At 48.3% G+C, this 72,089-nt stretch overlaps 1 pseudogene; it reads left to right on the top strand.

Moving 5' to 3' along the window:
• The first annotated feature begins 16,276 nt into the window (after positions 1 to 16,276).
• Positions 16,277 to 60,017, top strand: LOC147970746 (uncharacterized; annotated as a pseudogene).
• Positions 60,018 to 72,089: the final 12,072 nt, after the last annotated feature.

Raw genomic sequence — 72,089 nt, 5'->3', positions numbered from 1 at the left:
CTGAGTCCGCGAAGTGGCTTCGCGCGTGTGGGGGACGGAAGCCATCCCGCGGGGGGGCTAGGTCTGATAGGACGACCTTGTCCTCAGTGTGTGACCTCTGTGGCAACCGTCCGCTCCCCACTAGCTTCTTCATTGACATGTGGTCCCGTTTAAACATGTTAGTGAGATGACAGCGAGTCCTTTTGTACAATTTCCGAACGGATGTCTATGTAGGCCGGGGCGCCTCTTTGTGTACTGTGGCAACCATCCACCGCCTCTTCGCCTTTCCCTCTCGATTTGGAACTACTATCACATTCTCTTCCTCCCTCCATTTGCCTTCACCCTTCCTTCTGCCACTGTTCGATTGTCTTCTCCATGGAAGAGAACTATGAAGATGTTGCTACCTTCGACAAGCTTGTTGCCATCCTTACTTCCACGCCTCAATGTATATTGCTCAAAAATCAATTTCTGTACACGGATGAGTACTGTGATGCAATTCAATACGAGGGTCTTCTGTTTGCTGCCACCACTCGTGGCATTGTTTTCACATGGAATCCTGATGCTTTTGGTATGTTTGTCTTCCACCGTAAATATAATTGTTTCATCGACATGCATGTGGGTTAGCTAGTTCCCCTTTACTAATTAACCTTCTTGTGTTTCCAAGGTCCTGTGAACAATCCACCACCTATACTTGAAAAAATTTATAACCAAGGGGGAGATGACGACGACGATGATCACGAGCATGAGGACCCATATACTCAGTGGCGCCTAGCAACTTATTCCGATGGATCATCTCTTCTTGTTTGTATACAGGGCACGACTGATGTTACTAAGGAAGCAGGTGTTATCTCCCATGGTCGCACTCTCCGGACCTATTCCAACATCTGTTGAAAGGTATTCGGGAAGTATACTACTGTGCTAGCGCCAACACATTCTCCCTGGTTTAGTATTGATAATCTTGGAGGAAACTCGCTCTTCCTTGGACAAAACTATCCAATGATGGTGAAAGGCGATCGAGCTGTTGTTGACACAACATTACTACCATTTATGGTTCCCTATCGTGTCTATCACAATATGCGTCCTGTTATAGGCCAGTTCAGCATGGATGATCAGTCATGCGTTGGTCTCGAGGTTGACAATAGCTATCCCTTCCCAGAGGCTTACCTATGGTTCAAAGAAAGCATTTCCAACACGCAGGATTGGTTGAGCTGAAGTTCATTTCATTGCTTGTTATTTGTTGTGTGATGAAAACTTTAGTATTTACTAGAATGTTTTGTTGGAATTGATCTATAATCCAACATGTATCCTCGTTGTCTTTGTGATTTGATGACTTGTTGTATGTAATGAATGGTACATTTGCATATGCATGTCATAAACTCAATTTATGAATGGTTTTTAACTCACTTCTTGGAGTGTTAGTGCCGTAGTAGTATAGCCAGCATCTGGTTATATGAAGTTGCCACATCACATAGAGCCAACCAATATTGGAGTATGCTAGCACAATAGTTAGTTCTAGTTAGATCAAGTAGAGCTAGGTGTCGCACGGAGGCCGAGAAATATGGTGATAGCATGACTGCATGAGGTGGGCTTGTATGTAGTATGATGTAGGCACATGGCTTTCTGTGTTTCCTACTCCTCCGGTCTAAATGTGGAGAAGATTTGGTCGAGTTCTTCCTCCTTTTGCTGACACATGGGACATCCAGCATCCAAGTCGTGTCATGCAATAAAAATGGAGTGCTAGTTGAAGCGACGTGATGTGCATCTTGGGTTAAACTATACTCTTGAGTTACTCCAAAAGCGGCCACCGAATATCTTTATTGGATTTGTTTTTTATCACCAGCGCGTCGAGGTGAAAGATGTGCAGGTTCAGTGGGTCCTCTTGCATTTTCACTGACATGTGGGACCGCATGTGAGCAAACAGACGATGGGCTCCGCACGTTTGCTGGCTGGCTGAGAAGAGAGATAGAGGAGGGCTGAGCACGGATTCCAGGAAATTTGTTCTACGTAACCAGCACCTCAATATAGTGGGGTGGCATGGGCCATAACTAGCATTCACGTCTAGCAGTACGGCACATGCCACCCACACGAGTCCCATCTGACACCAATTTTCTTGGAGTCCATGCTACAGCCATCTCTTCTCCCTCCAGTTTTCTCAGCCATCGCACGGTGGGTGGGGTGGGGGTTTGCCGATAGTCGGTTTGCTCAACTGCGGTCCCACTTGTAAGTGAAAAAGCAACACAGCACACATTCCCCCTTGAGCGGCGTGCCGGACCAACCATGTGGGGGTGCGACGCGAACACAGCAGGATTTTCATTTTGAACTTGTAACTTGTAAAATTTGGTTCTGCTCTATGGCACGACTGATAGATAGAAATAACAATTTTCCCTAGAGTAATGGGAAGTTTGGTTCTGGCGCGGTTCATGCATGGAGTACGTACGAAAATTATGAAGTTGATGCGAAAGGTAAGATAATTACTAGTAGTACCATATACAACTACATGGATTTGACGGAAAGATAAAGATACATACGGATCCATCAACAACATCCTCACGCCCTAGTGCGCCGGGTCACCAACCGACGTGTGAGGAGCAGTGGCGTTGGAGGCGAGCTCAATGTGCTTCTGAACAATGCCGTCCAAGGTTGCCATGCGGTCCAAGAAGGCAAGCAGCCTATCATCCTCCTCTTGCATGTATTAGTCTTTGTGGACGATTTGTGCGTAGACATGGGTGATTATGTCGATGGTGTCTTGTTGCGCCAGGCGCTGCGCGACGAGCGCAACCTTGAGGTGGACATTCTCCAGCACGACGGTGGGCAGTCGCAGGGCCACCAGTGCAACAAAGAGGTTGTCACAATAGAGGCCGTTGAGGGTGGCGGGGATCACAGAGCCTGGGCGTGTGGGCTGGACGCGTACGCCAAGGTCGTCCGCGAGCTTCTTGACGATGGTGAACTTGTCGAGGAAGCCGACGAGGACCTCGTCGAACAAGGAGACGAAGCTGTCGTCCAAGCGGCCTCTCGCCCTGGCGACCACAAGCATGACCTAGAGGCGTTCCTCGGTGTCGAGCTGCAGGCCGGCATCGTGGACCATCTAGCACGGCTGGTTAATGCTCGCGCTCATCGCCTCCATGGGTCTAGCTTCTAGTCAATTGATCTTGTGATTGGAGTGATCACTCTTGCCCTTGGTTAGGATGCATAGGTGCGTAGGATTTCATAGATTGGACTTGCGGGGAGCCTTTATATGAAAAGTGCAGACCGCGTTGCATTCACATGTGTGTTGGCCATCTACACTACAAAAAAAGACAAATCCGTGACACTTTGGGCCGAACGATTTTTTTTCGGTCATGCTTATGACACTTCTATGACGATAATTGTGACAAAACCTGGTATCATCATAGATGTGGGAGGGTCCTACTTCTATGACAAAAAATCATGACAGAAAATGGGCTTTTCATCCTGGGCGGGCCGGAGACGCGGCTGCATGACATTCTATGGGCCGTCCATGACGGAAAAAACCGTGGTAGAAGTGAGGGCGAGGAAAATATCGGGGGACTTCCCGGTTATGGTGGGTGGTCGGGGGCCGAGCGATGTGCGTTTCTCTTGTATGTACGCGCGTGTGTGCGAGGCGTTGGGCTCTAACTGAACCCGAGCGATTGCGCTGCAGGCTACGCGTTACTGAACCTAAGCGATCGATCGATCCCTTTCTGTTAACTAAACCCGAGTGATTCCTTCACTACTGCTGCTAACTGAAGCCGATCGATGCTACCTCTGGATGAACAATGAGAGTTGTTGGGTGGGTTTGGATGAATAGTTCCTAGTGGCGGTTGGATGAACAAGGCCCCGTGGTAGTAGAGGCCGTTGCCGCTGGCTGAACAGGACCCCGATCGATCGAGTCGGTGGATGAACAGGACCCCATGGAGGGGTGGATGAACAAGACCCTATGGAGGGCTGGATGAACAGGACGACCCCATGGAGGGCTGGTTGAATAGTAGCCGGTGGATGGGTGGTTGAACAGGTCCCCGTGGAGAGGGCTGGTTGAACAGTAGCGGGTGGAGGAGCGCGCGGTGGAGGCTGGATGAACAGGAGCCCGTGGAAGAACAGTGATAGGTGGAGGCTGGAGGAGGTCGACGGTGGATGAACAGTAGCCCATGGAGGCAGTCGATGGTGGAGATGAACAGTATCCCGTGGAGTCCCGTTTTGCGGTATGCCACACACCTCCCAATGAACAGAACCCCTGTTTCGACCGTAGCGCTCCAACACAAGTCTGTTTCCTCCGTTTTGCGGTACACCACACCCCTCCCAATCAACAGGACCCTGTTTCCACCATAGGAGGTCCAAGAGAAGTCTGTTTCCTCCGTTTTGCGGTACGCCAGACCCCTCTTGATGAACATGATCCCGTTTTGACCGTGGTCGGTCTAACACAAGGCCGTTTCCTCCATTCTGTGGTACGGTAGGCCTCGTTTCCATCGTCTGTTCCATCCAAGCCGGTTTGCTCCCGATGAACACGATGACGCATTCTGTTCCAACCCATCCGGTTGTACGTACATGGTCGTATTTACTTCCTTGCACCCTGGCCGTTGTACGTACGTGTACATGCTACGTGCGCGCCTCTACTTCGACACATGCCCTTCCTTACTCGACCACGGTTCATTGCTGCAACCTGCAGACAGATCGATCGTATGTATGCACACGTTCGTGACCAGAATGACAATGCTACGTACGCTTCGACCAGGTGGGTCGCGACTGTCAGGCACATCCTTGCGTGCGAAGATGTAGCTGGTGGGTCCTAGCAGTCAGAGGGCGAATCATTTTTTTGCCCGTAATATGGACACACTTCCTTGTGTGCGAAGATATAGCTAGTGGGTCCCAACAGTTAGGGGAAATGTTTTTTTCGTGAAATACGGTGGCCCGCCTGGTGGGTCCCTGGTGTCAAGTGGAGGAATCATTATTTTCTGCCTAATAAGGAGGCACTTCCTTGCTACGGCCGTGGACCAAGCTATCAGCCTTTCCATGTACTGTACTCTTCCGATGGAAGTCGTTCCTTGACCACGTTGACCACGCCGTGCCAAGAGCACCAGCGCGGTGGACGACGGCGAGACCTAGGAAGGGGACAATGTGGAGCCGGGGAAGACGCGGCAGTGGTAGCCCATGCGGACATGAGTATGAGGGTTCACTAGTTCGACTGCGATGTGGCCCACTGTCGCCGCAGAATAATAGGGGTTGTGGGTGAGTAGAGGGATGGCCTAGCCAGCGGCAGGAGTAGTAGGGGCGGTGAGGCCTCTGCGGCAGCACAGCCGGCCATGTGAGGCAGGAGCAGGCGGCACGACCGGCGCTAGTTTGGGCGACTGGAGCAAGAGGACCAGAGGTTGAAGAAGCACTACGTCCATTGGATGGACATCGTACGGTCACTAGAGCTAGAATCGTTCATATTAACTAAGTTGCGAAAGCTCTCCGTCCGCATCAACTTAGTAGGCCCACAAGTCAGCCTCGCATATGGTGGGTCCCAGCTAGCAGGGGGAGTATTCATTTTTTTGTGCGCAATAAGGAAGCACTTTCTTGCGTGCGAAGATATAGCTGGTGGGTCCGAGCTGTCAGTGGCGGGAATATTTTTTCGCGATATATGGTGGCCCATCCGGTGGGTCCTAGATGTTAGGTGGAGGAATCATTATTTTCCGCGTAATAAGGAGGCACTTCCTTGTTACGGCCGTGGACCAAGCTGTCAGCCTTTCCATGTACAGTACTCTTCCAATGGAAGTCGTTCCTTGACCACGTTGACCACGCGCGCGCCGACAGCACCAGGGCGGTGGACGACGGCGAGGCCTAGGAAGGGTACGACGTGGAGCCAGGGAAGACGCGACAGTGGTAGCCCATGCGGACATGAGTACGAGGGTTCACTGGTTCGACTGCGGTGTGAGCCTGCTGTCGCCGCAGAATAACAGGGGGTGTGAGTGAGTAGAGGGATGGCCTAGCCAGCGGTGGGAGTAGTAGGGGGTGGTGAGGCCACCACGGCAGCACAACCACCCATGTGAGGAATGAGCAGGCGGCATGACCGGCACTGGTTTGGGCGACTGGAGCAAGATGACCAGAGGTTGAAGAAGCACTACGGCCGTTGGATGGACATCGTACGGTCACTAGAGCTAGAATCATTCATATTGACTAAGTTGAGAAAGCCCTCTGTCTACATCCACTTAGTAGGCCCACAAGTCAGCCTCGCATATGGTGGGTCCCAGCTAGTAGGGGGAGTATTCATTTTTTTGTGCGTAATAAGGAAGCACTTCCTTGCATGCGAAGATATAGCTGGTGGGTCCGAGCTGTCAGCGGCGGGAACATTTTTTCACGAAATACGGTGGGCCGTCCGGTGGGTCCTAGATGTTAGGTGGAGGAATCATTATTTTGCGTGTAATGAGGCATTTCCTTGTGTGCGGCAATGGACCCAGCTGTTAGCCTCTCCACGTACAGTCCACTTCTGATGGATGTTGTTCGTTGAACATGTTGACCACGCCGCGCCGAGAGCACCAGGGTGGTGGACGACGGCGAGGCCTACAAAGGGAAAGACATGGAGCCGGGTAAGACACGACAGTGGCTGCCCACGCGGTGGGGATTACGAGGGTTGACTGGTTCGGCTGCCATCACTAGAAAATAACAGGAGGTGTGGATGAGTAGTGGGATAGACAGGCCAGGGATGCGAGTATGGTGGGGCCGTGAGGCCTGCCCGGCAACACAGCTGGCCACGGGAGGCGGGAGCAGGCGGTTCCGCCGGTGCTGGTTTCGGTGGCTGGAGCAGGAAGATCAGAGATTGAAGAAGCACGATTTCCGTTAGATTGACATTTAACGGTCTGACGCTGGTAGAGTCGATTGTTGACTAAGTTTCTTTTTTGGAGAAACCTTGTGTACGCATGAACTTAGTAGGCCCACAAGTCAGCCTCCAAATATGTGGCACACAACATAGAGCTCGTTTGCTATTTTTTTTAATAATTTTCAGCCCATTTGCTAATTCTTAAGTAATTTATTACAACCCATTTTCTGCCCAGGACCATCGCCAAAAAGTTCAACGTTATTTTGCATGTTTCGGTGGATTCCGAACTGCTGTAATCCCAAAATGATAAACATTTTTTAAGAACTTATTGATTTGCCAAAAAAAACTTGTTTTGTTTTTGTAAGCAAATAAGATGTGGGACAATTGAGTTGGTTTAAGGGAAAACCAGTGGTAAAAAAATCAGCGCTGGAAGGGAAAACAACAACAAAAATAAGGATGTAAATATGAAAAGGGAACTTTATGTATTTTCAATATAATGATACGTCTATATGAACTAGTAAAACTATAGGTAGAGATTAGAAAAAGGAAGTAGGACATGGTGTTTCAAGAGGAAAATAGAACTGGCTGTGTGTTTGATTCAGTAAAAAAACTACCTGCAGATGTTGTAAGACAAAATATAACTAACGCAGGCAGGCCTAAGGCCAGTTGATACCTGCTGGATCTTTGTGCCCCGTTGTCATCATGGGTTGGGCCTATTAAAAACAAAACCAAGCCTCGGCAGTCTATAGCCCAGTTGAAAGTTGCTTGACCTGAAAAAACAATATACCTACTCAATAAACGAGACAATTCTGCAAGTACAAACTGATAACTGCGATGCAGCAGGTACATTGTTTTTTAATCGTGATAATAAGTTCATGCACGTGTTTCAAAAAATTTGGAGAACTGGGAATTCGAATGGTAGGTGCTTATGCTACCCATCAAATAAAAATCAGGTGCCTAAAAATTCCTTTCGAAACAAATGATTTAGCTTTATATCCATGTCGACCCTCGGCATGATGGTTGGAAGCAAATGCCAAGTTCATACTGAAAGATCGTTAACAATAATACCAACTTGCGGATGACAAGGTAGTACAAGTACTAATACCAAACTAACTTATAATCTTTTTACTCCTAGCCCTAGTGTTCGTCAGGTAGAAAATCTTGCAGAGGACCAGCTCCCGCTCCTTCTCTTGCTCCAGGTCCCCGAGGTGGTACTCCGACTGTATCTTGTGACACGTCCACGTGCCCCTTTTGAACACCCTGGAATTGTGCTAGAAGAAATGCTTGCTTAGGCCACTCAGTGTGATACCCGCAGTATTGTCGAATACAGGTGTTAGTGTATGAGTTGGCATTTTCATAACATCTTTGGCATGTTGCAATCACTTGTTTCACTTTTTATTAACTATGAAATTATAATTGCATCCCTAGGTCTGCGTCTAAAAAGAAAAATAAAGCTATAAACAAAGGAATATGTTTGTGCATGTAGATGGCCGATCGGTGTCTTACCTGGAAGTTTCTCAGGATGGGTGTAGCATATGCCGTGCTCACTGTCGATGGTTCATATGAACAAATCAATGTGAGGGTGAGATCTCACGCTGTCAGCACTCACTTTGGCCTCAAGGTGCTCGATCAGCTCCTGATCCATGGGATCGAACTTGACGCTAGCCGGTAGCACTGGCCAATCCTTCTTGGACTTGCATTGGTTAATTCCAGTTATATGGTACTCAATGTATGATCAATCGACTGTTTTAAGTTAATGTTGAAAGATTTCAGCAGATAAGTGGTACTCCAAATCTGAAGTCCACAATACCTGAACACGCCGCCGGGATTCTTGTGTCACCTCACGCGCAGCGTGTTGTCACGTCAATTCAATGTGTGTATGATGAATAATTTGACTGACATATACTAGTACTGCTATTGTACTACATACTAGTCATATTTAGTGTCACATTTTAACCTAGGTTTAACCTAACAAGTACACACTTGAAGCCTAATAGATATATATATATATATATGTGTGTGTGTGGCTTCTGGACAGCATCTCCACCATCATTATCAGTACATCCTACACAGGTGAGTTAAGATGAAGTTGATCCCAGAAAGGTATCTATCCTTCAAACTAGAGGAGTGCATCAAACTAACAACAATACATAATATCCAACAAAAGAGGGTCGTGCTATAGCAACATGATACACGGCTCAGTCTAGATATCAGTACAGATCAAAGTTGTGCATATTTGCTGTTGGGATGAACCACATCACCGCATGTCGGGTTTGCAAAAGCCATCCATCGCATGGAAGCTTGATGCCTTTCACACACTGAAGATTACCTGGCAACAAGCTATGTCGATGAATCTCTGGATATGGTGATTCATGAAACCCATGGTATGATGTGTAAACGCAGTTCCCCTTGGCGAATGGAAGTTGCATAGCACAGTATTCATCATCGGTGATATGATCGATGATTGGTTGGATGATCGGATAATTGATCCCGAGGAACATGGAGTGGTTGCTGAGGCTATAAACCCGCCTCCAGTTGAATACGCCTGGCCCAACGGAGTTGGGATCTTTCTCGAAGATGAAGCATCCATAGCCATCAATGTCATGAATGCCCCAGGCATTGTATTGCATGTGGTTTGATGTAATGGTTTGGTCAATTTTGTATGTGCGAATGAGCATCAAATGACAGTCGTTAGCTGAACAAGCGATAAACCACCACCCATCGGCTGGTATGATTCCAGGTCCTGGAATTACTAAGGCCAGTGCATTTGCGTCTGCTGCAACAATTCAAATTGGAGACCAAAAGGACAAAAATAAACAATAATGTTCAGATTATGTGTGGAATTAAGATTATTATAACAGTGACACATATCATAGACAGAGAATTGCAATACCGTGGTCATAATCATACCCCAAGTTAAAAAATAAGCCAATGGCTTTCATATTCTAGCAATATTCCATGGTTCAAACATCATGTAACAATGTGTAGCGACCAGACCTCAAACGGTCAAGTCTCTGTGCTTCATTGTCATCCCTGGATCGGTAATGCTGACACACACAGTACTAGAAGGATTTATAACAGAGTAGCAATCACACACTTCCTACATCTAATGTCTCCAAAGAGAACTTATTACAATAAATATGGCTTAAGGCCATCTAACACGATAACATCGGAAGGCTTGGAAGATAAAATGAGTCCATCAACTCCAACGGCATAGTTGAGCTGTACGGCAACGACCTAAAGAACCTTACTCTTTGTCTGAAAAGTCTGCAACATGATACGTTGCAGCCCGAAAACGGGTCAGTACATGGAATATGCTGGCAAAATAACATAGTAGAGCAATGAACAGAAATAGGCTATCATTATATGCATATATGGCTGGTGGATGCTCTATGGTTATTTAGTTTTTGCGAAAAGCCAATTTTTCCCTATATCAAAGGAATAAATTTTATTTAACTATCATGGTGGTTGAAACATCATTGAAAAGGTTCCTCCAACTCAATCCCAATTAAAAGTAATTATCAACCCAACAATTTAATTAAGAGTGATGAGATAAAATAGGAAAATCCAAGTACTAGATACTCAAGATGTCCATAACCGGGGACACGGCTAACCATGATTAGATTGTACACTGTGCAGAGGTTTGCGCACTATTCCTCACAAGACTCGATCTCCTCTGTTGGATTTCTCCACTATTTGGTGTTTGAGAAACGGATGACCGAGACACGGTCTTTCAGAAACACTAATTCTTTACTCTGGGTGGACAGTTACACCTACTTTCCCCTACATCTACTAGCCCACCACTGAAAGAGTCCATGCAACATACTCAACTATGCCAGATCCCATAATGGCTTGTGGCTGCACACGGAAGTTTCTAGCATGAATAGGCTTAAGATCCCCTTGAGCCTAGGTGGCGGACCGTAGGATGATCACACGGGTACTCCGGGATATGCTATGACAACACTGGATTCTCCAGGTGCCCAAACAAGCAATCCACCCAATTGTGCATTAAAGTTTCCACCTTAAGTTGAACCATCAATTAGCATCTCTCATCTTTCATGGATACACTCAGTCCCAATCCACGTCTACGAGCATAGCATGGCAATATAAGCATAACGTAGAAATAACTCCCAAGGTTTGATAACAAAACAGGACATTAGGTTCTACCTCATCAACTACTTCCCAAACCCACAAGTTAATCAGATCCTAATCATGCAGTGTTTGCGGATTGGAACTAATGCATAAAAACTGGGTATGAAAAGAGTATGATCAATGTGTCACTTGCCTTGCTGACGATCCGCAAAACCTAGGGACTCGTAGGAGCACGCTTCCCACTCCGGGTGTTCTATCGCAAACAAACAATAGCATACATAAGCAATCAAGAAAAGATGCACAGATAAAACTCAAATAATAAGAATTAACCAGGAAGTTCAACTTAAGTACTATGGTTTGCAAAATGAATCAAATCAAACGGAGCAACGAAACACAAACTGCGAAAGAAATAAGATCCGATTACTAATCTGGATTAAAGCCAAATTTTACAGTACCAAAATCTTGTTCAAGTTGGTTAAACAAAAAGAGGGCTTCGAGACGAAGATCTAGGCGCTTGAATCGCCTGATTCCGATAAACGTGCGAAAAGATAAACTAAAATGAAAATCGGATCAGAAATCGCGATCGAAAATAATCGTGAAAAAGCCGAGAAAAAGAAAAACGAACGAACAGGCTATTGAACGAACATTCGTTGTCTGTCACGAACAGGCGAAAACCGTTCGTTAAAACGAACGTACGGATGAACGTCTGCTAAATAAACTAAACCGAGAAAACCAACGAACCGGTCTAAAAACATAACTAGGGTTTTTTTTAAAAAAATCCGACGGTATTTACCTAAACCGAAAAAACCAAACGGCGAGATTTGCGAACTCTGGCGCAGCTCCAACGAGCGGGTGGCGGCGCGGGCGACGGCGGGGTGTGGCACGAGCAGGCGGCGTGCAGCGGTGGGGCTGGCGGCTGGCGGCGGCGTGCAAGGCGGCGGGGCTAGCGGCTAGCGGCTGTCGGTGGCGGTGGCGACATGGGGCTCCAAGGGGGCCCGGGGTCCGGTGTTTAAAGGGGGACGAGAGGCTGCTTGCGGGAGGGGCGAAGCCATGGCGGCGGTGGCGGCTCGGACTCCCTCGAGGAGTCCGGCTCAGAGACGACGGCGGCGCGGGGCTGGCTGGGCCAGCTGGGCCGCGGCCCAGTTCGGTCCGGCGGGCTTTCTCTCTTTTTTTAAACAGATTCCGCTGAAAAGAAATCCTAGAAAAATAAATAAAAATCTAAAAATACCAAAACAAATTTTCGCCGTCTAAATAAAATATTTAGAACAAGGTGAACATTTTCTTGGCCTAAAATGCAATTTTTGAAAAAATGCATAAATTTTTCCTATGCAAATAAAATAGTAATAAAATCCAAATAAAATGAAATATTTGACTTTAATATTTTTCCTCCTATATTTCATTTATTTTGGAGATGTCATATTATCTCCTCTCTTATATTTTTATATGAAATATTTTTGGAGAGAAAAATAGTAAAACAAATGATCCTTGTTTCGATATTTGATAAAATTCAAATATGAACACCATGAGATTCCCAACTCTCTCTGAGGGTCCTTGAGTTGCTTAGAATTTCGACGATCGTGAAATGAAATGCAAACAAAATATGATATGTACGAATGACCTACGTATAACATTCCAAATTGAAAAATTGGGATGTTACAAACCTACCCCCCTTAAGATGAATCTCGCCCTCGAGATTCGGGTTGGGTAGGAAATAGGTGTGGGTGGTCTTTGCGGAGATCATCCTCTCGTTCCCAGGTGGCTTCATCCTCAGTATGGTGGCTCCACTGAACTTTGCAAAATTTGATAACCTTGCTGCGAGTAACTCGGCTAGCAAACTCTAGAATCTTGACGGGCTTCTCCTCATACGTCAAATCACTGTCCAACTGAATTGCTTCCAGGGGCACTGTATCTCTCAGAGGAATATCGGCCATCTCCGCATGACACTTCTTCACCTGGGAAACATGAAACACGTCATGTACTCCTGACAGTCCTTCGGGTAACTCCAACTTGTAGGCAACTTCTCCCATGCGTTCCAAAACACGGTACGGTACCAAAACGTTTATGTCGGGTGGTAGGTGCGACATATGCCAACGGGTGGCTTATCATTGTGGGAGCCAGTAAGACGTCGCCGGTGCCTGGAAACGGGATGAGGCGAAGACATGCACGCCGGCGAATCTTACCCAGCTTCAGGGCTCTCCGTGGAGATACCACCCCTACTGCTGCTCTGCGGGGTCTCCGCATGGTCACTAGATGAACAAGTAGCTACACGGTGCTCCTTGAGCTGTTTGGCGAGAGGAGGAAGAAGGGCACGGCTTGCTCTCTTCTCCTCCCTCTGTGGTGTCTGAGACGAGCAGGGATTCATCTCTCTTTGCATGGATGCCCCGGGGGGTTTATATAGGCCTATCCCCTGGGGGTACAATGGTAATCCGGCTGGGGCCCGCCGGCTAGTAGGTACCGCCGGCTGCGGGCTCCTTGGTCGACAGGCAGGCCCCACTGGCAGGGCCTTGTCGGCGGCTGGTTACTGTTGCTCAATCTTGGTGACGAGGGCTTCGCCGAGGTGGGCGTGGCTACAGTGCCACCGTCCAGCGGGTGATCGCTGTAGCCTCACCGCGTCTTGTCTCCTTAATGGGGCGTCTTCTTCGAGGGAGGTGGCAAGCCGGCTGTGGGGAGCCGGCTCTATCTTGGGCCGACTGGGGGAGGTCGGGCCGCCTTCGGGTGTCTCTCTGCCCGAAGGGGCCCACCGCCCGTGGGCCGTACTGGTAGCCCGTCGTGGATGACATCAGGGTCAACGTGGCAACAGTGCTGCGCCGGACGGGTCATGGCCACCCGTACGGCGCACTGTGCCAGGCGTGCTCCGGGATTCGAGGGTGGCAGGCTTCACTGTAGCCACGCCCCGTCACATCGCCGTTATGTGGATGCTGACTTCGAGGGTACGATCTTGACCGCTTTATGGGAGCCGGCTTCTCTTCATGAGGGCTGAAGTCGGGCCGCCTTCCGATAGCCGGCCTGGAGACAGCCGGCAAGGGGAAGGCGGCCCTATGTCTTGGTTTCTTGAGGGCCGAATCGGCTCGTAATTTTTTCAGAAGGGCCAGGGGGAGCCGGCTAGGCTACCCATGGTTATTTACTCCGACAGTAGTCCCCGAAGCTGATCGAGCTTCGAGGCTGACAAAGGGACGAGAAGCTAGGTCAGCTTCCTATCCCGAAGGGCCGGCTTTGCTCGTGCGCGCTGTCTTCGGAAAAGCTCCGTTTCTCGTAGGCGGGAATGCGGGCCACGCGGCGAGGAAATCCTGCCAACGCACGCGCGCGACGGGATGCCGCCGCAGGCCCGGGCCCGCCACTCGCAGGCCTCGGTCTGAGCGCGGATCTTCTGTGGCTCTCATGGACCGCTCGCCTTCCCGCGGTGTTTTTATTCTGCCATCAAGGCACAATAATCGCGGGACGTGGGGGAGTGGGCGCAGTTGATCCCCACGTTCCCCCACGCCGCGCCTCCTCGGCTCCGCCGCGCGGTCTATAAGTAGGAGGAGGAGGGGGAGCGGCAGAGGCTCGCGCGCTCTCCCTCACTCCGCCCCTTCTCGCCCTCCTTCTTCTTCTCTTCGCCGCAGCAACTCTTTGCCGCGCCGTTTCGCCGTCTCTTCGTCTTGCTCCCCGCCGCAGCAATCCTTTGCCGTGCCATTTCACCGTCGCTTCGTCTTGCTCCCCGCCGCATCGCTCCCATGGCGCTGTCGAGCTCGTGGGATAGCTCCAACATCCACGTGGACCACGTCGAGTTCCTCCACCGGACGCGGCGTCTGCCCGGCGAGAACCTTGTGCGGGTTCGTCAAGCGCCGGCGAGGGAGATTTCGCCGCCACCGGAGGAGGGCGAGCGGGTGATCTTCCGCTCGCACTGCCTGCGCGGCTTCGGCCTCCCGGCTAGCGGATTCCTTCGAGCCTTCCTCGAGTTCTACCACCTCCAGCCGCATCACCTCACGCCCAATGCGGTGATGCTGCTGTCGGCCTTCGTCACTCTATGCGAGGGCTTTCTTGGAGTTCTCCCCACGCTCGAGCTCTGGGGGGAGTTCTTCCAAAGCAAGCTCGGCACTGTCGTCGCGGGCGTGCCCGCCCCCTGCGGAGCCTTCATTGCCATGAGGCGGGCGAGCGAGAACAATCCATTCCTGCCCATTCCGCTGATCCATTCGGTGAAGCTTTGGCAGAAGTCTTATTTCTACATGAAGAACGTCGCCCAGCAAGGCGACTACGTCAACCTGCCGGATTACGTAGCCGGCCCGCCGGCTGGGAGGCAGCCTTCATGGAGCTACCGGGCCAGGTCGCTGTCTCAGGCCGGGAACGCAGCCGTCTCCCGGCTTCGGGTGATGATCCAGTCGGAGGGCCTGACCGGAGCCGATTTGGTGGCCGCCTTCGTGGAGCGCCGGGTTCTTCCGCTCCAAGGCCGGGCTCACATGATCTGCCAAATGAGCGGCCGCTTCGACCCATGCCGGCTAAGCACCAGTGAGATGCCTCACACAAAGGTGTCTTACATGGTGAATTATATCTCCAACTGCAAGCTCGTCAAGGATTGGCGATACGGCAAGGAGCCGTATTCCCGCGCCAACCGTCCGCCTGCCGTAAGTTCTTTCTTCTTTTCTTCCTTTTTTGTAGCCGGCCTCATGATAGCCTACTCTTGATCAATTGGTTTGCCTTTTGCAGAACCCTCTTCTCCCGCCGACAGCCGGGGCCGTGGGGGTAGAGCGCCAGCTCCTCCCCGATCGCACGGTGGACGACACCGATGATCCGGACCTGGGAGCGGCCGCCATGGAAGATGCCATCATGGGGGAAGGCGACGAGGCCGGAGGCGCGGGACTCTGGGCCAGCTTCGAGGACTGGCCGGATGACGACGAGGTCGAAGTCGCCCCGCACCGCCAGCCGGCGCCCGATCATCAAGGCGCGGGCTCGTCTGCCGTGCCGGCTGCCCGTGGCGGTGCGCAGAAGCGCCGGGCCGCGTCGACCTTCTTCGGCAGCCTGCCGGAAAAATTCAAGGCCTCCACGGCGGTGACCAAGCGGGATGAGGCAGCCGCGAAGGCGGCCCGCTTCCGCTAGGCGGTGAAGCAGCCGCAGGCGATCTCTGCGTAAGTCGTCGAATGTCTTGCGTATATATTTTTTGTCTTCTTCGTTCGAAACTCTTCTAAACCTTTCCTTTTTTTGCCGGACAGGGCGCCGCTTTCTCTCGAGCGAGGTCCTGGCGGCTCCATAGTCGGGCCGACTGGAGGGTCCTCAAACTCCCGCCGCGTGGATCCCCGCGCCGACCTTAAGGAGGCCATGGAGCGGAACGCGCGGGAGGCGCGGGAGGAGCGGGAGGCGGCGGAGCGAAGGACCGCCCAGGCGACGAAGGAGCAGGCCGACGCAGCGGCCAAAGCCCGGGCGAAGGCGGCAACCGCGGAGATGGAGGCGGAGGCCTCGCACAACCGGCCTCCGCTGCTCGTTGTTCCCCTCTGCGCCGTGGCCCCCGACGTTCCCGTGCCCCCGTCAGAGGAGGTCGACCAAGGCTCGCCGGTGATGGAGAGGTGGGAGGACCCCGTGATCTTTGTGGAGGGGGCGTCGCAGACGGCACCGACTAGAGCGGGCCAAAGTGGCCAATCAGCTGCGGCGCCAAAGCAGCCGTCCAGGGGCGAGCCGGCGGCAGGGGCCGGCCTCGAGGTGCAGCCGGCATTGCGCCGACGCGCAGGGGGTGGCGCTTCCGCACCGGAACCGCACCGAGCAGCGAGCGCCAGCCAGACGGCGGAGGCCCTGGAGACGGCCAGCGTCAGCACGTTCGAGTGGACTCCCTGTGGGGGGACGGGCGAGCTGAACGCTGCGGCCCAGGAGGTCCGGAACCGGCTTCAAGCTCAGGCCGCCTCGCTGCAGCGATATACTCATGAGTTTCTCTCGACGCGGGCCGTCATCCAGGTGAGTCTTCTGTCCTTGGTTATTTTGCTCTTTCGATTTCTTCCGTGGGGGCGCGTCAGCGCACCCACTGGGTGTAGTCCCCGAGTTCCAAGCCGGCTACTGCGCAGGCGGCTTGGAACTTACTAGGTTCTGACAACTTAACTTATCCTTGCCTCCTGTATAATCTTCCAGGAGTATCATAACCTTCGCGCAGCCGCCTTCAACTCCCAGGCTCAGGATCTGGGCCGGAGAACTGAGGACCTGACCAGCAGCCGGAGTGCTTACTTGGTTTCGTTCATCTCCTGTGGGGGCGCGTCAGTGCACCCACTGGGTGTAGTCCCCGAGATTCGGGCCGACTGCTGAGCAGCTGGGTCGGATCTTCCTTGACGACTTCCCCTTATTAATTTTTCCTTTGTCTTCATGCTTGCAGTTGCCAATGCCGACTTGAGGGAGCAGCTCAGCAGGGCCCAGGCCGCCCTTCGCGCCAAGGAAGCCGAGTACATCGCCTTGGTCCTGGAGCGTGACCGCCTGGTCAAGGAGTTGGCCGACCAGGAGGAGAGCCACAAGGCGGCCCTGAAGAAGGCGCATGACAACGAGGATGCCCTGAAGGCCGAGTTCGAGACCGAAGCGGCGGGCTGGGTTGAAGCAAAGCAGGCGCTGAGCGAGGGCTTCAGCCGTATCGAGGATCTGATCGACGGTAAGCCGCTTTCTTCACTCCCTGCTTGCCCTTTGATCCCTGATTTGTGTTCTGACTTGTGCTGCTTTTTGTTCTCTGTGCAGACTACTTTCCCGGCTACTCCATCTTTGCCACCCAATCCATCGAGGCCCATCGCGAGGTACGCCGGCAGGCGAGGGCTGAAATCGTGCCGGACGCGAGCCGGACGCCTGAGGAGCAGCTCTTGGCGGTCCAAGCCCGGCTGCAGCCGGCTCACCATAAGCTCCGCCGCCTCCAACGTGCCGGGGCGCAGGTGTTGGCCACCCTCTGGCCAAGCGAGACGATTCCCCACACCCCGAGTCAGACTGCCGACTGGCTGGAGGTGGCGGTTGGCTGCTTCGAGGCCTGGAAGGCGTCGGCACCCTGGCTTGGAGCTGGGCGGGCGCTGGAGTTCGTCCGAGCCTGGTATCCGAGGTTGAACCTGGACCAGCTGCGCACCTGGCGGCTGGAGGCCGACGAAGAGTTGGAGGAGGTGCGGCCGGCTATCGCTCAGCGCGCTTCAACGATCGCCAAGTGTGCTGACATCAGCGTCTTCGCTCCTGAGATCAATGACGACGGTGTTGTCCAGCCGGAGGAGTGGTTCGGGCTGGACCCGGTAGCGGGTGAAGACTCGGCAGAGGAGATCGCCTCCAGTGATGAAGGCGAAGATGACGAAGGAGAGGACGGCGAAGACGTTGAGCCGACTGGTGAAGCAGGCAGCCAACAAGGCGCGTGCAAGCGCGCCCTCTGCGGGAGGGGGTGATCATGCCGAGGTTCACTAGCCGGCCACTCCTCCAGCCGGCACTGCCGTCTCCATCGACCTGCCCAACTCGCCAGTCGCTCCCTTGGCTTAGTCTGCCGTCCTTGTTTTTTCCTGCTTGTTGCCTTTTGAACAACTTTATTAAACTTGCGCAGTTCCACCCACTGGGGGTGTATTCGAACTATGTTGAATGCTGGCCTTTTGAAGGTCTTTTATGTAAATATGATTGTGTGCATGTTTGGCTTCCATTTACGTATGCTTTTTATCCTTAGGCTGTTTCCTTTGCCGCCTCCCCCTTCTGGGAAGGCAAGTACTCGAGCTTTCTTAGATTGGAGCGAGGTGAATGGAAGCCGGCCGGCCGGCTACTCTGGTAGCCGGTCGGCGGTGGGAGAAAAACCGGCTTTTGTTATATTAGTCTGTTAGTCCCTAGCCGTTTTTCGTGTGGGCACCCGTTCCTGCCCTTAACTCTTGCCAGCCGGACAGCCGGTTCTTCGAACTGCGACTTTTGGCAAGAGAAGGCTTGGGAGCCGGCACACTACTTGTCTGACTACGGGTAGGACTTCTAATATAACTCAAGGCGGCCAGTCCCCGGGCCGACTAGTCGAACCCGGTGTCGGACGGAAAAAAGTGAATGCAATGATAGGGCCATAAGCATGATACTTTTCATTCGTAGACAAAAGATGGCAGTCCCCGAGCTCTCCTCGGGGGGCCTATTGTCTCGTACTTAATACAAAAGTTAGCGTGATACATACTGCATTTCAGCTGTAAAACCTTCGGAGGAGGTTGGCGTTCCATGGTCGTTCCGACTCCTTGCCGGAGTCGTCTCTCTTTCGTGCCTTCGGCTTCTACGCGTCGATCAGGTAGTAGGAGTCATTGCCTAAGGCTCTGCTGATGACGAAGGGGCCCTCCCAAGGGGCCGAGAGCTTGTGCTGGTCGGCTGTTCGCTGGATCAGCTGGAGCACAAGATCGCCCTCTTGGAAGGATCTTGGCTTGACCTTCTGGCTGTGGTAGTGGCGCAGGCCCTGCTGATAGATGGCGGACCGGCTGAGGGCTAACAGCCGGCCTTCTTCCAGCAGGTCGACGCCGTCTTCTCGTGCTTCCATGGCCCCGGCTTCCGTGTACATGGTTACCCGAGGCGAGTCGAACTTGGTGTCAGTTGGGATGACCGCCTCGGCACCATATACGAGGAAGAAAGGAGTGAAGCCGGTTGACTTGTTTGGTGTAGTGCGCAGACTCCAGACGACAGCCGGCAGCTCATCGAGCCAACAGCCGGCTGAACGCTCCAGTGGTACGATCAGTCGGGGCTTGATGCCGGAAAGGATGAGGCCGTTGGCTCGCTCGACCTGGCCGTTTGACTGCGGGTGGGCGACGGACGCTAGGTCCAACCGGATGCCTTGCGTCGCGCAGAAACGTGCCAAGGCTCCCTTGGCAAAATTCGTGCCATTGTCGGTGATGATGCTGTGTGGCACGCCGTACCGAGTTGTTATATCTGCGATAAATGTCACGGCAGTCGGCCCATTCAGCTTCTTGATCGGCTTTGCCTCAATCCATTTGGTGAATTTGTCCATGGCGACAAGCAAATGTGTCATGCCGCCGCGCGCCGTCTTGAATGGGCCCACCATGTCCAGTCCCCAAACGGCGAAGGGCCAAGTGAGGGGAATGGTCTTGAGTGCTGAAGCCGGCATGTGTTGCTTGGAACTGAAGAGTTGGCACCCTTTGCAATGTTTAACTAACTCCTTGGCATCATCCAAAGCAGTCGGCCAAAAGAAACCATGGCGGAAGGCTTTGGCGACAAGTGATCTTGAGGCCGCATGGTGGATGCATTCTCCTTGGTGGATGTCTCTGAGGATTGCAATGCCCTTCTCTTGCTCAACGCATCGCTGGAGGACTCCAGTGACACTGCGCTTGACGAGTTCTCTGTTGACGATTGTGTATGCTCCGGCTCGGCGTTGGACTTGTCTTGCCTCTACTTCATCAGCCGGCAGATCTTGGTTTATTAGGAAGTTGAGGATGGATTGAGCCCATGACGGAGCTGCGACTTCTTCTATTGCCAAAACGGCTACTGCGACCAGGGCGGGCGGGCTGGGCGGTGAAATGCTGGAGTCGGCCGCCGCCTGTTGTGTTGGTGTAGTCTCCGGGCCGACTACCGCAGTCCCTGAGCCGGGTGAGGTAGTCCCCGGGTCGGGCGTAACTACGGAAGTCCCTGAGCCGCCTGCTGATACCCCCTGGCCGACTGTCGAAGTCCCCAGGTCACCTGCTTGGTTCTTCGAGCCGGCTGCGTCGGGGTCAGACGGCACGAAGATGGAATCGGACTCTCGGGATGGCTTGAGAGACGGCTTGAGGAGGCGTTGTAGAGCGATGCCAGTTGGTATTGCTTGCCAAGTTGAGCCTATTCGAGCCAGGGCATCAGCTGGCTCGTTGTCGGCTCGTGGTACATGGAGGAACTCGCATCCTTCAAAATACCCACTGATCTGCTGAACGAGGAAGCGGTAGCTTGCCATATTTGCGTCCTTGGCATCCCAGTCGCCGGATGATTGCTGGACCACCAAGTCTGAGTCGCCATAACATAGGATCCGGCGAATGCCGAGTTCTTTGGCAAGCCGGAGCCCGTGTATGAGCGCCTCGTACTCGGCCACGTTGTTGGAGGCGGCAAAGTGAATTTGCAGCGTGTATATGAGCTTGTCGCCTTTGGGAGAGGTGAGGATGACGTCGGCTCCCAAGCCGGTGCGCATCTTGGACCCATCGAAGTGCATGCGCCAATGAGTGGAGTCAGGAGCCGGCGGTAGGTACTGGGTCCCGGCCTAGTCGACGAGGAAGTCGGCCAATGCTTGGGACTTGATGGCAGTGCGAGGCTGGTAGAAGATCCTATAGGGGGGCAGCTCGATGGCCCATTTCGCCACCCGGCCGGATGCATCCCGGCTGCCTATGATCTCGGCCAGCGGGGCGGTGCATACAACCATGATGGGATGCTCTTGGAAGTAGGGCTTCAGCTTCTTGGTGGCGAAGTACACGCCGTAGCACATCTTCTGGTAGTGCAGGTAGTTATGCTTCGAGGTAGACAGCACCTCACTCAAATAGTACACCGGCCTCTGGACTGGGTGGGCTCGGCCTTCTTCTGGGTGTTGGACTACGATGATGATGCTGACCACCCGGCTGGTTGCGGCAATGTAGAGGAGCATGGGCTCTTTCTCAGTCGGCGCCGCCAGGACAGGCGGCGTGGCCAGCATCTTCTTCAGCTCGTGAAAAGCTTTATCAGCTTGGTCATTCCACTCGAAGTGGTTGGTCTTCTTCATGAGGCGGTAGAGGGGAAGAGCTTTCTCTCCGAGCCGACTGATGAAGCGGTTCAGGGAGGCCAAGCATCCGGTAAAGTTCTGGACATCTCAAAGTTTGGTGGGAATCGCCATTCTCTCAATGGCCTTGATTTTTACTGGGTTGCATTCGATGCCGCGTTCAGAGACCAGGAAGCCTAGGAGCTGGCCGGCTGGCACTCCGAACACGCATTTCTCGGGGTTAAGCTTGATTTGGAACCGGCGTAGGTTCTCAAATGTTTCCTTGAGGTCTTCCAGCAAGGTGCCGCGCTTCTCCGTCTTCACTACAATGTCGTCTACGTAGACGTGGGCATTTCTGCCGAGTTTCTTGAGGAGGCACTTCTGCATGCAACGCTGAAAAGTGGCACCGGCATTTCTCAAGCCGAAGGTCATAGTCAGGTAGCAGAAGGCTCCGAATGGCGTGATGAAGGCGGTCTTCAGGCCGTCTGCCGGATCTAACTTTATCTGGTGATACCCTGAGTAAGCATCCAAGAAACTCAACAGCTCGCATCCGGCTGTGGAGTCTATCACTTGGTCAATCCTTGGTAGGGCAAAGGGATCTTTTGGGCAGGCCTTGTTGAGGCTCGTGTAGTCTATACACATGCGCCACTTGTTGTTCTTCTTTAGCATGAGGACTTGGTTGGCGAGCCACTCTGGAAAGAACACTTCCATAATGAAGCCGGCTGCTAGAAGCCGGGCTATCTCCTCTCCCACAATCCCGCGTTTCTCCTCCGACAGTCGGCGGAGGGGTTGTTTGACTGGCTTTGCGTCTTCTCGGACGTGTAGTTTGTGCTTGGAGAATTCCTTCGGAACGCCCGGCATGTCCTTGGGGGACCATGCAAAGATGTCCCGATTCTCATGGAGGAAATCGGCGAGCTCGCCTTCCTATTTGCTGTTTAGGTTTGCTCCGATGACGGCAAACCTCTCTGGATGCTCGGGGTCAAGAGGTATCTTCTTCGTCTCCTTGGCCGGCTGGAAAGATCCTTGAGCATCATGCTCCTTGGTATCGGGGGACAAGGCTGACTGCTTGCCGGCCATGGCCACGACTCGGTCCAACATCTTCTTTTCTTCGGCCATCACAAGGGACTTGGCCAGCCGACTGCTGGCTGCTACGCACTCAGAGGACTTCTTGTAATCGCCGGCTATGGTGATGACGCCTTTGGTGCTCGGTATCTTCATCTTGAGGTATGCATAGTGGGGAACTGCCATGAACTTGGCCAAGGCAGGTCGGCCAAGCAATGCATGGTAAGGGCTCTCCAGGTCCACCACTTCAAACCAGATCGCTTCCCGGCGGAAATGCTCCTTGTCCCCAAAAAGTACATCAATATTGATCTTGCCAATGGGGGTGCAGGACAGGCCGGGTACGATGCCATGGAACACAGTCCGAGTAGGCATGAGTTGCTTCATCTTGACATTCAGCTTCTCCATGGTGTCACGGTATAGGATGTTGATGCTGCTCCCGCCGTCTATCAGCACGCGGGAGAATCGGGCAGCGCGTCTATCCTTTGCAAGGGTGGCATCCAAAACCAACGCATAAGAGCCGGGAGACGGCATCACCTCTGGGTGGTCGGTCCAGCTCCAGCTGATAGGTTTTTCTGACGAGTGCATGTGCTCAGCGGGGTTGGCAGCAACCATGCTGACCTCTTAGTGCTCTCGGCGTTTGCTGCGCCGGTCTTCGGGATGACTTGTAAAGATGATATAGGCGGCATGCTCGTCGGGGAACTCATCGTGCACGGCTCCGACTGTGGGCCGAGCGGCCGGCGGCTGCGGAGCCGGAGGCGGCGGACCGGCAGGCGGAGGCGGTGCGAGCCCTTCGCCTTTAGAGATTCGGGTGAGCCAGTGGCACTTCCGGGTCGTGTGGTTGGACGGCTTCGCGCCGCTGTGGAACTTGCACGGGGTGTCGAGAGTCTGCTCGTAGGAGAAGGCCGGCTGCCAAGCCGGCTTGCCGCCCCTCTGCTTCTTGGGTGCGGGCCGCGCTTCGGGCTGCTCGTCTTCGACTGTGGCCACCTGCCGACTGGTGGAGGGCGGCACCGGGCCCTTGCGCTTATGGTCGTTCTGGTGTGGTCGTCGGCCGGAGTCCCCAGCCGGCGTCTTGGGCGCCGGGTTGAGTACCTTTCCGGACGCGTCTACCCAGAGTTCGGTCTTCATCGAGGAGTCGGCGGTGGCGTACTTGTCCGCTATGACCAGAAGCTCGTCGAGGGTAGTCGGCTCGTCGCAGAGGAGCTTGTGCTTGAGGAGGGTTCCTTCTCAGCACCCGGCAGTGAAGTATTCTATGGCTTGCACCTCGTTCACCCCTTCGCAAGAGTTGCGGAGCTTGACCCAACGCGTGAGGTAGTCGTGAGTGGACTCGGCGGGGCCTTGTACGCACAAGCAGAGCTGTCTGGGCTTGAGAGCCCGCTTGTAGGTGCTGGTGAAGTTACGGACGAAGGCTTCTGTGAAGTCTAGCCAGCTGTTGATGTTGTATGGCTCGAGGCTGTTGAGCCAGGTCCGCGCCGTGCCCTGCAGCATGAGGGGCACGTACCTCACGGCATCGCGCCTGTTGCCGTTGGCTATGCTAACCGCCGTGGAGTAGTCGATCAACCAATCTTCCGGCTTCACGGAGCCGGTGTACTTGGGCGTGTCTCTTGGGAGCGAGAACCCTTTGGGGAAAGGCTCGTCGCGGATGCGGGGGCCGAAGCAAGGCGGGCCAACATCGTCTTCTTCTTCTAGCGCCAGGGATCGCGCCAGGCGGTCGATCCGATGGCGGGCGTCGTTCTCGCCGACTCCTTCACGGCGACCTAGCCGGCCGCTGAGAGTCGGATGCGCAACAGGCGGCGGGGTGGGATATCTCTCTCCATGGGGCCGGGGCGGAGGCAGGTTGCCCCGCCACTCCACGACCCGGGGGTGGCCTTCTGCGTCTCGCTCGATGGAGATTCAGGTTCGGCTTCGGCTGGCAACCGGTTCTTTCTCGCGCCGTGCATGGGTTTTACCTGTAGTCAGCGTCCGGGACATCGCGCCGTGATCTCGGCGCGGGGGAGGGCTTTCCGCGCGGGCGTCGGCTTCGTGCCGCTGCGCGGCTGCATCGATCAGCTGCTGGATGCGTCGGGTCATGTGGGGAGTTCTTTGGCCCCCAGTCCATCTACCTCGTCTACGGCCACCTTGGCGGCGCGCAGGTTCTCGAGTGGAGTAGCGTAGACTAGGCGGTCGACTCCTAGCGTATCGGCGACGACAGCGCCGCGCTGTCTGACAACGCCGGTCCGGCTAGGCCCGCCTGGGGGCGGCGTGCCAAAGGCGGCGCGGTCGGCCTCGCGTCGGTTGGCCTCAGCGAGGCGTCTCATGGAAACCAACTTCCGGCCCTCCGTGAGGAGGGCAAGGCGGTGAGCTTCCAGTGCTTCAGCATCGGCATCGGCCGGGAGGGGGATGGACAAGTCGTGGACCGCCGCGGGCGGGGCGTCGTGGGCAATCTCATCAGAAGCGCCGCCGTGGCTGATGACCATCACCTCGGTGGTGACAGCGTCGCAGCCATCGGCCCGAGGAAGTGGGTCGTTGTAGATCGCGATGTTGGTGGGGAACGTGTCGAGTGAGGCCGTGTCGGAGTCGACAGGCATCGGATCGGTGGAGCCAACCGACTCCAAGCCCACGGCAGGCTCGCCGGAGACGTGGAGCTGGCCGAGGTGGTCGGTGCCCACGTCGGAGGCGAGCTCGTCAGAGATGAGAGTCTTGTCAAGGAGATTGGCGAGGCTGCTCGCCGCACAGATGTTGGTGACGCCTTGTAGCACGTCGTGGCAAGTACCATCGGGCGTGCCGGGCTGGCTACGCTCGCGGGGGAAGAAGAGGGTTCCCGTCCAGAACAGGTCTCTGGACGGCGGTGCACCTGGCCCCACGGTGGGCGCCAAATGTCGGGTGGTAGGTGCGACATATGCCAATGGGTGGCTTATCATTGTGGGAGCCAGTAAGACGTCGCCGGTGCCTGGAAACGGGATGAGGCGAAGACATGCACGCCGGCGAATCTTACCCAGCTTCGGGGCTCTCCGTGGAGATAACACCCCTACTGCTGCTCTGCGGGGTCTCCGCATGGTCACTAGATGAACAAGTAGCTACACGGTGCTCCTTGAGCTGTTTGGCGAGAGGAGGAAGAAGGGCACGGCTTGCTCTCTTCTCCTCCCTCTGTGGTGTCTGAGACGAGCAGGGATTCATCTCTCTTTGCATGGATGCCCCGGGGGGTTTATATAGGCCTATCCCCCGGGGGTACAATGGTAATCCGGCTGGGCGCGGGGCCCAGCCGTCTGTGTCTACGCTCTCCGGCTTCTGCGCCGGCTGCTGGGGCCCGCCGGCTAGTAGGTCCCGCCGGCTGCGGGCTCCTTGGTCGACAGGCAGGCCCCACTGGCAGGGCCTTGTCGGCGGCTGGTTACTGTTGCTCAATCTTGGTGACGAGGGCTTCGCCGAGGTGGGCGTGGCTACAGTGCCGCCGTCCGGCGGGTGATCGCTGTAGCCTCACCGCGTCTTGTCTCCTTAATGGGGCGTCTTCTTCGAGGGAGGTGGCAAGCTGGCTGTGGGGAGCTGGCTCTATCTTGGGCCGACTGGGGGAGGTCTGGCCGCCTTCGGGTGTCTCTCTGCCCGAAGGGGCCCACCGCCCGTGGGCCGTACTGGTAGCCCGTCGTGGATGACATCAGGGTCAACGTGGCAACAGTGCTGCGCCGGACGGGTCATGGCCACCCGTACGGCGCACTGTGCCAGGCGTGCTCCGGGATTCGGGGGTGGCAGGCTTCACTATAGCCACGCCCCGTCACATCGCCGTTATGTGGATGCAGACTTCGAGGGTACGATCTTGACCGCTTTATGGGAGCCGGCTTCTCTTCATGAGGGCTGAAGTCGGGCCGCCTTCCGATAGCCGGCCTGATGACAGCCGGCAAGGGGAAGGCGGCCCTGTGTCTTGGTTTCTTGAGGGCCGAATCGGCTCGTAATTTTTTCAGAAGGGCCAGGGGGAGCCGGCTAGGCTACCCATGGTTATTTACTCCGACAGTTTAACACCTCGAAGAGGTGATACTCGCAGATACGCCATGTCTCCAATTTCATAGACTACCTCCTTGTGTTTTGAATCTGGATAACTCTTTTGTCGGGACTGATCTACCTTGAGTCTATCTCGAATTAGCTTAACCTTCTCTTCATACTCCTTAATCAAATCTGGTCCAAACAACTGGCGGTCTCCAACTTCATCCCACATCAACGGCGTCCTACACCTTCTTCCATACAGGGCTTCGAACAGTGCCATCTTCAAACTGGCCTGGTAACTATTGTTGTATGGGAACTCTGCGTAGGGCAGGTTGTCATCCCAACTAGATCCATAATCTAGCGCACAAGCTCTCAACATGTCCTCCAGAATCTGATTGACTCTCTCGGTCTATCCATCTGTCTATGGGTGAAAAGTTGTACTTAACTCCAGCCAGGTACCCAAGGTCTGGTGCAGCTGGTGCCAAAACTTTGAGGTAAACTGTGTTCCTCTATCTGATATGATGGTCCTCGGAATCCCATGCAGACACACGATCCTGGTCATGTATATCTTGTCCAACTTCGCACTTGTATATTTGGTCTTTACTAGGATAAAGTGTGCCACTTTGGTCAAGCGATCAACTACTACCCATATAGAATCATATCTTGATTTGGGCCTGGGCAATCCGATGATAAAATCCATGCCAAGCTTATCCCACTTCCATTCGGGTATCGACGTAGGCTGTAGCAATCATGCTGGCTTTTGATGTCCTGCCTTCACTCTTTCACATACATCACATACGGCTACATACTCGGCAATATCCTTCTTCATACCAGTCCACCAGAAACGCTCCTTCAATCCAAATACATCTTAGTGTTTCCGGGGTGTATCGAGTATGGCGAATCCTGAGCTTCCTGTAGTATCAACTTTCTGATCTCTGCATTATTGGGCACATATATACGGTCCTCAAACCATAAGGTGTCGTGCTCATCCTCACGAAACCCTTTGGCTTTCCCATCACTCATCTTCTCCTTTATCTCAGCGATCTCTTTGTCATCCTTCTGAGCTTCTCGAATCTTTTTCAATAATGTTAACTGTACCTCCAATGTTGCCAAAAGGCCTTTAGGAACTATATCCATTTGAAGTTCCCTGAGATCCTCGGCTAAATCCTTTGGCATCTCTCCGCTTACGAGGGTGTTAGCATAACTCTTACGGCTCAAAGCATCTGCTACAACATTGGCCTTTCCTAGATGATAATGCAACTTTATATCATAATCCTTTATGAGCTCCAACCATCTCCTCTGCCTGAGGTTAAGCTCCTTCTGGGTGAAGATGTACTTCAAACTCTTGTGATCCATGTATACATCGCAACTGTTTCCAATGAGAAAATGTCTCCAGGTCCTGAGTGCGTGCACCACAGCTGCTAACTCCAAATCATGCGTGGCATAACTTAACTCATGCGGTTTCAGTTTTCGTGAGGCATATGAAACCACTCTTCCGTCTTGCATCAGTACTCCTCCATGTCCTAACCGTGAAGCATCGCAATACACTTGGAAGTCCTTGCATATATCTGGAAGAATCAGCACTAGGGCTGAAGTCAATCGTTTCTTCAACTACTGGAAACTTTCTTCACATTCATCAGTCCAATGGAACTTAGTGTCCTTCTTCAACAATGCCGTCATAGGCTTTGCAATCTTAGAGAAATTCTCAACAAATCTCCAATAGTATCCCGCAAGTCCAAGAAAACTGTGGATCTCTCTAACTGAGGTGGGTGCCAACCACTCAGTGACTGACTGAACCTTAGTGGGATACACGGCTATATCCTCTCCTGATATAACATGTCCAAGGAATCCAACTTCCTTCAACCAAAACTAACATTTACTAAACTTTGCATACAACTAATGTTCTCTGAGCTTCTCCAGAACCATACGTAGATGCTCCTTGTGCTCCTCTTCATTCTTCGAGTATACCAAGATATCATCAATGAACACCACAACGAACTTATCCAAGAACTCCATGAACACCTTGTTCATCATACTCATGAAGTAGGCAGGGGCATTAGTCAATCCAAAAGACATGACCGTATACTCATACAGCCCGTACCTTGTGGTGAAAGCTGTCTTAGGTATATCCTTCTCTCGAATCTTCAGCTGGTGATATCCTGATCGCAGATCGATCTTCGAAAACACTTTAGCTCCTGTCAACTGGTCAAATAAATCATTGATCATCGGCTGTGGGTACTTGTTCTTGATCGTCACTTCATTCAACGCACGATAATCAACAACCATTCTCAAAGATTTATCCTTCTTCTCAACCAAGAGCACTGGTGCTCCCCATGGTGATGAACTTCGTCGGATGTAACCTTTCTCCAACAACTCCTTAATCCGCTTCTTGATCTCTTCTAGATCATTTGCGGGTATCCAACAGGGTCTCTTTGATATTGGCCCGGTGCCTAGCAATAGCTCTATCAAAAAAATCGATGTCTCGATCCCGCGGCATGCCTGGTAACTCCTCAGGAAAAACATCTGGGTAATCCTTCACTATAGGTACTTCCTCCTGAACAACTCACGTGCGGGTATTTACTTGGCTCCTCCTAGGTGCATGCCTAGATACATACTTGATCCTTTTTCCCTCCGGGGTATTGAGCAAAATCGACTTACTCGCGCAATCGATGTTTCCCCCATACATCGATAGCCAATCCATTCCCAGTATCACATCCAATCCTTGTGACTCCAAAATTATCAGGTCTGAAGGGAAAATATGGCTTCCTATGGTCAATGGCATCTGAAAGCATCCTTGGCTTGCCATATACTCCGCTCCTGGTGAACTTACTAACATGGGTGTCCTGAGTACTTTAGTGGGCAGTCTATACTTATCCATGAATCCCCTTGATATGTATGAATGCGATGCACGAGTATCAAAAAGAACGATTGCAGTAAATGACTTAACCAAAAACTTACCGATAACTGCATCAGGGTACTCCTCAACCTCCTCCACGATCACGTGGTTCATTTGTCCCCTGTTGAAAGGGTTGGGCTTCTTCGCAGTGCTTCCATTACCATTCCCATTCTTCACTTCAGGGCACTCAGTGGCGTAGTGTCCAGTCTTCCCGCACTTGAAACAAGTAATGTGACTTAGGTCCTTCTTGGTGGGTGTGGATGGGTTAGAGCGGTTCTGATTACTACCTGCTCCATTCCCGTTTCCATTCTTGGGGCCACTGTGGTTGTGAGAACTCCCTCCATTGTGGGTGTGACCTCCATGGTTATGGACAAGTCCTCCCGAGTTCGGGGTTAAATGAGGCTTCTGCTGAGCTCCTGAGTTGTACCTTCCTTCTCCATACTTCCTTTTGCGGCTCTCAATTTGCTGCTGCTTCCCTTCAATCATAAGAGCCTTGTCTACCAACTCCTAGTAGTTGTTCAATGTTTCCACCATCAACTGCATGCTCATCTCATCATTCAGCCCCTCCATAAACTTCTGCTACTTTGCGGCACCTATGGCCACATAATCAGGGGCATAACGAGATAGCTTACTAAATTCATCCATGTACTGCCCCACAGTACGGTTCCCTTGGCATAAGTTGCGAAACTCACGCTTCTTCATGCTCATAGCTCCCGCTAAGACGTGGGCTGTGCAGAATGCTTGCTAGAATTGGTCCCATGTAACAGTGCCTATGGGATAGGTGACGGTGTAATTCTCCCGCCATGAGGCTGCTGGTCCATCCAATTGGTGTGCGGCAAAACGCACCTTCTCTGTATCAGTGCAACCAGCGGTGGTCATCTCCCTTCCAATCCAGCGTAGCCAGTCATCCGCAACTATTGGCTCGGTGCTACTGGAAAACACCGGTGGCTGTAACCTCAGAAAATGAGCTAAGTTTTCAGCTGGTGGTGGTGGTGGTGGGTTGTTGTTGTTGCCTTAGTTTTGAACTAACAACTGCATCAAGGTATTCTACTGCTGGATCAACTGAGTGAGCTCTGGTGGAAAGGTAAATCCGAGGTCACGTCTCGGAGGCATCTGGGGGTTTAGAGGGAAGAGAATAGAAAGAATGAGGTCTAGTGAGAAAACACTACCCATATGCACATGAGACAAACACAATCATATCACTCAATCAATCAAGCAAGGGCATACAATCAGTCTAGAACTATCCTTACAAAAGTGCTTGGGCTATACTTTATACATGGTGGAATACTACTACTAATATGGTGGCCGACTAGAAATTTTGATCGGTCAAAGACTCCATGATGTCTGCTCCAGCTTCGTCTTCAAAGTCATCATCGCTGACATCAGGGTCGGAGTCGGTGTCGTCGATGATGATGTAGTCTTCAGAACGAATCTCCTTGGGTTCCTCGTGTTCTCCTGTTGGCGTGGGGTCCCCCATGAATACTCCTAGCTTCCTTGTCAGGTCATCATTCTTCTCCACTAGTACGACGATTTCCTCCTCATAATCTTCACGAGTAGCCTTGAGTTCCTCCTCCAGCTCCGTTATCCTTGTCATCGCTTTCTTCAGATCTATGATGCCTACACACATCTGGTTTTCCTGGCGTCGAATGTGCTGGTTTAACTCCTGGATGAAAGCTGCAATGGATCTATCCTTCCTGGTGCTAATCATCTCCCATTGCTCATCTCAGCGCCCACAAATCTGGTAGATAGTATCCTTGAGATCCTTCTAGTAAACTTCTCCAATGTGTCCCATGGTGATGTGGGCTGCCATACTCTTTCCTAGACTCCAGGTTGGTGCATCAGAAGAAAACTCTATTGGCTCAGTGACTGGCGTGAATGTCCTTCCTAGAACTTGAACTTGAATCATCCAGCGCTCCAATTCTGGTAAAGTGGCATTGTAAGTTCCGGTGAAGCTTGGTATTCCAATGTTCAGGTACTTAGTGACTTCCTTAAAGTGTCGTCCAAAAGGTGCTTCTTCATCCGGTTGTGCAAACTTGATCCTTGCGTCCGCCTTCCTAAAGAGTAGAAAATGGAGAGGAGTCAGAAATGAGAAGAGATTAGTGATCTAGGGCTTTAGCTTAGTGGTCGTGTCCTACACTCAGTGTGTGCTCTGATACCATCTTGTAGCGACCAGATCACAAACGGTCAAGTCTCTGTGCTTCAGTGTCATCCCTGGATTGGTAATGTTGACACACACAGTACTCGAAGGATTTATAACAGAGTAGCAATCACACACTTCTTACATCGAATGTCTCCAAAGAGAACTTATTACAATAAATATGGCTTAAGGCCATCTAACATGATAATAGTGGAAGGCTTGGAAGATAAAATGAGACCATCAACTCCAACGGCATAGCTGAGCTGTATGGCAATGACCTAGCGAACCTTACTCTTCATCTGAAAAGTCTGCAACATGATACGTTGCAGCCCGAAAACGGGTCAGCACATGGAATATGCTGGCAAGATAATACAGTAGAGCAATGAACAGAAATATGCTATCACTATATGCATATATGGCTGGTGGAGGCTCTATGGTTATTTAGTTTTTGCGAAAAGCCAATTTTTCCCTATATCAAAGGAATAAATTTGATTTAACTATCATGGTGGTTGAAACATCATTGAAAAGGTTCCTCCAACTCAATCCCAATTAAAAGTAATTATCAACCCAACAATTTAATTAAGAGTGATGAGATACAATAGGAAAATCAAAGTACTAGATACTCAAGATGTCCATAACCGGGGACACAGCTAACCATGATTAGATTGTACACTCTGTAGAGGTTTGCGCACTTTTCCCCACAAGACTCGATCTCCTCCGTTGGATTTCTCGCACTACTTGGTGTTTGAGAAACGGATGACCGAGACACAGTCTTTCAGAAACACTAACTCTTTACTCTGGGTGGACAGTTACACCTACTTTCCCCTACATCTGCTAGCCCACCACTGAAAGAGGTCATGCAACATACTCAACTATGCCATAGCCCATAATGGCTTGTGGCTGCACGCGGAAGTTTGTAGCATGAATAGTCTAAAGATCCCTTTGAGCCTGGGTGGCGGACCGTAGGATGATCACATGGGTACTCCGGGATATCCTAGGACAACACTAGATTCTCCAGGTGCCCAAACAGAAATCCACCCAGATGTGCATTAAAGTTTCCACCTTAAGTTGAACCATTAATTAGCATCTCACATCTGTGATGGATACACTCAGACCCAATCCACGTCTACGAGCATAGCATGGCAATATAAGTATAACATAGAAATAACTCCCAAGGTTTGATAACAAAACAGGGCATTAGGTTCTACCTCATCAACTACTTCGAAACCCACAAGTTAATAACATCCTAATCATGCAGTGTTTGCGGATTGGAACTAATGCATAAAAACTAGGTATGAAAAGAGTATGATCAATGTGTTACTTGCCTTGCCGACGATCCGGAAAACCTAGGGACTCGTAGTAGCACGCTTCGCACTCCGGGTGTTCTATCATAAGCAAACAATAGCATACATAAGCAATCAAGCAAAGATGCATAGATAAAACTCAAATAAGAAGAATTAATCAGGAAGTTCAACTTAAGAACTCCGGTTTGCAAAAAGAATCAAATCAAACGGAGCAACGAAACACAAACTGCGAAAGAAACAAGATCCGATTACTAATCTGGACTAAAGTCAAATTTTACAGTACCAAAATCTTGTTCAAGTTGGTTAAACAGAAAGAGGGCTTCGAGACGAAGATCTAGGCGCTTGAATCGCCTGATTCCGATAAACGAGCGAAATGATAAACTAAAACGAAAATTGGATCAGAAATCGTGATTGAAAATAATCGCGAAAAAGCCAAGAAAAAGAAAAACGAACGAACAGGCTAATGAACGAACGTTCATTGTCTGTGACTAACGGGCGAAAACCGTTCGTTAAAACGAACGTACGGATGAACGTCCGCTAAATAAACTAAACCAAGAAAACCAACAAACCAGTCTAAAAAGTAACTAGGTTTTTTTTAAAAACACATGGTTTTTACCTAAACCGAAAAAACCGAACGGCGAGATTTGCGAACTCCGGTGCGGATCCGGCGGCTTTCGGCGAGCGGGCGGCGGCGCGGGCGATGGCGGGGTGTGGCGCGGGGCAGCGGAGGGCGGCACGGCAGCGGCTCGGCGGCGGCGCAGCAGTAGGCGGCGAGCGGCGGCGTGCGACGGCGGGGCTGGCGGCTAGCGGCGGCGTGCAAGGCGGCGGGCTGGCGGCTGGCGGTGGCGACTTGGGGCTCCAAGGAGGCCCCGGGTCCGACTTTTAAAGGGGGAGGGGAGGCAGCTTGCGGGAGGGGTGAAGCCATGGCGGCGGCTCAGACTCCCTCGAGGAGTCCGGCTCGGTGACGACGGCGACACGGGGCTGGCTGGGCCTGGGCCGCGGCCCAGTTCGGTCCGGCGGGCTTTCTCTCTTTTTTTTAAACATATTCCACCCAAAAGAAATCCTAGAAAAATAAATAAAAGTCTAAAAATACAAAAACAAATTTTCACCATCTAAATAAAATATTTAGAACAAGGTGAACGTTTTCTTGGCCTAAAATGCAATTTTAAAAAATGCATAAATTTTTCCTATGCAAATAAAATAGCAATAAAATCCGAATAAAATCAAATATTTGACTTTAATATTTTCCTCCTATATTTCATTTATTTTGGAGAAGTCATATTATCTCCTCTCTTATATTTTTATATGAAATATTTTCGGAGAGAAAAATAATAAAACAAATGATCCTTGTTTCGATATTTGATAAAATTCAAATATGAACACCATGAAATCCCCAACTCTCTCCGAGGGTCCTTGAGTTGCTTAGAATTTTGAGGATCGCGAAACGAAATGCAAATAAAATATGATATGCATGAATGACCTACGTATAACATTCCAGATTGAAAATTTGGGATGTTACACAATGAGGAAAACATCTATGACAGGGCCTACACATATTCTACCATAGCACTTACTACTGTTCTCATATCAACTCTAAGCAATAACATGCTTTGTCATAAAAATCTTGGAAATGAGAGTAACATATAGCAATCATGAGGTTATGCTCATAATATCTATTCTAACAATCATTAGATGCCAATTGTTCTCATATCAACTCTAACAATAACATGTGTGGTCATAAAAATCTAGGAAATGAGAGGAACATATAGCAATGATGTGATTATAGACATACTATCTATTCTAAATTTGTAACAATGAACAGGCAGTCGTATTCATAAGGTAAATATGAGATGAGATAGAACAATTACACGACGATAGATTCCACCAGTATAGGTAGCCAATCTGTGTGTCGACGGCGTTAACGATGCCATCATGCACTATAGCATCAGACAGAAATGTTGCCTCAACAGGATTGACGATGAGCTATAACCATGTATGGCGACCGGATTCCGGATAGTATAATCCCATGTTGAACAAGGCAATGAGCCTGTAATCCATGTGGTCTTCTGATGGCATGGGCACTTCACAGATTACAACTTTAAGCAAACAGAGGTCAAGCCAAAATCTCCACGTGTCTCATGCATATTAGGCAGGAGTGTCCAGCGGGCCGCGAGGCTCGATGGCGGCGATATCCAACGATGGAAGGGTGATCTCTCGCTGGGCATAGATATCCACAAGATCCACGGACTACCGGATTGGTGGATGAGGACGATCCAGTTGGCCTTCATGCCCGCCCAGTAGTGGCCGCACAAAAAGGACATGCGGACGGGTAATGGTAGCATGTCGAGGGGCACCACGGCAACCTCCGTAGGATCGTCAAGTCGGTGTCTAGGCCACCTGCGAGGATTGGGCATCAGCAAGCAGGGTGTCTTGAAAAGAGCTGGCCTGTTGTAGACGAGTAGACGGTACAAAGGCACTGAGCATGCGGCTAGACAGACGGTCCTGAGCAGGTCCATACGATTACAGATATGCTCCAAGAGAACATCGGGGAGGGAATTCCAATCGCGGCTCTGCCTGTCAGTCGGTTCTGCCATGGGGTTTTTAGGGCACTGAGTGATTGGGGTTTTCGGTGCATGCGAGCCAGCGGGGAAGTGGATTTAGTGGGCAAGCAAAGAAGATGGTACGCGCGAGCTACCAAGGAAGATGGCACGGATGGGCGAGTAGTGAGAGGGGGGAAATGGTGTGCGGCCGACGATGGGGAAGAGAGTAGGAAAGAAGAAGAGAGGAGGAACAAGAGTGAAAGACGGCGAAGAAAGTGCAGTAAATCTCAATTCTACTACTACTACTACTACTACTACTACTAGTACTACTACGAGGATGTATCGTCCTTCGGAGTTTAAATAGTTACGCCGATGACATGTGGGTCTACCTCAAGAGGGCCCATATGTCAGTTAATGGAGGAGAGAGGTATGTAGGCATATTTGCGGAAGCATGCTCCACTAGCAAATATGATGGTAGTACTGGGTAAGGCTGATTTAGTAACACCAACACGCTGGTTCAGCTTATTAATTAAGTGTCCCATCTGCTGCAGCGTGTATTGTCACTTCACTGTGAAGACTAGTTGAATAGTTCTCTCTGACCGAGATGGGTTGCAAGGACTTCCTATCTATAGTATCCCTATGACTTGTGACGACCTGAGACTGGCGCTCCGGAAGCCTTCCATGTATTTCGTTGTAGTTGTGTGTTCCATTTGTTTGTTGCATTTCATCATAGCATCATGTACATTGCATTCACATGTTTTTTTCAAAACACGCATCCCTGCGTAGTTGCTGGTTCTCCTCGTTGTTTTCATTGACCGTTCCGAGACCAATGAGGTTTTTCGATTCCCTCTTGTCAAACCACCTAACCCCTCTTTGCATAGTGCATTGACCCTCGCGTGCGTGTCCGAAACTTACCCGAACCCGAACTGGGCTGTCGTTATCGATTGGTTCAGATCATTTCCGAACATCCTTAAGATATCTTCCGTTTCTCCATTGGACTCCCCTAACCTTTTGTTCTCGACCGCCCGATCCCGATCCAATGATCCAAATCCTCCCTCCTTTTTACCTACTTACTATATAATCAAAGAAACCATAAAAATCTAGGGATCATGTCCCATCCATTCCGTGTCCGCCGCCACCACCATCTTCTTGGGGATTCGCGCTGCCCAACCTCCTGCAGCCACCCACTCTCCCTCGAATCCTCCATTGAGCCAATCCCGGCCTCTCTGGGATCCATCCAGCCGCCTGGCCCTGTTGGGGAACATAGAATTTCAAAAAAATTCCTACAATCACGCAAGATCTATCTAGGAGAAGCATAGAAATGAGCGGGGAGAGTGTGTCCACGTACCCTAGTGGACCCAAAGCTGAAGCGTTTATTAACGCGGTTGATGTAGTCGAACGTCTTCGCGATCCAACCGATCTAGTACCAAATGCACAACACCTCCACGATCTACACATGTTCAGCTCGATGACGTCCCTTGAACTCTAGATCCAGCTGAGGCCGCGGGAGGGTTTCGTCAGCATAACGGCGTGGTGACGGTGATGATGAAGTTACCGACGCAGGGCTTTGCCTAAGCACTACGACAATATGACTGAGGTGGAAATCCGTGGAGGGGGGCACCGCACACGGCTAAGAAATCAACTTGTGTGTCTATGGGGTGCCCCCCTCCCCGGTATATAAAGGAGGGGAGGAGGAGGAGGGCCGGCATCAAGGGGCGCGCTCAAAGGGGGGATTCCTACTCCTAGTAGGAGTTGGTTTCCCCCTTTCCTAGTCCAAGTAGGAGAAGAAGGAAGGAGAGGGAGAGGGAGAAGGAAAGAGGGGGGCGCCGCCCCCTCCTAGTCGAATTCGGACCAGCCCATGGGGGCGTGCTGCCTCCCCTTGTGGCCCTTCTCTCGTTTCCACTAAAGCCCAATAAGGCCCAATACTTCCCATGGTGAATTCCCGTAACTCCCCGGTTCTCCGAAAAATATCCGAATCACTCGGAACCTTTCCTATGTCCGAATATAGCCTTCCAATATATGAATCTTTACCTCTCGACCATTTCGAGACACCTCGTCATGTTCGTGATCTCATCCGGGACTCCGAACAAACTTCAGTTATCAAATCACATAACTCATAATAAAAATCGTCATTGAACGATAAGCGTGCGAACCCTACAGGTTTGAGAACTATACGTTATTCCCTTTCTCATCGGTGTGTTACTTGCCCGAGATTTGATCATCGGTATCATCATACCTAGTTCAATCTCGTCACCGGCAAGTCTCTTTATTCGTTCTGTAATGCATCATCCCGCAACTAACTCATTAGTCACATTGCTTGCAAGGCTTATAGTGATGTGCATTACCGACGGGGCCCAGAGATACCTCTCCGATAATCGGAGTGACAAATCCTAATCTCGATCTATGCCAACTCAATAAACACCATCGTAGACACCTTTAGAGCATCTTTATAATCACCTAGTTATGTTGTGATGTTTGACAGCACACTAAGTGTTCCTCCAATATTCGGGAGTTGCATAATCTCATAGTCATAGGAACATGTATAAGTCATGAAGAAAGCAATAGCAATAAACTAAACGATCATAGTGCTAAGCTAGCGGATGGGTCTAGTCCATCACATCATTCTCAAATGATGTGATCCCGTTCATCAAATGACAACACATGTCCATGGCTAGGAAACTTGACCATCTTTGATTAACGAGCTAGTCAAGTAGAGGCATACTAGGGACACTTTGTTTGTCTATGTATTCACACACGTACTAAGTTTCCGGTTAATACAATTTTAGCATGAATAATAAACATTTATCATGATATAAGGAAATATAAATCACAACTTTATTATTGCCTCTAGGGCATATTTCCTTCAGTCTCCCACTTGCACTAGAGTCAATAATCTAGTTCACATCGTCATGTGATTTCACACCAATAGTTCACATCTTTATGTGATTAGTTCATGTCTTCATGTGACTAATACCCAATGGGTTTACTAGAGTCAATAATTTAGTTCACATCGCTATGTGATTAACACCCAAAGAGTGATCATGTTTTGCTTTTGAGAGAAGTTTAGTCTACAGGTCTGTAACATTCAGATCTGTATGTATTTTGCAAATTTCTATGTCTACAATACTCTGCACGGAGCTACTCTAGCTAATTTCTCCCTATTTCAATATGTATCTAGATCGAGACTTAGAGTCATCTAGATCGGTGTAAAAGCTTGCATCGACGTAACTCTTTACGATGAACTCTTTTATCACCTCCATAACCTAGAAATATTTCCTTAGTCCTGTAAGGATAATTTTGACCGTTGTCCAGTGATCTACTCCTAGATCACTATTATACTCCCTTGCCAAAATCATGCTAAGGTATACAATAGGTCTGGTACACGGTATAGCATACTTTATAGAACTTTCTATTTTCTGCCATGGCCGGGTTTTGAGTCTTTACTCAATTTCACACCTTACAATTCAGGCAAGAACTCCTTCTTTGGCTGATCCATTTTGAACTCCTTCAAAATCTTATCAAGGTATGTACTCATTGAAAGTCTTATCAAGCGTCTTGATCTATCTTTATAGATCTTGATGCCCAATATGTAAGTAGCTATATAGCTAATTCTTTCTTTAAAAACTCCTTTCAAATTCTCCTTTATGCTTTCGAGAAAATTCTACATCATTTCTGATCAACAATATGTCATTCACATATACTTATCAAAAAGGATGTAGTGCTCCCACTCACTTTCTTGTAAATACAGGCTTCATCGCAAGTCTGTATAAAACTATATGCTTTGATCAACTGATCAAAGCGTATATTCAAACTCCGAGATGCTTGCACCAGTCCATAGATGGATCGCTGGAGCTTGCACACTTTGTTAACACCTTTAGGATTGACAAAACCTTCTGGTTGCATCATATACAACTCTTTTTTAGTAAATCCATTAAGGAATGTAGTTTTGATATCCATTTGCCAGATTTCATAAAAAGCGGCAACTGCTAACACGATTCAGACATACTTTTAAGCATCAATATGAGTGAGAAAATCTCATCATAGTCAACACCTTGAACTTGTCGAAAACCTTTTGCGACAATTCGAGCTTTGTAGATAGTAACACTACTATCAGTGTCCGTCTTCATCTTGAAGGTCCATTTATTCTGAATGGCTCACCGATCATCGGGTAAGTCAATCAAAGTCCATACTTTGTTCTCATATATGGATCCCATATCAGATTTCATGGCCTTAAGCCATTTCGCGGAGTCTGGACTCATCATCGCTTCCTCATAGTTTTAGGTTCGTCATAGTCTAGTAACATGACTTCCAGAACAGGATTACCATACCACTCCGGTGCGGAACATACTCTGGTTGACCTACAAGGTTCGGCAGTAACTTGATCTGAAGTTTCATGATCATCATTATTAATTTCCTCACTAATTGGTGTAGGCATCACTGGAACTGATTTCTCTGATGAACTACTTTCCAATTCGGGAGAAGGTACAATTACCTCATCAAGTTCTACTTTCCTCCCACTCACTTCTTTCAAGATAAACTCCTTCTCTAGCAAGGATCCGCTCAGAGCAACAAAGATCTTGCCTTCGGATCTGTGATAGAAGGTGTACCTAACAGTTTCTTTTCGGTATCCTATGAAGACGCACTTCTCCGATTTGGGTTTGAGCTTATCAGGCTGAAACTTTTTCACATAAGCATCGCAACCCCAAACTTTAAGAAATGACAGCTTAGGTTTCTTGCTAAACCACTGTTCATACGGTGTCATCTCAACGGATTTTTAGATGGTGCCCTATTTAACATGAATGCAGCTGTCTCTAATGCATAACCCCAAAACGATAGTGGTAAATCGGTAAGAGACATCATAGATCACACCATATCTAATAAAGTACAGTTATGACGTTCGGACACACCATTACGATGTGGTGTTCCAGGCGGCGTGAGTTGCGAAACTGTTCGACATTGTTTCAACTGAAGGCCAAACTTTTAACTCAAATATTTTGTCTCCGCGATCAGGTCATAGAAACTTTATTTTCTTGTGACAATGATTCTCCACTTTACTCTGAAATTCTTTGAACTTTTCAAATGTTTCAGACTTGCGTTTCATTATGTAGATATACCCATATCTGCTTAAATCATCTATGAAGATCAGAAAATAACGATACCGCCACGAGCCTCAACACTCATCACATCGCATACATCCGTATGTATTATTTCCAATAAGTCAGTGGTTCGCTCCATTGTTACGGAGAACAGAGTCTTAGTCATCTTGCCCATGAGGCATGGTTCACAAGCATCAAATGATTCATAATCAACTGATTCCAAAAGTCCATCTGCATGGAGTTTCTTTACGCGCTTTACACCAATATGACCTAAACGGCAGTGCCACAAGTATGTTGCACTATCATTATCAACTTTGCATCTTTTGGCATCAATATGATGAATATGTGTATCACTATGATCGAGATTCAATAAACCATTTACATTAAGTGTATGACCATAGAAGGTTTTATTCATGTAAATAAAACATCAATTATTCTTTGACTTAAATGAACAACCGTATTGCAATAAACATGATCCAATCATATTCATGCTCAACGCAAACACCAAATAACATTTATTTTAGGTTCAACACTAATCCTGAAGGTAAAAGGAGTGTGCGATGGTGATATTATCAAACTTGGAATCATTTCCAACACACATCGTCACCTTGCCCTTAACTAGTCTCTGTTCATTTTGCAACTCATATTTCGAGTTACTAATCTTAGCTACTAAACCAGTGTCAAATACCCTGGGGTTACTATGAACACTAGTAAAGTACACATCAATAACATGTATATCAAATATACTTTTGTAAACTTTTCCATTCTTCTTATCCACCAAGTATTTGGGGTAGTTCCGCACTCAGTGACCATTCCCTTTGCAGTAGAAGCACTTAGTTTCAGGCTTAGGTCTAGCTTTGGGCTTCTTCACGAGAGTGGCAACTTGCTTGCCATTCTTCTTGAAATTCTCTTTCTTTCCCTTGCCCTTTTACTTGAAACTAGTGGTCTTTTCAACCATCAACACTTGCTGCTTTTTCTTGATTTCCACCTTCGCCAATTTCAGCATTGCGAAGAGCTTGGGAATCATTTATGTTATCCCTTGCATATTATAGTTCATCACGAAGTTCTAGTAACTTGGTGATAGTGACTAGAGAACTCTGTCAATCACTATCTTATCTGGAAGATTAACTCCCACTTGATTCAAGTGATTGTAATACTCAAACATTCTAAGCACATGCTCACTAGCTGAGCTATTCTCCTCCATCTTGTAGGTAATGTACTTGTCAGAGGTCTCATACCTCTTAACATGAGCATGAGTCTGAAATACCAATTTCAGCTCTTGGAACATCTCATATGCTCTGTGGCATTCAAAACATTTTTGAAGTCCCGGTTCTAAGCCGTAAAGTATGGCACACTAAACTATCAATTAGTCATCATACCGAGCTTGTCAAACGCTCGTAACGTCTACAACTGATCCTGCAAAAGGTCCATCACCTAGCGTTGCATTAAGGACATAATTCTTCTATGGAGCAATGAGGATAATCCTCAGATCACGGAGCTAGTCCCCATCATTCCTACTAACATCTTTCAACATAGTTTTCTCTAGGAACATATCATAAATAAAACGAGGAAGCTATACGCGAGCAATTGATCTACAACACAGATATGCAAATACTATCAGGACTAAGTTCATGATAAATTTAAGTTCAATTAATCATATTACTGTAAGTTCATCTAGTTCCCCTTAGTGATTTTGGTGTATTGAAGACTTATAAGTTAAGGGACAAATGTGTTTATGAGTGTACACATGTCTATAAGTCTATGAGAAGTTTGATATTTACAGAGAAATTCGACCCCTAAAAATGAAGTTCATCGACTGAAGACTTTGGATTTCTGAAGACTTTCTGAATACTTTGAAAGTGAAGAAATTGGTGCAATCCTGAAGACTTGGTATTCATCTGAGGAACATGAAGCGTGAAGACGTTCATTTTTGTAGTTTCATTTTCTCTTTCTTAAGTCATAGGAAACACCGTACTGTTAAAGGGGGTTGAGGAAGTACTAAGGAAAAATTTCCATGTGATGCTCAACTCAAAATCCTACACCTACCAATCCCTTCGAGTGAAGCCATTGGAAATCTCATACAGTTCAGTCATATTCTTCAGTGACAGAGACGAAGTTCTTCTGGTCTCTGAGGAATTTGTTCTGACTGAGGAGTTAGGAATTCGCTAGTGCGGATTGCCTACAGAGTGAGGAACATGATAGCTCTGAGGATTTTGCTACTCAAATTTCCAACCATTGCTGTGCCTTGTGCCAGCTGTCCCAAAATATCTACCCACCTAACGGTCATATCATTGAAGGGCATTTATATCTTATCATGTCGGGATGCTCCCTAGGATATAAATAGCCATCCCCTACAACCACTAGCTGGTTGGGTGCTCCGAGAGAAACCGACACTTGTCATTTGAGAGCTTCCCATCCTCCGAGGACTTTGAGCGAAAATCATCAAGTGAGGAAAACCCAAACCCAAACACCTAAAAAACCCAAGTGATTGAGCATCACTGAAGAGATTGATCCTGCGTGGATCTGACGCTCGTTACCTTTGAAGACTGTGCTTCTTCACTGAGTGTCCAAGTTTGTGAAGGTTCGGATGTCACCTGAAGACTTACCAGACGGTTAGGCGTCAAGGTTTAGAGCATCCAAGAGGAATTGTGGATCACCGAGTGACCAAGTTTGTGAAGGTTCGGAAGTCACCTGAAGACTTACCACGAGTGATTAGGCGAGGTATGTGTGACCTTAGCTCAAGGAAAATACGGTGAGGACTGTGTGTCCGAGACTATGTGTCCTCAGGTTTAAATACCTAGCCGCTCCAACCAGATGTACAACTGAGACAGCAGTTGGAACTGGTCTACCAAATCATTGTCTTCACCAAGCTCACTGGTTCTATTTCTTCAACTCTTTCATTTACTCATAACTATGTTGAGTGCTTGTTTGTATCTGTGTTTGAAGACTTTGACTGAATACTTTCTCAATTTCCTCAGTTCAATTTCTTCAATCTGTTTGTCTTCATCCTGTGTTATCCTGTGTTTACGCTTTCTGTACTCAGTGCTTGTCTTCATTTCATCATGATGACTATGCTCGTGTTCTGTTCTGTTTACTTTTGAGTACCTATTCTGTTGCTAGTACTTCTTTCCTAAGGAACTTCCTCCCCTGCAAATTCCTCAGTGAAGAATTCATAAAAATCGCCTATTCACCCTGATGCGGAGCATCCTACGTACATCAGCATGTACACCTTCATAGCACATCAAGCCCCAAGTGGACCTACCGGACTTAAGGTGAACCCGCTCCTCTTCAAGATTTACATGAATATCTATTGGACTTGGTCGCTACCTCACCTTGGATCATTGTGCATCACTAGGTACAAGGACGACCGCCACCAAGCAGTTGGGGAGCATCCCAGAGACCAAGTAGAAGGACCCCAAGGCCACAAGGAGGAAGAAGGAGTGCAACAAGACCAACTCTGCACCTCCCAGGAAACCCCATGCCCACGGGCCTCGAAGACCCCATGCGCACGGGCTACACAGAGAGCGGGCGCCGGAGCACCCCGTGTGCACGGGCCCAACTTACCCCGTGCGCACGGGCCCTACAGGATGGACGGTTGTGATTGCTGTTTGGGCCTCCTCTTCATCCACCTCATCCCTCACCTCCAGTCACCTATATATTCCGTACCTAGACCATTTGTTAGGGTTAGCAAAGGATATGATAGACATATGAGAGCTTTGCTCCATGGATCCACTCCACTAGGAGATCAAGACCTCCTCTTGGAGTGACCAATATCAAGACCCCACATGTGGGAAGGATCCCCAACATAGGATCATCAAGACCTCTCTCCTCATAGGATTGGGATGAACTAGTATCTTGTACCTTTCCCTTGTTGTTCTTGGATCATTGTGACCTCTTGTATGTTCTTGGATCTAGCATATGTGTGATTGGATCTAGTCAATTGAGTGTTTCCTCTTGTTTTCCCTCTTGTGTTCTTCTTGTTCTTGGGGATTGTCCCTCCAATTCGTGAAAGATCTCCACATAGGGTTCTACCCTATATCATTTTGGTATCATGAGTCATGGTTTTGTCACGAAATTGGAGCCCTCCGCTTTGTTTTCTAGCCTAGTTTTGTTGATTTCGTCCTAAATTCGAAAATTCCCCACCAAAAATAGCCCCAATTTTTTTGTGATTTGTTGGTTTTGATGATGTTTTGTTGGATTTGATCCATGGATTTGCTTGGTTTCAAGTGGATCTAGCTTTCCCCCATCTTTTCCCCACCATCCATCCCCAAAATCTCCCCAATTTTGCCCAAGAAATCTCCATTTTCCGCCTCGAAATCGCGAAATTTCCGCCCACCCCGTGCCCACGGACCCCAGACCCCGTGCGCACTGGCCCCCGAAAACTCTCTGGACACCCCATGCCCACGAACCTATACCGTGCACACGGGATCCCTTGCCCACGGGCTCCTACCCCCGTGCGCACGACCCCCCAGGACAGCCGCGAGTGCTTCACCGTTTTGCCCATAACTTCCACATCCGGAGTCCGATTTTTGCGTTCTTTAGCTCGATTAGTAGCTATTGACATCCCCCATCCACCTAGATAGGTTCCATCACCATTTGACTCCATCAAATTTTTTGGAACTTTGGCATCTTTGCCTAGGGCTTCCACCACAACCTCCGCATAACCACCACAAACTTCCGCAACCTAACCAATTTTGTTCCTTATAGCATTTGTGGTTGCTTCAGTAGCGATTCGAGTCTCCTAAGGTGTTTAGGCTACTTAGGGACGATTGTTTCTTGACGAACCACCACCACCACCATAACTCCCGCATAGGCTTACACCATACACTTCTTCCACCCCAACTTAACCCAATTTTGTTTGTGTTGTGAGTTGTGTCTCCTAAGGTGTTTCGGCTACTTAGGGACCGAGCTTCAAACTCCGACACCGTGTATAGTACACCACCTTACCCTCCTCTTCCACATTGCCTACTCGCATAACCCATCATTGCATTTCGCAATTCCCATTGAGCTTCCGCAACACCACCACCGCATCCCACTACCACCATTTGACTTTTGCCCTTGAGATTTTGAGTTCGCGGTTTTTTCCGTTTCCTAAGGTGTTTCGGCTACTTAGGGACGAGTCTCCATCATCTTGGTATCTACATCAAGAACACCGCCACTCACCATCTTCAAGGACGGTAACCTCGACGACACCATTGTACATTCCCCTTGCAATTGCATTGATAACCCCTAGCCCCTTTTGCGTCACTTGCCTATCGAGACTACCATTTGAGTATTGCCGGCAACGTTACTTGTGCACATTAGTGATCTACACCTCCCATTGCATACATACCATATCATATTGGTATCATCATATCATCTCTTGTGTCACAGATTGTTCCTGCATATACACAATTGCTATCTTGGTTTGTGCATTTCGCATAGTGGCCTTATCAAAAAAAGAGAATAAGCTTTTAAGCAAAAGAAAAGAGAGCAAAGAGCTTGTAAGCAAGTGCCATAGCATCATACCACATTGCACATAAGATTGTCATATCCGATCATCTTGGATCATCTTGAGAAGAACATCGGGAACATCATACATATAGCATACTTGGGATAGAAAGCTCATACATTTTGCATCTTATAGGTTGTGCACAAGTGTCGTATCCGCCTATTGAGAAATCGTGCTAGCGTCTCTCTTGAGTTGTGCAACACGAGCGTTTTCCGTGGATTCCACATTTTGTGCTCATTCCTTGGTTGCACGACCCCATTTATCTATCCGTGTGTGTGTTTCCGTGTGCCACATATTGCTATTGGTCTACTTGTTTCACTTGCAAATTCGTGAATCTTTTCCAACATTATTGACTCTTGCTAACATTTTGCATTAAATTTTTGTGCCACTATCCTCACCGAGCTCCACCATAAGCCTTAATTGTGTAGGTGTGAGAATTGACAAGATCCGGTACCAATTGTGCTATTTCCTTGATACATTATGGAGTGATCTTTGATCCATCCTCAACATTGGATAAGGTACATTGGTCTAGTTCTTTCCTTTCTTCCACTCATATTTGTGTGAGTCTTGATGGATAGGCAAGGCATTTCATCTCCGGTCTTCGACAACAACGACGGCATGAACAACTACATCACCAAAGAGCCAATCTTCGATCTACAACGACAAATGCAAGAAACACAATCAAGATTGCGAGAGTGCATCGAGAACCTCTCCATTGACATTCGCTACTCCAAAGCGAGGAAAAGGGACTACATCGACAACAAGCTTTCTGCAGAAAAGGAGGATCAAGATGCAAGGATGGAGGAGATTCGGGCCTTAATCAAGTCTACTTCCCCTTCGCCATCTTCAAGGAAAAGGAGGAGCAAGCACATCGATCCTCTTCGGAGCACCCAAGCGACACAAGAGCAAGTCATCCATGTCCACATCTCCATGGCAACCACCACCACGTTCGTGATCCATCTCGTCATGAAGGACATGTCACCTCCAAGCAACATGTGCACAACGATGACGAACTACATCTATTACGAGCTCAAGCACGACAACAACATCATCAACATGAAGATGCTCAACAAGCGCAAACGTACAAGTCCGAACAAGCCCTACTTCACGCCAAGTCCATGCTTCATGAGCATAAGAGAAGACCGCGAGACGAGCACCACCAAGACGGAGCTACGGCTATAACAACCACTTCGGCATCTTCGCCAAGTGCTATCCAGGCATCTTCACCTTTGGACGCACGGCATCTTCGCCTACTTCCCACGAGTATGCCTACATTGACTTCATCAAGTCCAAGGCGACCACCTAGAAGTGAGGGCGACACTTCCGTCTTTGGAAGCCCCTCAAGGAAGATGGCCGAGCATGGGAATTTCCCTTCGGTCATGGAGGCAAGCTATGAGGTGCCATATCATATGGACCTCCTACAACAAGACAGCGACAAGAAGGTCGAGCTAGGGCCATCCCCTTCGTCCATGGCGACGAGCATGAACCTCTTCAACAACATGAAGACGATGCCCATATTGGACTCATACTCCGAGTCAAGCTACGAGACGGATCATGAGACCTTATCTTTGGTCTTCGAGGAGAGTGATGATGTGCCATCTTCAGCCTTCATCCACGGCTACGACCACGACATGATTGAGCATGGAGACATTTGCACCAACATCTCTCCGACAACAACATGTGACGAGATGCCCCAATTTCCATGTGAGGAGAGCCACCACCACATGAGTGACATGAGTGACTCCACCACACGTGACATTGAGAGCATTTCCTATGAGAGGATGAGTGTGACCACCACTAGCCCTACACTTGAGAGCATGCCACACATCCTATGTGAGGTTGAGCGCCATTTGAGTGACTCCACCAACCATATGAGTGAGAGCATCCGAGAGGGAGTGAGTGAGCCACAACACTTAGTGAGTGAGGTAGTTGACACGGCATGTGAGGCCACTATGTTTCCCAACGACTTACCCTCTACTCCGAGTGTGTTTTCTTCTTTGGTGCTAGGTTTCCTATATGACGACATGCCTATCCTCGACGAGTCCATCCCTCCAATGACGACGATGGCCATGGTGGACAATGATGCACCCCCCACATGGTTCAATCAAGATGAAGATGACCACGACTTGGTCTTCGACACCTCACCTACAACACATGAGCGATGCTCCAAAGGTAACATAGGTGATGCTGCTTCTCTTGTCTAGGGATGGCAATTTTATCCATGGATCTGGATACCCATGGATACCCGACCCGGTTGGGCAAGGGTATGGAGCACATTTTCGCCCATGGGTCCATGGATATGGATACCCACGAACAGCCGGGTTGGGCATGGTTATAGTTTGTGCTCCATGGATATCCAACGGATACCCGTATGACATGTTGGGCCATATGCCAGTGATATTAGAAAGAGCGAATCAATGGGAAATGGCAGGAAATATGCAATTTGTGCCATGAACTATATGCCGTAGAATCAACCTCTAGTATGTCACACTTAAGGACTCATCGTATTACTTGTTGCCTACTTATGCATGGCTTATGTTGTCATTTGTGAATGAATGATGATGAGTTAATTTTATCTTTGGGAAGGCTTCATGCTGACTTTTCTATGCCCATGGAGCTCCATGGGTATGTGGGTGTCCAGTGGGTTTGGGCATGGGCACAAGTTGTGCCCATGGATAATTTGGTGGATGGGCAGAGGGTAGGAAGATGAGTCATGGATTGGATTTGGACCAGCTCCACCCGCCCCAAACCCGACCCATTGCCATCCCTACTCTTGTCCCACTAGTGGACTATTTTAAGAATGATTGCTTGCATGATGTTGACATACCTATACCCATGCTTCATGCTAGTGCGACTTCTTCATGCCATGACTTACCTATTTATGATAAATATGATGATGAGCATGTTGATTTGCCTAGTTGTGATGCCATGCTACATAGGATATCATGTGAAAATTCTTTTGGTCAAATCATGTTTGACAATCCATTAACCTTGTCATATGCTATGAGTGAGATCTCCCATATTGCATCTTTTCAATCTCAACATAGTAACTATGCATGCCCCATTACAATCAATCCCATTTGCACTTATGGCATAGATGACGAGATGATGGTCATTGGCTTTTGTTTTTCATGTGATGATATTGCCATGCTTCCTTTACATGATTTGCGCAATTCATCTACTATGCCATGCCATGATCACATTGCTCCAAATATGCATTATTTTGAATGTTGTCAATATTCTCCATGTGATGTTTCCATTAATGCTCATGAGGAGACCCCCATAGTTTCCTCATACATATTAGGAGATTTTGATGCATTCCATACTTTGCATGATTCTCATAATTGCTTGCACCATATGCATTCCATGAATAACAATGCTCTACATATTTCTTGTGATGCATTACACAATTTGAGTCTCCATTATGCTATACATAACAACAAACCTATCATGATGGCTGACATGTTTCTATATCATGCATCTCATTTATTTGATCATTGGCTATTTTGTGCTAACCAACACTTGCATGTGCGCATCATGATGGATGATGTGTACATCTACCACGCACACACAATTTTCCCTTTGTTTTTGTTGTGTGTAGGTACTCACATATACTTGTCAACCTCTGAATCCCAAGAGTTGATGAAACGAGCTCTTGAGAGCAAAGATGACTTGGGATCCGGTGAACTATCCTTTCCACCACTCCCTTCGCGCAACGACTACGCGCATCTCCCTCACTTGGCTCTCACATGGCTATGGGCTATATACCGCTTCTCGCTTCTTGCTCATTTTACCGTGTTCACTTTGCATGTTATGCTTGCTTCTATGCCTTTGCCATGTAATTGTGACCCTTGCTTGCATTTACCCATGATTCACAATTATGTTACTCCTATGTGTATTTGCATGCTTGGTGGAGATCCTTGTTGCTATTGCCATGTTTATCATGTGCCTCATGCTAGTGTTGATTCTTGTGTTGGGAGAGTCATGATGTTCCATTGCTATTTACATAGGACTTCTTGCCAATACAATGATGATACCTTCTTAATATCTTGCTTTCATGCTTGTGCTATGTCATGTGAATTATGCATGCACACTATTTGCACCCAAGACATGTTTGCCATGATTCCCCCTAGTATGTTGCATCTTTGCAATACTAGCTTGCTTTCCTTGATTCCCATGATTGCTTGCTTTGTCGCATCACCCATGTTCCATTATTCATTGCTTTCTTGGTTGATGACGTATATGTTCATGCCTCTCACATGATATATTTTGTTCATTGCCGCTTTCCTCCAATTGTTGCACCTATGATTATTGATCTTGGAGACTTGGACACTTTACTTGTGATGCATGCTTGCTTGATTGCGCCTATTCTATTTGGTTGTTCTCGCATCATATGCCTCCATACTATGAAATGCTCCCTTGTACTTTCTTATGATGAGCATGATGCATCCACTTGTTGGGTATTTTACCACACGAATGATAGGTTTTGCATCTCCGCTAACCTCGTTTGTTTTTCCGAGTGTTTGTCATGTTCTTTCATGTTGAAGGATTCACAAGGCGATACCGTCATGACACAATTTGTTCATGTGAAGGCGTACACGATGTGCAACACCAACATTTGCGAGAATCTCCTAAAGGTGAACTCCTTCAAATATGCATATTGGATGGGTCACACTTTCATTGTTGTTTCCTTCTTGTTGTCTACATGGTACATCTCGCGAACGAAGGAGCAACATTGAAGATTGACTCTATGGACCTTCACATTGAGGAGCGCTCGGACTTATTGGAGGCACCTTCGAACCTCCACTCATGCAACGACATCGAGCATTGGTACGCCAACTCCTCCATACTTGTTGATTGTGCTCACCCATGTCATGCTCGATGGACATATCATACACATGACAAATTTGCATCTTATGCATGGATTGACTCACATTATGATTGCCTTGTTGCATCTATTTCCATGTCATCCATGATATATGAGCTTGTGCATTTCCTTAGCAAATTTGTTGTGATCTTTCTTGATGGCATATTCATACATCATGATCTTATTTCCTACCATCAATTGCATGATCATATCACATTGAGCATCCATTACCATATTCATGCTATTGATAAACCGTCTCACTATGACATCATTTTGCATCGTGGTTGCATTGATCATATTCACAATACATTTGTGTGCACAATGAATGCTTTTTCCCCCATGAATGCTTTGCATACCATTCCATATCTTTTGGATAAGCTTCATGCACCTTGTCATGCTCACTCTTGTTGCACGGACTCATTCTTACATGATGGACACCTTGTGTGCGCTAACCATTGTATTTCTGAGTGTCGCTTGTGTTTGCTCTTTTTGCATGTATACCACTCCGGAGACACCTTGGAGTACTTGGATTGCACCATGTCTTCAACTCCGTCCAACTTCAAGTCTGTCCACGACAACCGTTTCCATGGTGATGAGGATCACGATCTGAGGTCGGATCTTTCCCAAGGGAGGGGAGATGATGCGCAGCATCCTACGTACATCACCATGTACACCTTCATAGCACATCAAGCCCCAAGTGGACCTACCGGACTTAAGGTGAACCTGCTCCTCTTCAAGATTTACATGAATATCTATTGGACTTGGTCGCTACCTCACCTTGATCATTGTGCATCACTAGGTACAAGGACGACTGCCACCAAGCAGTTGGAGAGCATCCCGGAGACCAAGTAGAAGGACCCCAAGGCCACAAGGAGGAAGAAGGAGTGCAACAAGACCAACTCTGCACCTCCCAGGTGACCCTGTGCCCACGGGCCTCGAAGACCCCGTGCGCACGGGCTACACAGAGAGCTGGCGCCAGAGCACCCCGTGCGCACGGGCCTGTACCGTGCCCACGGGACCCCCGTGCGCACGGGCCCAACTTATCCCGTGCGCACGGGCCCTACAGGATGGACGGCTGTGATTGCTGTTTGGGCCTCCTCTTCATCCACCTCATCCCTCACCTCCAGCCACCTATATATTCCGTACCTAGACCATTTGTTAGGGTTAGCAAAGGATATGATAGACATATGAGAGCTTTGCTCCATGGATCCACTCCACTAGGAGATCAAGACCTCCTCTTGGAGTGACCAATATCAAGACCCCACATGTGGGAAGGATCCCCAACATAGGATCATCAAGACCTCTCTCCTCATAGGATTGGGATGAACTAGTATCTTGTATCTTTCCCTTGTTGTTCTTGGATCATTGTGACCTCTTGTATGTTCTTGGATCTAGCATATGTGTGATTGGATATAGTCAATTGAGTGTTTCCTCTTGTTTTCCGTCATGTGTTCTTCTTGTTCTTGGGGATTCTCCCTCCAATTCGTGAAAGATCTCCACATAGGGTTCCACCCTATATCACACCCCCCTCTAGTCGATATAATGCACTTTCAATTGGTACCAGAGAAAGGTACTCCCTTGTTGTGTGTGATTTTGGTTTAACCGCCTGGAGTTTTAGTTATGTCGACCAAAAGTATGATCAAGGTCTCTGCTGGGTGTCCTACCTTCGATGTACGGACTACCCCTACTGGAAAAATAAGATGCGAATGCCTCTTGAGGCAATTGATAACGATCTCTGGTATGTTGTGGAAAATGGTGTTCCCTCAGTCACACCTTCTCCGAATGCTGCTGATGTGAAGAGATTCAAGAAACTCGACTCTCAAGCGGAGAATATGATATGTGGCCATCTGAGCAAAGGACAGTATGGAAGAGTGAGTGCTTTGGAAACTGCTAAGCTTATCTGGGATAGGCTGTCCAAAGTCAATGAAGGAGTCTCATCACAGCATGACTCTCGAGTTGATGTTCTTCGCAATCTCTTCAACTGCTTCAAAAGACTCGACAATGAAAATGTTCAACAAACCTTCGATCGCCTCACTAACATCTCAAATGAGCTTCAAGCACTTGGTGCCACTGACATCACCGACCATGAGGTGGTGAAGAAATTGCTGAGATCACTTGATTCCTCATTTGATACTCTAGCATTGCTGATACAAGAATGTGCTGATTACAAGTCACTTGATCCCGCTGATATCCTCGAGAGGCTAAATACTCATGAGTTCCAGCTTGCTGAGAAGAGACATCTCTATGGTTCGAGCTATGGCAGATCACGTGCCCTGAAGGCCAAGGCAGTGTCTGACTCTGAAGATGAAGATTCTGGTAGCAGCCTTGGTGATCCTGAAGAACTGAGCCATGAGCTAGCACTGCTCTTGAAGAAATTCCAAAAGTTCTCAAGACGTGGTCGCTTTGGAAAATCCTCAAGGAGCAATGATTCCTCATCCAGTGACTATAAGAAGAGGCTTTGTCACAAATGCAAGAAACCTGGACACTGCATTCAAGATTGTCCTTAGTGGGAAAAGGAATCAAAGAAGAAGAAATACAAGGATTACAGTTCTGATGATGCAAAGAAAAAGAAGAAATCCTCAAAATATTCATCATCAAAATCCTCAAAGTCTTCATCTTACAAGAAGAGCAGCACCAAGAAGGCTAGGGAGTTCATTGGCAAGGAAATGGACTCTGAGGCTGAATCTGAGGAACATGAGGAAGAGGAGGCATCTAAGGAGTCTGAGTCTGGTGTGGCGAGCTTGGCTCTCACTACTGCTTTTGTCAGCAAGTCCATCTTCAACTCTGAAGAAAATGGCTTCACCAACATGGCTGATGGACACAATGAAGACTACGCTCCCACCTATTGCTTCATGGCAAAAGGTGCCAAGGTACTCAAATACCCCTCCTCTGAATCAAGTGAGAATGAATCTGATGAAAACCTCAAACCCAGCTACTCCAAACTTGCTAAGATTGTTGTAAAACAACAAAACGCTTTTGAAAAGGTTCAAAACATGCTTGAAAAAAGTGATGATATGTTGGGTGAAGAAATGGATCGCACTAAAACCTTGACTGAAAATCTTCAGAGACTTCAGTCTAGGTTTGACAACCTTCAAGGTCATCATAACACTCTCTTATCTGATCATGAAAAGCTTTCATATGAATTTCTTCAAAGAAAGCAAGATCTTGAAAAGCTAAGAGTGAGTTATGAAGATCTTCAAAAGGAGCGTGATTCATTACTTGCTCAACAAATCAGCGCTTCTCAGGAAGAATTTGTTCCTCCATGCTTGAAGTGCATTGAACGTGAATCTGCTAATTCTTCACCTGAATGTTCAAATGTTGCTAATGTTTCAAATTCTTCACCTGCCTCTGCTATCACTAATTCCATATCTTAGGACATTGCTAGTATCACTGAAGATGCAGGGCTGAAGGAATTGTACATGACAGGCATGTACAAAAGCCTCAAAGGGCATCAGACTATTTGTGATGTCACTACTAGGGAAAACCCTATACATAGAATCTTAGTAGTAGCGTGGCTCAAAAAGGAGCGCTGCTGCTAATTAGCAGTAGCGCGGGTGTGGAAAACCCGCTACTGACAAGTGCTTAGAAGTAGCGCGCTCGGCGTAACCCGCGCTGCTACAAATATGGACCGACAGTGCCCACCCAACTCCATTTAGCAGCAGCGCGGTGCCGCGAGCCGCGCTACTGCTATAGCTATAGCAGTAGCCCGGTTTTTCTGAGGTCTGTACTGCTAATTTTCAAATCTGGCACACTTTTGGTCCCAGTTAGCAGTAGCGCTTGTACCTAAAGCGCGCTACTACTACTTTCTTAGCAGCAGTGCGGTTTACGTCCCGCGCTACTGCTATCCTGCACCCACCACCTTTTCCCCACCCACCCTCCCCCTCCCCCTCCCCCTCCTCTCCCTTTCCCCTACCTCTGCCACTCTCACTCTTCTTCTTCCTTAATACTTCTCCCCCATTACTCTCCCTCTTCTGCCTACCTTTCTCTCTCTTCATTACTCCTACCTAACTACACCACCTCCATTAATGCATCTCCTTTCTCTTTTTCCTTCCCCCTCCACTAGTTGAAGTTGTCTCCTCCCAAATTAGGTAGCTAGGTAGATGTAGTATTTAGTTAAGTGACCTATTTGCCCCCAAACTAGATCTATCTTTGTCAAGAGCTTTGTGCAGTTTTGATGTCCCTACATCATCATCTCCACCGTGTGCTCGATCTCGAGATATAGGTGATTAAAATTTCATGCTTTTGCAAAATGGAAGTATGTTTATGTGTGTGTGATATGTTTATGGAAATTGTGTGTGTGGCATGAGTTGATGCCAAATTGTTCTTTTGAGTTTCCTATGTTTTGCCGAAATGTCGATTTATTTCCGTTTCGGCGAATTCCGGGCAATCTCTAGATCTATATATGTCCTATTTTTAAGGAAGGTCATGCCGAATTTTTGTATAACTTTGATGCATGCACGCATTTTTATAATCAATTTGTTTATTATATTACCGTGCAGAGTTGACGATGGTCAGTGGAACGATGGTGGACAGGTGGTTGCGGTCGGCGGTGCAGGACATGAAAGAAAAGAACCAGACAAAGGTCTTATGTCCGTGTCGAAAATGCAAAGGAATAGTTTGGCTCGACCCCCAGGACAATGGTCGTGTCGAAGCGCACCTGCTCATGACTAGTTTCATGGTTGGCTATACTCGGTGGATAATTGAAGGTGAGGATGACGATGTTGAGGATGCCGACGGGGCAGGCAATGATGACACGGGGCAAGACGAAGAGATGATCGATAATGGCGGCGGGGAAGAGGCCGGACATGGCGGCGGAGAAGGGGCCGGACATGGCAGCGGAGAAGGGGCCAGACATGGCGGTGGAGAAGGGGCCGGAGATGGCAGCAGAGAGAAAGACATGGACTCCACGCAACAGAGTTCGTCGGTACTAAGTTCAATCGTGCGAGACCCTCATGTTCAAGCATTGCTTCGCAAGGAGACAAGTACTGAGAGAGCTGCTTCTAGAGAGGAGGCTAAGCTAGAGCAACTGGTGGTAGACTCGAACACTCCATTGTATGATGGTTACAATCCTGAGGTGACCCGCTTGAGTTTCACGCTCCAACTCCTGAAGACAAAGGCTAAAAACAAATGGACCGACACTAGCCTCGATGCGCATCTCAAGTACCTAAAGGATGTTCTTCCCGCGGGTAATCTATGTCCTAGTAGTGTTGATGAGGCCAAGAAGATCGTGTGCCCTCTTGATCTGCCACATGTTAGATACCATGCATGCATCAACGATTGCATAATTTATCGGAAGGAGCACGCAGAAAAAACAAGCTGTCCGGTGTGCAATGCTTCTCGATACAAGAAGGCCGGGAAGAAATGTCCCCAGAAAGTGGTATGGTACTTACCGATCACTCCTCATCTCCAGAGGTATTTTGTAGATCCCAAGGAAGCAAAGCTAATGCGCTGCCATGCGGAGAGGAAGAAGCCCGACGATGGAGATGATCCGAAGCTGAGACACGTCAAGGATGGAAGCCAGTGGAGAGCGTTGAACAGTTTCTATTAGTATTTTGAATGTGATGCAAGGAACATCGTGCTCGGCGCGTGTACCGATGGCATGAACTCGTTTGGCAACCAGAACACCAATCATAGCACATGGCCCGTGTTTGTATGGATGTACAACCTCCCCCCTGGTTGTGTATGAAATCGAAGTACATTCACATGAGCATGCATATTCAAGGGCCAAAACAACCAGGAAATAATATTAATTTGTATCTAGGGCTACTTCAAGAGGAGTTAGACACATTATGGAAAACACCGGCCAAGACATGGGACGCCAGCAAAGGCGAGTATTTCAACATGAGAGCCGCTCTGATCACGACAGTGCAGGACTATCTCGGTTACGGATATGTGGCAGGCCAGGTGTGCCATGGATATTGCGGATGCACGCGGTGCATGGATGATACGACGTCTCGGCAGCTAACGTCAAGGAAAGATGGCGGGTCTAGGAAAATTGTGTACATGGGGCATCGAAGATGGCTCGAACAGGACGACCCGTGGAGAAACCGTGGAGATCTATTCAATGGTCATGCTGAGCATCGAGGACCTCCACGTAAGCGGAGCCGTGCCGAAATCGATGAGCTGTTGAAAAACTGGAAGGAGTGCCCCACGCCGGGAAAGACGATGAGAAAGGCGCCAGAGCCGCTGCTGAAGGTATGGAAGACGAGGTCTATGTTCTTGGACATGGAGTACTGGCACAAACTCGATACACCTCATTGCCTTGATCAAATGCATATCTGTAAGAATGTCCTTGAGAGCTTGCTCGCAACACTGATGAACATGCCGGATAAGACCAAGGATGGGCCGAAGGCAAGAAAAGACTTGCAAGATTTGAAAAATAGGGAAGATCTACACATGCCGCCCCGTAAAATGTCTGACGAGACGGAGACAGAGGCACGGGAGAAGAAGGGCAAGAAAATAAAGAAAGAGGATTATTGCCCTCCTTCTTGCTTCACCTTAAGTCAGGCTGAGATCCATCAATTCTTTAAGTGCCTTACCGGAGTCAAAGTTAGTTCCGGTTACTGTGGCAAGATAAACAGATATCTAGACACGGACAAGAAAAGGTTCAGTGGGATGAAGTCCCATGACTGTCATGTGATGATGACGCAGATACTACCTGTTGCCCTTAGAGGGATAATGGACAAGCATGTCCGTGACACGCTTATTGGTCTCTGCAACTTTTTCGACGTCATCTCTCGAAAGTCGATCAGTGTGAAGCAGCTCCGAAGGCTACAGGAAGAGATCATTGTGATACTGAATGAGCTTGAGATGTACTTCCCGCCCGCGTTCTTTGACGTGATGGTGCATCTGTGTGTCCATATTGTGGATGACACAATAGACCTGGGGCCGTCATTCCTGCACAACATGATGCCGTTTGAGAGGATGAATGGGATCATCGAAGGATTCGTTCGTAACATGTCCCGGCCGGATGGAAGCATCGTCCAGGGCTATGTGACACAAGAGTGCATCTCTTTCTGTGAGAATTTTCTATATGGCGCAGACCAGCCGCCTGGTGTTAGTGTTGGTTTGCCCGTTAACAAGCACGATGGGAGGCTCGAAGGATAAGGTCACTGCAATGGTCGCAGGGAACTGCACGTGGCATACTCAGATCGATGCAGCGACTTTGACAGAGCAAACTTGGTTGTGCTACAACACCTAGACGAGGTAGATCCTTTCGTGGCACTGCACAAAGAAATTATCGCAAAGAAGTATTGTGACCGGGGGGTATGCAGGACGGACGCCAAAGTTACTAGAGAGCATAACTCCACTTTCCTGCATTGGTTCAAAGAGCATATTATTGCTAATCCCCCGGAGGAGGGCTCTAAGGACGGATTGCTCATATACGCCTTAGCACATGGCCCCTCGCCCAACCTCGTAACCTATCGGGCATATGATATCAATGGATGCACGTTCTACACGGAGGCCAAAGATATGGACAGTGATGATCAGAACTCAGGGGTGACGATGGAATGCATGACCGGCAGTGACAACGGCGCAACTGAACGATTGTATGGAAGGGTCGAGGAGATCTGGGAGCATGACTACTCTGGACTGCACAACACGACGATGTTCCGTGTTAGATGGGCTAAGAATGTCGAAAGAGAAAACCGGATTTTCACTACCATGACTATACCCGACACCAAGAGCGCTACCGTGAACGCTATCGCCAAAAACGAGCCATGGGTACACGCTAAGCACGTGACACAATGCTTCTTCATAACCGACCCATGCAATCCCAGTCGTGTTCTCGTGAGGAGAGGCAAAAGGAACATCGTTGGAATGGATGGAGTCGCCAACGAGGAAGACTATGATCAGTACGGCAACCCAATGAGGGAAGATGATGATGAGGATGAAGTATACGTCAAAAGAAGAATCAATACTACATTACCTAAGAAAAATCGTACTCCATGGAAAAGGCAAAGTCACAATGAGAGGCTCAATTATTCTTCAACGAACAAGAAGGGAAAGAATCTGACTCAAAAACGAAAATGTCAGCGCTGAGGAATATATGTTCCTATTTTGTATGTTATCGGTCAAATGATGTAATATATATATATGTTCCTATTTTGTATACACACTTAGCCAATTATGCATGGGTCCAATGATGTAATATATATGTTCCTATTTTGTATACATATTTAACCGTCAAATGATGCAATATATATTGCCTTCCCTTCGTTCACTGCTCTCGGGAAATAAAAGTGGGAGAAACAGCTACAGTCAAGCTAGCAGTAGTGATTTCCTTATAAAACAACTACAGTCAAGCTAGCAGTAGCGATTTCCTTATAAAACCGCTACAGCTAGTGAAGGTAGTAGCAGCGTGTTTTGTCTAAACGCGCTACATCTAGTGAAGGTAGTAGCAGCGCGTTTTGTCTAAACGCGCTACTGCTACGTCCACTTAACCCAAAATTCTCACTCTCCCTGCTTCATCCCGCCTCTCTTCCCCCCAAATCCCCACTCTCTCCCCCGTTGCACCGCCGCGCCCCGTCGCTCCACCGCGCCCTGGCGCTCGCCCCCGACCCCGGCCGGCGCTCACCCCCGACCCCGGCGCTCGCCCCCGACCCCGACGCGCTCGCCCCCGACCCATCGGCCCTCGCCTCCCTCCTCTGCTTCCCCCTCCCAACCTCGGCCGTCATCGGGCCTACCTCCTCGCCCCTGCACCCTCTGTAACCCCCCCCTCTCTCTCTGCTAGCTAAGGTTCTTCGGTTAATTTACTTAGGTTTTAGTTAGGGCAGTAGGTTAATTAGGTTATCTATTTAGTTATAAATTTTGCAATTGTCCAAATCAACATCCCTTGTTAAAGAAAATTTAGGTAGGCTAAATTTATATGCAAATTTGAACTGGACATGTGATATGTGGATATGTCATGTTTTGGACATGTCATGCTTGGAATTTGAACATGTCATTTGGACATGTGATGTTTTGGTTCAATTTTGGTAAATGATCCGAGTGGCCTATGTTACGCCAGAATGTTGATTCATTTCTGTTCCGGTGAATTTCAGGCGCTCGATATGTCCATTTTTTAGCAAAGGTCATGCCGAAATTTGCCGTGAATAAAGGCATGATTTGTGCTACATAGTTGGCATATCGAGTGCTGGCACATAGATTTCTTTTTTATGTCATTTCTCATTTATTCATAATTTTAGAAATAAACGAGGACACCTAATCATAGGAAACATGTCGAACAATGAAGAAACTGAGCCTTCTGACCAATATGTAGACGAGATGGATTATGAGGGTGAACAAGAGTACCTCAACTATTTGACTGCTAAGCAAGGTTTGCAGGTCGGCCTCGATGATGGTACTGACGCCGACATCGACACCGACGGCGCCAGCACCGATGGCGGCGCCGAGACCGACGGGGAAGGTACCAGAGGGGAAGATACCGGCGGGGAAGGTACCGTCGCCGATGCCGCTACCGAAAAGAGGAAGCATAAGAAGCAGAGGATACGAAAACCTAACAAACTAGGGATTGGACGACTTGTGATCACAAAGATGGCACCAGGCAAGTTTGAGCCATTAGAGCCGGAAGAACCTCGCAGGTGCTCTGGGAACCAATTAGGATGCATCCTACGGGAATGTGCGAGCATCAACGACGATGACTTAAGGAGGAAAGAACATTTGACGTAGTTGCTCCTAACGAAGTTGCACAAGAGATTCAAGTTCCCGACTGGGATGATAACATAGAACAACCGTGGGATGATCCGAAGATGAAAAAGATTAACAATCACGCCATGGGCATGTTTAGCAATGATTTGGCCTCCTGGAAAGGGAGGGTGAAACGAGCTATTGAGGCTGACGAACCCCTGTCCAAGATTCTGGAGGAAAATCTGACACTTACGGAAGAGGAGTTCGAAAAGTTCAAGGACACTTGCGCTACCGAGGCAGCCAAGGCTAAGGCTGCGAAATTCAAGAGCCTTCAACAAAGGAACACGGGGAAGCATCGCCTCGAAAGCCGTGGCTACCTCGATAAAAGGCCCATATGGGATAAGGAGGACGCGGAACATGAAGCCGCGGGTCTCCCAGACCCCTTCGCGAAGTTCACTAACCCCTTGGAGCGTGACTTCATCAGGGCCCACTAAAAGTGGGACCAGGAGAAAAAGGTTTTTTACACGGACCAGATCACGAGGAAATTGATTAGACTACTGGAGAAGCATCACCAGCTTGCAGCCGAAAGCCCTACTTCTCCGACGAGGCCCAAGTGGGACACCCCTCTCAACCGGGCCTTGAACGAACTTAAGGGACTCCCTTTGGGCCAGCGGCCGCAATATGGTCATGTGCACGGTGCTGGAGACGGCGCCACGTGGAAGGTGTTTTACAACAAGGGCCCATAGGCCAAGAAGCAGAAAAATAAGTTTAGGCAGGCGGACATCGACACAAATGTGAAGCTTGCATTCGAGAAAAAAGCAGCTGATGCGCGGAAAAAACAACCGAGGAGAAAAATGAGTTGCTACAGCAGGCAGTCAATGCAGCTGTAACTGCCTGCAGAAATGATTTTGCTACTAACTTGGTTCCAGCTATCATCTACTGGACAAAGGAAAATCCAGACAAGACGGTACATGATTTCCCGATGCCCAGTTTCGTCGGGAGCAACTCCATGAACAACAACAACACCGCACCATCACTTGCTCATGCAACCGGGCCACCTCTCGCGGTCGCTCCTGCCCACAGCAGCCCATCCTCAGTCTCTAGAGCGCTAGGTGGGCCTTCATCTTTGGCTAAGCTCGACGCCGTCACGGTAATTACATGTCGCACCAACATATATATATATATAGAATATTCCATTTTCATTGCCTTTCGGATGTTTTACGCCACAGACATATGTGTTTGCAGGGCGAAGAAACCCCGTGCACCATACTCTACTTGATAAAAGGCCAGAAGGTGGACATGTGAAAGGGGATGATAATGAACCCCATGCAACCCACGTTCCACAACCAGCCGATACCCGCTGGGCACTTTAGGGTTAACTTGTCTAGTGTGAAATCGGGGCACGAGCATTTTCCTCCTCCGCTATATCCCATGGGAGAGGACGACGAGACCCCGCCACGGATTGGAAATTGCAAGGGTTGGGTGCTGCTATGGCCGAAGAATCTTATTCGTCTGGAGCCGGCCGAGAGCACACCAATAACCACACATCAACAAGCATGTGCGGAGACCACCACCCTGCCTACGCAATTACCAGCTCCTGTAAGCCGAGTGAGAGTGGCAGACGACGTGATGAAGGGGGTGCAATAGTACTGGCTGATGTAATCAGTCCTGTAGAACAGATGGATGATGAGACGGAGGTCGACCCTATGGCTTTCCTCAATACAAATGCGTATGACTGTGACATAGATCTGATGAGTCAACCATATGACGAATCGGGCTATCAGCATGCTAAAGAGGATATGGATGATATGCCCGGGCAGGAAGGTCGTTGGAAGGATTGCAAAAAGTCTCTCTTCATGAATTCCTCACAGGACATGCCTGAAGATGTTGCCTCAACACAGGCTCAACCATCCGGGGTCGTACAGTGCTTAGCCCGGGAACCCTGGGGCAGGGGTTAAGGAAGGGTCTGGAAGGTGTTCCCATGAAAAAGGAGAGGAAGAGATCGGGGAAGATAACTGCCTCCAAACAAGCCAGAGCACAAAGCAGCCAGATGATGCATTCTGAAGAGCGTGTACCCCTGAAAGGTGCGGCCATGTTCCATCTCACGGGCGAGCCGATGCTACCGCCGAAACCACTGGAGGCACTATCAAGGGATCTCAGGATACTGCACGACCATGTGATGTCGACTGAGAAAAGCCTACTAGCCTCAAAGGATCCAGGATATCCGACATACGCGGCTCGTGTGCCTGAGGGGAAGTCTATGTAGACACACGGCCCGCGGAGGTGTTCTTCCTGTGGTTTGACCATATCTTTGAGATGTTTCTGACAAGGCGGATCGATTTTACAATCGTCTGCCTTTTTGCACTACATATGAGCTCCGTCATGAAGAGTGAAGAAGTCTCGCAAATCTGTGTGGCGGATCCGTACTACATGCACGAGTCTTTCTTGAGTCTCGGCGACTTTGAGCGGGAAACTGCTAGGGAGTACCTCCAAACCTTCATGGTACAGAATAAGGACCGGGAAATTGTCCTCGTGCCTTATCATCCAAAGTAAGTTAGTTCCGGACAACCCTTTCGTACATTTCAATCATTCCTTCTCTCTCATATGGGGAATAATTTGAGGTGTCTTTTCCCCGCAGCAACGGGCGCGCTGTCCTTATCGTTCTTTACCCGCAAGTCTCCCACGCTGTGTATTTTGACCCTTCCAGAGACTATGAGAAAAAAGACTACACCCACATAATGAATATTCTAGATGATGCTCTCCAAGGCTTCAGCATTAGAGGTGGCCACATGCAGACCAGGAAACAAAGGAACAAGAAGGTGGGTTTCGCGCATAAAACTAACTTCTCCTGCATCCATGTCCCAAAACCAAGCAATAAGGATGGATTCTACATCATCCATCTCATGATTTAGTTCAACACGGATCACCAAAAGCTTCGCATGAAAAGTAGAAATGATGATCATATCCACAAGTGGCTAGAATCTCATGGAGAAGCGTATTATAAACTTAGAGATGACTTCTTTCGCATCCAAAGCGACATTGCGACGATCATCATGAAAGAAGTCGTCGATGAGAAGGGGATGTTCCACCATGGCCCTATATCGCGAGCTGACATCCGAACTCGCATAGGCATGCAACATCTAGACCTCACGCCGTTCAAGAAGCTAGGGTCCATCCTCGATGATATGGAAGGATGGAACTTCTAGTGATTTATGATGCCGATGATGATGATATGTGTCGGTTGAACTTTTACACTTTTTGTAGAGATGAAACTTTGCGATGTCCATGGTCCCTGCCGAACTTGCGTAACGCTACTTTGTTAGTTTGCGTACGATGACCTGCGTACCTCTAGTTAATTAATTTGCGTACTGTATGTTGCATCTAGTTGCTAACCCTTTCTTTTTCGGTGTTGCTCTAGTATATTTTGTTGCATATATATGATTGTACATCCTCTTCATGAACATGCATCTCTAACAGGTACCTAGTTTCTTGATGGCGAGATGGAAGTGTTATGTCGTGTACAAAGGGAAGGTTCCGGGGGTGTACAATGAGTGGCATGAGTGTCAGGCGCAAGTGAATGGGTTCTCGGGCGCCAGCCATAAAGGCTTCAAAAGCAGACAAGAAGGAGAAGCTAGTTACTTGAGGTTCACGCTAGCGCGAGAGAGGACTCGTAACCGCCACCTCATGTACTGCATAGTTCCGCTCTCACTCATAGTGATAGCTCTTCTCGTGTATACCTTTGTTTAGATGGATGACGTTGTAGTTGCAAGTATTCGAGACTTGCATGTATCGCTATTTTCGAGATGATGACAAGATACCACTTTGTGTTGGATGATGATTATGATGAGACTATTTGTATGTATATGCTATGATTACATTTGTGGTCTCACAGGAATTTGTATGTGTATCATGATGACATTTGTATGTGCTAAAGATTCTTCTATAAAGCCTGTTCAAATACAAAACAAATATGCCGAAAAAAACAAAAAAAACTACTAAAATTAGCAGTAGCAAGTGGAGAACAGTTAGCAGCAGCGCGGTACTAGCAGTAGCGCTCACAGGAGAAGCGCACTATAGCTATTATCAGTAGCGAGCTTCCATTAAGCACACTGCTGCTACACTTGTGTAGCAGTAGCACTGGTGAGCACGCGCTACTGCTACGTGTTAGCTGTAGCGCCTTATTAGTAGCGCCGGTCACCGTGGTATTGATACACCTAAAACCCGCGCTGCTGCTAGCCTTTTCCCTAGTAGTGTGTGCTTAAAAAGCAGATCCTCAGCAGGAACCCTAGGAAAGAGGGTATTGCCTTTGAGAGGAAACTCAATGCTGATGGTACATATTGGAAGCCTGAGCAGTACCCCAAAACCTCATGGGTTGCTGCAAAGGGACCTCCAGTTGATCCATCTAACTTATCTGGCTTTTCATGTGAATCTCCTCGTTCTGATCATGAGTCATTTGACTCCAACTATAAACTGTTCAAAAATCCGAATGGTGAAATATTTGCTAGATATGTTGGCACTAACTGCAGGAATGGTCCTCCTATGAAGAAAATCTGGGTTCCCAAAAGGTGCCTTGAAAGTCTTCAGTTGAATGTCCTCAGGACACCACCTGTGAAGAATAGGAACCCCTGGTCAAATTCTTCATATGGACCAAATTCCTCAAAAGGATCAAAGTCCTCATATGAATATCATCGTGCTAACAACTCTGTTTCGCAGGGAAGAGCTAAGGACTATGAAAATGAGCATTATTCTTCTAATCATTATGTTCATAAGTCCTCAAAGAATTTCTCTGCTTACTCATTTGCTTATCCTAACCCCTCTTATGTGAAACGAAATGGGTTGGCGTCTATGCCACCTTTCTCATATGGAGCTCGCAGAGTGATGAACTCTTTGCCACCCCTTCAGATGTGGGTGGTGAAGAAAAAGAACTAATCTCTTCTGCAGGGTCAGGTCTCCAGACGAACGTAATTGTCTGAAGAATTTGCTGGAGACCTGAGAGTGCCTGAAAGGACGCAGGCTAATCATGAAGAAATGAACTTTCATTTCTCACGTCCTCATACTGCTTTATCTATTCTCTTGCTTGATGAAATTGATCTGATGAATTGATGTCATATTCTTCACTGATGAAGTATATGAGTTCGTAAGTTGCACTAATTCATCTGCAGGATGATCAACCCAAAGTCACTGAGTGGGTCCTCGATAGTGGATGTACAAATCACATGACTGGTGACAAGAATCTATTGATGGATGCTCCCTTATCACCATCGCATATGAAGCATATCATCTTCGCTGACAAAGGAAAAAGTCAGGTATTGGGTCTAGGTAAGGTTGCGATCACAAAGGATCGACACATGGACAAAGTCATGCTTCTCGAGTCCTTAGGATACAACCTCATGTCTGTCCCATTGCTTTGCGATCTTGATATGGTTGTTGTCTTTGGCAAGTACCGTTGTGTTGTGCTTATGGAAGTTGACAATTCCAAAGTCTTCGAAGGCTTTAGGAGAGGATACTTGTATATTGTTGATTTCTCTACAGGACCACAACCAGCCGTGTGTTTACTTGCAAAAGCTTCAGAAGGCTGGCTTTGGCATCGACGACTTGGTCATGCAGGCATGAGGAATTTACACACGCTTGCGAAAAAGAAGCATGTCATTGGCATTGAGAATGTCAAATTCCTCAAGGATCACTTATGCGGAGCATGTGAAGTTGGAAAGATGACCAAGGCCAAGCATCCAGCGAAGACAATCATGACTACCACTCGACCATTTGAATTGCTTCATATGGATCTTTTTGGCCCTAATCTTTATTCTGCTGTTACAAATGATGCATATCTATATGGCTTTGTTATTGTTGATGATTACTCTCGTTACACATGGGTACACATTGTCACTTACAAACATGAAATGCAGGAAGTCTTCAAACGATTTTCCTCGAGGGCTTCAACCAACTTTGGTGTGAAGATCAAGCACATCAGAAGTGACAATGGAACTGAGTTCAAGAATTCTGGTCTTGATGACTATCTTGATGAACTTGCTATCACTCATGAGTTATCTGCTCCTTATACTCCTCAGCAGAATGGCGCCGTAGAGCGCAAGAACAGAACTCTTGTTGGGATGGCTCGCACTATGCTTGATGAATACAAGACACCTCGTCATTTCTGGATTGATGCAATTGATATTGCGTGCCACATCATCAACAGAGTATATCTTCACAAATTCTTCAAAAAGACTGCCTATGAACTCCTCGCTGACAAGAAACCCAATGACTCGCACACCTACAAAGTCTTCAACAACGTTCTTCACAAGGTTGTTGAAATTGTAGATGTGCGGTTCGATGAAACTAATGGCTCGCAAAGAGAGGACCTACCTTCTGTGATAGATGAACCAGCACCTGAGGAAACTATCAATTTCAAGGCATCTGAGGATGTCATTCCTACTGAAGAATCTGCTAATGAATTCATTCCAGAACATGAAGAACGTCGAGCCAATGCACCTAAAGAAAATACTGAAGAAAATGGTGCGAAGAAAATGGTGCTGAAGAAAATGCTGATCAAATTCCTCAACGACAACCAGCTCATCCCCACATTGCAAAAGAAGTGCAAGTTGAAAAGATCATCAATGACATTAAAGCACCAGGTCCTCTCACACGCTCAAAAGCTTCACATTTATCTAACTTTTGTGGGCACTATGCTTTTGTCTCTATCACAGAGCCCACTAAGGTAGATGAAGCATTTCTCGACCATGAGTGGATTCAGGCCATGCAAGAAGAATTACATCAGTTCGAGCTCAACAACGTCTGGGAACTGGTCAAACGTCCACATCCTCGTAAGCACAATATCATTGGCACAAAATGGATCTATCGCAACAAGCAAGACAAAAACGGCCTTGTGGTAAGGAATAAGGCACGGCTTGTAGCTCAAGGCTACACACAGGTTGAAGGAATTGATTTCGATGAAACTTTTGCACCTGTTGCTAGACTTGAGGCTATTCGCATATTACTTGCTTATGCTAACCATCATGATATCACTCTATATCAAATGGATGTGAAAAGTGCATTCCTCAATGGTAAGCTTGAGGAAGAAGTATATGTTGCTCAACCCCCAGGTTTTGAAGATCCAAAGAATCCTGACAAAGTCGTCAGACTCAATAAGGCCCTCTATGGCCTCAAGCAGGCCCCATAGGCGTGGTATGATACTTTGAAGGAATTCCTTATGAAGAAAGGCTTCAAACCCGGTTCACTCGAACCTACTCTTTTCACTAAATCTTATGATGGTGAATTGTTTGTGTGCCAAATATATGTTGATGATATTATCTTTGACTGTACTGACCAACATTATAGTGATGAATTTGCCTATACGATGAGTGAAGAACACCAACACTTGGATTATGGTACCCCAAGGGTTCGGCTTTTGATCTCATTGGATATTCTAACTCTGACTATGCTAGTGATCGTGTGGACCGCAAGTCAACATCTGGTACATGTCATTTCCTCGGACGATCTTTGGTCTGTTGGTCCTCAAAGAAACAGAACTGCGTATCACTATCTACTGCTGAAGTTGAGTACATTGCCTCTGGTTCTTGTTGTGCTAAATTGCTATGGATGAAGCAAACTCTCAAGGACTATGGCGTCAACATGAAGAGTGTGCCTCTCTACTGTGACAACGAGAGTGCCATCAAGATTTCTCACAACCCAGTTCAGCACTCGAAGACAAAGCACATTCAGATTCGTCATCATTTTCTTCGTGATCATGTGTTGAAGGGCGACATTTCTATTGAGCATGTGAAGACTGCAGAATAGCTAGCCGATATCTTCACAAAGCCCTTGGATGAGAAGAGATTTAGCAAGTTGCGGCGTGAGCTACATATCTTAGAATCTTCGAATGTTCTTTGAAAAGGACACTCATCCTAACACTTATGCAAAATTGATAACTTAGATGTGCAACACATGAAGAAACATTTTTCTTCAATCAATGAAGAATAACACTCTAAGTGTGAAGTAATTAACGAAGAATTTGATTCTCAGAACCCTACGACAATTGTACGCGGTGTCTGAAATCATCATTCTTATACGGTGGGTCACGCCACCACCAAAAGTTGAAAATCCTCAATCTGAGTTTTTTTTGTTTTGTTTTGTTGAAATTCCTCAGTTGTTCAACTTCTTCAACTTTGCATTGTCTTTACTGTTTCCGTCGTTTTTCTACACTCGCTATATATATATATATATATGAGTTCGTGTCCTCTACAGCATTCACTTATGGCTATTTCTTCAAGTTGTTTTTTTTGCTAAGTGAATGTGATTGGACCCTTCCCCCTATATACTATACTCAACCCAATCTTTTCACAAATTCTTTATGTGCGTTCTATTTGAAACTCGTTCAAAATCTTCACTGTGTCCTTCTCAGCTGAAGAAATTGTGAACGGAACTTTAAAACCTATCTTATCCAAATTTCCGGGTTTGCCGCTCAAACCGTTCCGCATCCCACGATACACTTATCCATTCACCCACAATCGCACATGATCTCCACTTCTCAGTACGTGGGTGACACATGTCAAGCGAATGAGAAGGGTCAGGGGCACGTTCGTCCAAATTCTTCGGGCGAGCAGTTTTTTACCGTGGCTATAAATACCCCTCTTCCCCTTCCTCACTTCCTTTACTCCGCTCGACCTCTCTCCAGCTCGAGCTTCTCAAACCCTAGCGCCGCCGCTACATCATCGTCACCGGTGAGGAAAAGCTTCACTGCCTCGACCACATCGTCATCATACTCGCGCCGGCCGCGGAAATCTTCACTCTGCCGCAGCCGTAGCTGTCTTCCTCTGCCAAGTTAGGGCGTGGAAGATCTGCACTGACAAACTTCACCTCTCAACATTCTAGTTCGTCATGTTCTTCGTCCAGGGTAATTAAAAGTTACTTTACCTCCCTCGTTGATTCAAATGATTTCTATAAAATCCTCAAAGGTGTTTTTCTTCATATCTTCACACACTGAAACACCTCACATATCATATGTTCTTGATTCGTTTCTCTAAGCTATGTTTTTCTTCAAGATTCCTCAAATGTGTGGATTTTCGATCTATACATCTCTGGAACCTAAGACAAAGAACGCTTAGTGAAATTCTTCAAGACTCATCTGGTCAAATTCCTCAAACTTGTTCTTTATAAAAAACTTCTGAGAACGCATATGACCTCTCCAAATTCCTCGCAACTATACTCTGTTCAGAGGTACTCATATCAGCTGCTGAATCACAAGGTTCTCATCAACTTAACTCATTTGCAGCGTTCCTCGAAGAAAAGTTGCATACCTCTTCAGAGAATTCAATTGTTCAAATTCCTCAATTGAAGAAAATGGTTGATGGTAAGAAGCCACAGAAAGGAGGAAAGAGGCTTGAGGTCAACACTGCCTTCGAAATACCTGAGGACATCTATGTTGGGTACTGCACACCCCTTAAGGAAGATAAAAATCAGCGCAAGGTGAGCATTCAAAAGGTTGAGAGGAGATGGGCAAGAGAGTGGAGGGAGTACAAATATGTGACACCCAAATATATGAAGAAATTTGCACTAAATCCTCCATGCCCAAGACCTCCGTTGGAACATGGCCAAATAGCTGATCCCACCAGCCTCAAGCGTGGTGAGGATTATCCTGATGAATGGGCCAAGCGCCAGGCCAAGTTGGCCAAACAAGCAAAAGATGCAGTGAGGAAATTCAATGAAGACTCGGCTGTCGCTGCTGCTGTTGAGGCTTCTCTAAAGCCAAAGAAGGCCATGCCTAAGAAGCCTGCTCATAAGCCCAGTGCTTCACCAGCAATGCCCTCACGGACAAGTTCCTCAGCTATGCCCTCACGGCCAGATTCCTCAAAGCCCTCATGGCCAATTCCTCACGCTTCTCTTGCTTCTACAAAATCCTCATCTCCTCCGCCGAAGTCTTCAGCTTCTCCAACCAAATCCTAAGCACCTGTTCATCTCGCCACGTGCCAAAGGACCACAGGCATATCTATTGCCTCAGGAGCCTCTGCAAGTTCCTCAGCTGCTCCAAGTTCCTCAGCTGCTCCCACTCTTCTGAAGAAGAAGACCACTGCTGGACGAGGTCCTCGACCAAGTCCTCACAAGAAACAAGTTGCTTTCCAAGTGCCCTCTGATGATGATGAAGCTGATGATGAAGAACTTGTTGAAATCATCAGGGACAGGCAAACTCAGGGCCGCTAGAGCCAAAGGCAGTAATGTGTCATTAATGTTGGATTCGAAGTTGATCCTAGACTTCATTGCCTTGTGGCACAAGGACCCCAACACACCTCTGCCTGAGCTGAACCTCACTCCTAGTCAAAGTCATGTACTGACTCACTTCATTGATGAAGAGAAATGGAAATTTGAACAGGGAAGAAGGGTGAAGAAAGCGCAGTAGAAGAAAGAGCACTATCTGAAGCAAAATGTTCTGAAGCTTTCACCTGAAGAACTTGTTGCTCTTCAATCTGAAATTAAGAAACAGAGTGATGAATTTGATCGCTATTATGCTGACTGGCTCGGAGCCAAAGTCAGATTTGTAAAGATAACTGAACAGTTCACTTCCAATGTTGCATCCCCAACGCAACAGGAAATTCCTCAGGCTTGAGCATCTGCTCAACCGACTGAAGAAAATGCCAGCACCGCTGATGACAATCAGGCTTCTGAAGAGAATGTGAGTTCCAGGGCTGATGGCTGCATTCCATCCACTGAAGAAATTGCCAGGGCATCCACTAGTGGTGCGCCTGAAGAAAATGAAGAAGTCAGGGCAACTGCATCAGCTGTACCTGAAGAAATTCAACCCAATTCCTCTACTCATCCTGCACCTACACCAACTCCTATCCTTCCATCTGCATCAGATGTGAAGAATACCAAGGCTGCAGAGCGTGCAGCAGTGAAGAAAAGGAAGGCATCAACTTCATCAGATTCTTCAGCTCAGAAGAAGATGAAGCCATTGACTAGCTCATTTGCAAACCCCATTGATGTTGTTCCTATCTCAACCCTGCCATCAAAGGACCTTGTTCCTTTTGATGAAGAATATGTGATTCCAAGTGAATTTGATGAAGAGAATCCCTCTGCTGCTTCATCAGAGCAGATGGATGAAGAAATTGAAGTGGATACAATCCCTTCAACACTAGTTGTCTCCTCGCCTATGCCTCATTTTACTGCTGAAGAGGCCGGCATTGAAGAAATGGGAGATGAAGATGTGGACATTGGCTGTACCACACCCGTGCTAAGTGATGAATTTTGGGAAAGTCAGCACCCCAACTCTCCACTCTTCACACCATTGCAACAAATACCTCAGTCCCCGGTAACTACTGTACAAATGGGATCTGATGAACCACGTGCCACACCGTCTGTCCATGAAGAAATTCCAGCCACTGGTGCTGAAGATCATGTAGATGAAGAATTGAAGTCCCAGGCTGCCACTGAAGCAGCACCTGAAATTTCTCAGCCTATGGAACCTGAGATCGAGATCCCAGAGGTTGTGATGCAATTGACTGACACTCCTCACCCCAAGCCAAAGGATCCATTCTCAAAGATACAGAAATTCAAGGCTGATGATTTCTTCGGCGAGCACGTGTTCTTCACTAACTACAAACCTTATGACTCTGCTCGTCTAAGGAGGAAGCATTTATGGACTGCAA

The sequence above is a fragment of the Triticum urartu genome, chromosome 5A, assembly GCF_056163025.1.
Source record: "Triticum urartu cultivar PI428250 chromosome 5A, HENAU_Tu73, whole genome shotgun sequence".
Classification (NCBI taxonomy): domain Eukaryota; kingdom Viridiplantae; phylum Streptophyta; class Magnoliopsida; order Poales; family Poaceae; genus Triticum; species Triticum urartu.
Note: the sequence above shows the minus strand (reverse complement) of the source record. Positions and strands in the feature narration are given on the sequence as shown.